Source organism: Alosa alosa, chromosome 6 (assembly GCF_017589495.1).
Source record: "Alosa alosa isolate M-15738 ecotype Scorff River chromosome 6, AALO_Geno_1.1, whole genome shotgun sequence".
In the NCBI taxonomy this organism is placed as follows: Eukaryota; Metazoa; Chordata; class Actinopteri; order Clupeiformes; family Clupeidae; genus Alosa; species Alosa alosa.
The window spans coordinates 7274940-7335887 of NC_063194.1; the positions used below are offsets into that span (position 1 = coordinate 7274940).

Here is a 60948-nt window from a genome sequence, read left to right on the forward strand (position 1 = left end):
CATAACCCCCTTCCTGTCCATTACTTTTGAATGACTGGAAGCATAACTGTCATGCTTTTACACAGTGCAGAGTAACTGCAGTATTACTGCAATACAGTTGTCTATTCTTGAAAACTTGAAATGTATTTTCTCCTCGAACTTCCCGTCAAGCTTCCCAATGGCCTTTTTTTTTTTTTTTATCCAGAGTTCACATCTGTCATGAAGTCGCTCCAGCACTGTGCCTCTGTAGATATCATATCATCTGCAGCTTAAAGGCTGGGTCTTTTCATTTCCCTTTCAGTGCTCCCTTTTGCATCCATAGGTTCCTGTCATCCCCACCTCCCACCCTAGGTTTCCTGATTCCACAGGCTTTGCTCTCTCTCTCTCTCTCTCTCTCTCTCTCTCTCTCTCTCTCTCTCTCTCTCTCTGTCTCTCTGTCTCTGTCTGTCTCATCTCATCTCATTGCTCACGGTAAAGACCAGCATCATCCATTTCCTGTCAGCACTAGTGCCATCTCAGAGTTCCTCCTGCTTCTTGGAGGCATTGGTATATTCTCTATTGTGTTTAGAGGGAACAGCAGATAAAAGCGAATGCTGTGAAAAAGCATGGAGGAGGAATGCACACACAAGTAGAGGCGCTTGTCCTTGATAAAGGCTGTGCGTCGAAACGTCGGTCATTAATACATGTATTAAGAGATCAGTGTGTGCGATTGGTGATGTCCTGGAATGCACTAGATGTATGCAGAGTCATGAGAAACATGTTTTCATGCCAGTTACAGTATGTGTTTCAAGTATTTTTGACAACGATCTGTGGAGTGAGCCCTTCCCCTCTGTCTTTTGTTGATTTCTGATTTTAGACTCATCATGCCATATGGATAGACATTCAACATCCCCCAACTCTACCCTTCCCTTTCTTTTGCACATCTGTCTGTACAGTATATTTATTCTGTATTGTTTACAGTCGTTTGCTGTCTTCTCCAAATATCAAACACATGTTATTGTTTTTCCCTGAGAATATACACATTTAAATCAATAAACCACTTTATTCTCTGTCTAAAAAGCATTTCAACAGAGTAGCTCAGTGTTTGTTGACCATCAATATGTGATGCAGATGCTTTGTTATTGCATTTGTATTATTTGAAAACTGGAAATGCACAAGTCATTCTCATTGTGTGTGTGTGTGTGTGTGTGTATGTGTGTGTGTGTGTGGTGTGGCGTGCGTGCGTGCGTGCGTGCGTGCGTGCGTGCATGTTTATATAGTTCATTCTCAGAGCCAGCGAGTTTGCACAGGAGAGATCTCTGCACTCTCCACTCCGAGTGCTCTCTTTTGTGTCTGAACTGAAGGTCATGGTGGAGGTTCAGTGAGAATCCCCTGCAGTGTAACATATGAAGGTGGTAAAACAGGTTCTGCTCCTCCCCTACCTCGCATCCTGTTCGGATCTGGTGTGGAGTGTCCAGACTCTCTCAAAAGCCCAGAAGGAGAGGGAGAGAGAGTGCGCTGCCTAGAAGAGGGAGAGTGAAGGAGCCTGGCTCTCTCACTACTGACGGCTACCCAACACCCAGCTGAACACTCACTGACTGGGTTTATCAGCTAAATGTTGGCTGACCTATACAGGTGCCAGTCAGTGGGATTGCACACTTGCAGAGTGTATTCAGAGAATATTCAGCCACACATATTTATATATATACTGTATCAGTGGCCCTTGGTAAAACGTGCTTTATTAATTAATTAAGACTTTTAACAAATGCAATTAGGCCCACATATTCAGACAAATTATGACCCTTGACTCTAACTGTAATTGCATGTTGTAATAACATGTAGCTCTACAAGAAGGGCATTGAACTAATTAATTAGATCATTAAAAATGAAATGCACAGGCGACCAGACGGTGGGCCCACAGGTTTGGCAAGCTCACTGTCTGTAGGAGATGCAAATTAGATATGAAAATAAAATTCCTAATGAAATGGCAGTATGGAACCAAAATTCCCATCCCACTACCTGTAGCAGCACCAAGGTTGCACATGCAGGGTCCACCTCAATAGTTGGAGCCTCTGGTAAATACCATAAAAGAGGTGTAAAAACACCTTTAAGCAATTTGTCTTAGTCTTATAATCCAAAGTCCTTTCCAAGACTAATACAGATTTTCTTCTTGTGGACTGACTTCCTTGATCCCAATCAGTTCGGTTATTGCATGCATAGAAAAGAGAAGGTTATGTCTCCTCTTAACTAAACCTGCTGTTGATGGCAAATAGGCTTATATCCCCAAAGGTTGGCATGTTCCTTTAAGGCATGGGATCAGTAGATTTTTAAAACATCAACTTCCAATGATATTTCTTAATTTTTATTAAGAGGAAACCCCTTGTGATGCAACTTCTGCACACTTACCAATCTAACGACTTTTGCCATTTCTTTCCATTTGGGTTGCCCAAATGAACTGGGAAAAGATAATATTTTAGAAAATGACAATTTACTGAGGTAGACCACAATATTATGTTTCAGCTGGTTATTTGGGGTGATTTTTGCGACTCTGAAGGTGGTGATACATGGGACAACTTTTTGAGCAATGCTGCTGTGCAACCACATCACCGTTTCCATGTGTTCTCATAAGATGATCATAAAAAATGGCCTTATGATTAAAGTACTCCAGAACAAAAAAGTACTCAGGAACATTGCCCAGGAGCAATACTGCTCAAAAAGTTGCTAAAAAGCATTCTTTAATTATTTATGCCACTGTGAAGTATGTGCTTATCTTCAAGTGAAGCAATTAACTCTAAGTATAAATAATAATGAGAAGTCTGGAAAAACAAGTTGTCATTAAAATACAAAAGAATTGAGACACTCCTGTATGAAGTTTAGAGCCTTTATTTAATCCTGGCTGATATATATTTCAACTAGAATTATTTATCAGAGCATGCAAGACAAGTTCTCATTATTTGGGTAATTCAATGTATACTGTGAGTTATTATCAGTAAGATAATAAGAGACAATGATCAAGATGTTCTTATGGACTGGAACTTTGACAAGCATGCCTGGAAAAGGACGAGGTGTGTTGATCTTGCCCACAGGCACAGTATAAGGAGGGTGGTAAGAGAACCAGAGAGTTCCACAGGGATCTGTGTTGGAAAGTTCTAAAAAAAAAAAGTAGCATCTCAGGGTCACCAAGTCTAATAAAAGACACGCCAAGGAAAGCATTTCACATTGACATTGTTAATGACATTGACATTGTTAATGGCTACTGGAGGTTGTCCTAAATCGAGTTCAATGGTGAAATGAACATTGTGTTGTTTAGCAACAAATACTCAAGGTGGGTTTGGCATACATAGAAGCATGACTATACTGAAAAGAACACCATATGAATATGCTGGAGGGTCTTGGATGTTGTGGGGCTGTTTTTATGAAAGGCCATGGGAACTTCATTACCTAGGGATTACACAAAGATAATGGTCTCAAATCCTTTGCTTTGCATTCTCCAACTGTATAGGATGTCATAAGAGAGGCAAAGAGGGGCATTACGAAGTATTAAATACAGGGGTGCCAGTATTTGTGGCACTTTTTAGCTGGAAATATATTTATTTAATTTGTTTGTTTTGTTTGTTTCTATAATCTTCCCTTCAGGTTGGAATTTTCCCTCATTGTTTTAAAGGGACACCAGGCAACGTTTTCGTTTTAATTACTCATCTTCGTAAGTCGGCATATGGTTAAATGACTCATTACAGGGCGAATGAAGACTTTCTCGCCCACCCCTACTGCCTGTAGGAAGAATATCCCGCTTGCAAGTTCAGTGTATCGTACCCGCCGACCAAAGCAGGATCAGTTTACATCCTGCATCCACAGCACAGAGGCAGGCTAACGAAATGCTAGAGATTGTTGCAAACGTGTGTATAATGGCAGAGCCGGCAAAGAAGCAGGGAAAACCCTTGATGGAAGATGCAAAGAAAAGGAAAAAAGCTTCAGACCGAGCGAGGGGGAGTTTCGTAGAGAAAAAGCATCAGGCTTGCCTGGTGTCCCTTTAATTATGAGGTTAAGATGAATACCACTTTTTACTCAACGTTACCAGGGGTGGAAATAAATGCAGAGGGCATTTACAGAGAGTTATGCAAAATGCATTTACAGAGAGTTTAGTTATAACAATATCCCCAACTTTAACCTATGTAAATCAGTATTATTAGACGTGCATTATTCTGCTATAATTACATTTCATCACAGTGATGCTGAGGTCTACCGGGCTTTCTTCTGTTTCATTCCGTTTCCATACAACCATACTCCTCATGTCATGGAACAAGAGGGGTTTTGACGTCCCCATGTCACCGCCACCAAGGCCTGTATATGCACACAGCCAGTTCCAGAGGAGGATTTGCATTGTAAATGCCACAGAACACCACATGCACGCCTATTACAGAGCTTCGGCTTTGGGGCGACTGTTTTCAGTGGGCTTGGTTAGGTCATGAGGTGGATCCATTATCAAGTCACCAATGCCCTGACACGCACTGGAGGCATCACTGCTTTGAGGCCTGGGATTGGGACGAGTCCCATTCCGTCTGGTGTCGTGCAACCTTGGCCCCGGTGACAGCTGTGAGATGAACAGGAGCGCTGCCAAGGTGTAAGGAACAAAGAGGGGCTTGGCAGTAAGGGGCACCTGGTCTAGCCATGGCCTATACACACACTATACCTCAGGATCTTTTTCACACTGGTCATTCCTCATGCTATTGGTGTGGGACTCACCAGGGTCGGGATTAACTGGCTCAGGACCTCAGTATACATAGGATTTTTGCACTAGTCATTCCTTCATGCTATTACTGATTAGAATGATATAGATGGACATTGGACAACATTAAATTCGTATTTGACGAGTCTAATCCCATACACTTTGTTGCCAATTTGAGCAAATTGGTTCTCAAGGTGCTGTGGCTGTCTGTTCAGTGTACATTGTAAAATAAATGCTAGTGTTCAAACACAATCCTGACACTTTAAATAGGACAAGATTGGCTGTTGATCTCAAATACCATGAAACTTTTCATGTGTTACAGCAATGTAATGTAAAGCAACCTTAGCACTGTTTGCAAAGTGTCTCTCTCCTACCATTAAGGTTTAGCAAGTAAAACCCGTTTCTTAAGTATGCTCTACCCAGCACCTTGTTTTTGTTTGGTTCTTTGTTTGTAAACTTAGGGCATTGCTGTAAAATAGCTTAATGCTCAGTCAGTTTCCCCTGAATAAACAATGTGATTATGAGTTGTATGTTCTTTGTGGAACATTGGGCTCGGTGGTAAGGTGTCGGTCTCGTAAACCGAAGATCGCGGGTTCGAACCCCGTCTGCGCCTCTGTGAGAAAACCCATTCACTTTTGGGGCGATGGTAGTGTAGTGGTTAAGGAGCTGGGTTAGCGTGCAGTAGCCTGAAAGTTGTTGGTTCAATTCCCAGCTTCCACAGTTGTGCCCTTGAGCAAGGCACCTAACCCCAAGTTGCTCCGGGGGCAATGTAATCCCTTGTAATATAGCTGACATATGTAAGTCACTTTGGTCAAAAAGTGTCTGCTAAATGTAATGTAACTCCAACCAGTCTGATTTCTCTGAAAATAAACTTGGAAAAGCTGCTTCTGGCTTATCCAACCACTCAACCAAGGAAAAAGAAGAGTTTGGCTCACTGGTTAATGGATCACAGTGTCTTTTTTCATTCTTTTTGTTAATGACTGAAGAGCACCTCACTTGTTCAGCAGGAGAAAATCTGGTTGGGTGTTGGGGTCGGGGGTCAAGGTAGGTTGATGCCCTGAGCTGATTTCGCAGAGTGGCTCAGACGTTTGTCAGGGACTACTCTCTTAAAACGAATGTGTTGAAAACAACACAACTCGTATTGTTTTTAACACATCTCTATGTCCAGATAGGGACAACACAGTTTGTGTTGTTTCCAACACATTGGTTTTGTTATTTCAAGAGTTTAATTTCAAGAGTGTACACAGTATGTGATAAAAAACATAACACAACTTGCTTTGAAAACAACACAACTTGCATTGTTTTTAACACATCTCCGTGTCCAAATTCTGTTGTTTCCAACACATCCGTTTTAAGAGTGTGGACAATGGTGTGCTGCTCCAACTACGCCGAGCCCCTTGGCTCAGCAGTCAGTTGACCCACTAAATGCACATACAGGATTTTCTTTTAGTCTTTTAATTCAACATCCCTGCAGCATTGGAGTCTCAGATGAAACAGACTGAATTGAGCTAGTAAACAAGGTACAAAGAGACGTTCCTTCTTCACCATGTGTGAAAAATATGTAATCATTCGCTGATACATGTATACTGTGAGCAACAGGGATGGATAAAAGGAATTGCATTGAAGGAAGATGCACAAAAATATTCATAATGGCGGAATTGTAGTAATCTGTCTGACTGTCTGTCCACAAATTCCATCTCTTCCTGTCAGAGTTAAAACATGCCTCCTCCGATCTGTCTTCAAACCTCATGTTGGCCCCTGAGCTGAGGCTCACACACACACACACACCCTCCCACCTCCTCTGAATCCTGTTGAGAACTCAAGCTCTTTGCCTCCCTCCCCTTCTCCTCTGTTTCACGAACGATAGAAAAAAAAATTCAAGGTACTGGAAGGAGACTCCGCCTGTTTTTAAAAAATATTTTTTTAAAGGGCATGTGTGTGTGTGTGTGTGAGTGTAAGTGTGGGTCTATGTGTTGGAATGAGTATGTAGATGTGGGTGTATGTGTAAGTGAGTGTGTGTGTGTGAGTGTGTATGCATGTGTGTGTGTGGGCGTGTGTGTTCAAGAGAGGGGAAAGGGATGGTTCTGCTAATACGGCTGTTAAAGTATTTTTACTCCCTCCTCCCTTTCCTCTGCTTTGACTGAATGGGGGTGAAGCATTTGCATTGCTCTCTGCTCTCATTTGCTTAGATGGGGCTCCCTAGTCCCTACCTGGCTCTGGCAGGTGAGGCAGGTGGGGTGAGTGATGGAGGAGGGTTGGTGTCGGACGGTGCAGCTGTGTGGTATGAGTACTCCTCCAGCTTCCAGCTCCAGCTGTCCCAGGCTCCCATCCTGCCCTAACACTCTGCTCTGCCAAATAGCATTCCTCAATGGTACGTTTACATCAAAGTGCCATAGAATTACGTAAACAGTGACATCTTAAGTATCAGAGTGGATTGTAGAACACAAACAGTGCCAGATTAGACGTGTGGGTATTTTCAAAACAATGTAAACTGACCAGTGCCGTCCAAAGTCCGGGTTCAACTCGGACGAACACAGCCTCTGATTTATCCAAAGGGGCTGAAGGGATTTGGCTCAGTTGAGCAAACAGGTCACACCTTCTTGACCAATAGGAAATGTTGCTTAATCTTTGCCCTTCGCCTGATTAGGGCATACATGTACATACCTTTATCATCGTCCCACATACTCTGTGTGGATCTGTCTCTAACCCAGGACTTCTGATTGGAGGAAAAGAAGGAAAAGACATGCCTATCCTAACTACATGGCTCTATTGGAAAAAATGTCGTTGTGCCTAATGCAGGATTCCACTCTGATTTAGAGGTCATTCATATGACCACTTGTCCTCTTATTCTTTGCTAAAATACTTTCTGTTTCCTGCCTTTCCCTGTGCGTGTGTGTGTGTGTGTGAGGTTGCTACTAATACGCCCATTGCTGTCATGGTGTACTGGTGTGTGTGTGTGTGTGTGCGTGTGTCATTTGTGGGTCGGGAATGTGTTTGCACAGCTGTGTGAGGTCACACTGGGCTCTCCTCCCAAGGGATCCCGCGCCCGAGCCGACAGTCCAAAAACTTTGGCTACTACAGTATGTCTAAACGGCACGTCCAGACGAACACCCAGCATCAACACCACCACCACTGTGCTGGCTCCGTTTGTGCGGCTGTCACTCCAAACCAGCCACACTATTCATAGAATAAGAGAGGAAATGGCTATCAAAAGGAAATGCACGTCTGTCTTTTTCCTTCGCTCAGTGAAGGGTAAATTCTAATTTGTCACAAGTGGTGAAAAATAGCGCAGGATGTTCCTTCCTGCAGTTTATTTTTAAGCCGGCTGTTTTTCCTGTGAGGAGACTGTTCCACATGCAAGATAGATATCTGCATCTATTCTTCATGATCCGAGAATGACTATTACAGATAGACACGTACCACTTACTCTGAGTTAACTTACCCAGGTTTGTCACTAAACGACGTACTTGGAATACCCCCCAGGGACATAAAGGTCATTAGGAAGTTGCAATTAATTAGTAATTTACTGGTACCTACATTAGAGTTCTTTTACCAGGGACATTTAAAAAAGCTCTCTCATCTTCACACATCTCCTTGGTGGAAAAAAAAAAAACAGTTGGTTTTTAAAGGTCATTTCTGTCAAGTGCAGCACAGAGCTCTCTGCTGGCACAACAACAACGTTGGCCATGGTGTTATTTTCGTGCAAACATGTTCATCTTACGTAAACACGTCCACCTTACTCCCCACTGTATGGGTCCACGTTGCTCCCTCCACAGCTGGCTCAGAGGTTAAGAGTCGCAAAGAAAGAAAGAACAGAGAGACTTGTGACATGTCCCTGCCTTTGTTCACTTCCAAGAAGCAGTAGATATGCAAGCTGCCTCCATCTCCACAGGCCTTGTGCTTACTTTGAGCACAGTCAATTTTCTTTGCCAGGAGGACATTGTTTAGCGCCCCGCCCCCACCCTCCAAAAAAAAACAACCTCATTTTTAAAAGTTCTATGTTACTCCACTGTTCATAACCAAGAGGCCAGTTTCTCCTTCATAACCAAGAGGCCAGTTTGTTCTGTCCACATACTGGCAATTTTCTGTTTTTTAATTAATTCTTGCTAACTTTATAGTACGGACAAAAGAAATGACCTATATATTGTCATACCAGGCTTTTAAAATAAATTACTGCCCACTGACACCATCAGTATGATAACAGATCCGGGAATGGATCAATGACAAAATGCTCTGTAACAACTTGAACTTCAGGCGTCCTTTGCGGTCATTTCCGCGGGAGCTACACCTGGATCGCTTGGCCCATTCTGAGCAGATGGGGTCACGAGACAAAAACAACAACGATGACGACAACAGAGAAGCCTGCAGTAGTGAAATGATCAGATCAGGCACATAGACAGGGATTTGCATGTGTTAGGTGAAGCCTACGGCCCGCTGTCCTTTTCCCTCTGTGGTCGAGAGCAGGCCCGTGCTGAAAGACGACTCTGGCCCTGACTAGGCACGGACCCGGCCTGCATCTGCGCCAGTCTGTCGCCGCCTTAAGGCAAGCGAGGGTGCTTTGCATGTCACATGCGCTCTTCTGCTGTGCGGTTGGACTGATGGATTGCGTTATGCTGTTGGCAACCAGGGGGAAGGGTGCTTTCATCTCACATAAACACCTAAGCCATTGTCTCATAATGGAAACTGATGGATATCAATGACAGTCCTGATGAGCAAGGACAGCTCTTGTTTTTTTTACTAACCCTGAAGAAAAGGCTGTGGGTTTGTTTGTGCGTACAAGGATGTGTGTGTGTGTGTGCATGTGTGTGTGAGTAAGTGTTGTCTGCACATACACGTGAGTACAAGGCACGAGCACTGAATACCAATCAGGTGTTCAAGCCACTCAAGCAAAAAAAAATCTTGGCATGTGAAAAATCTCCCTAAATATTGGCACACTGGCAGAAACTCAATCATCATTGTTGACTACATAAACATTAACATTTCAGAAAGGCAACAGCAGGCTGACCAAATGCTATGTGGGGGTTTTATTAGGATACGGATGGGTTAGTCGGTGGGGTAGATGGGGTTGGAGCTGAGCTGCTCTGGGTTGGACTGGTCCTGACTGGTTTAGCTAATGTGTAACCCACCAGGCGTGGGCTGCTGGGGAAGACCTTGCGCAGGCCCATGCAGCGCTCTTGGTCGATGAAGAGCGAGTGGGCCTTGACGAAGAGCTCCTGCTCCAGGACGGACTTGGTGTCGGCCAGCTGCTGCAGCAGGGCCATGGCATCGGCCAGGCGATGGCTCAGCGTACTCATCGTGCTCTGGATGTGCTGCACCTCGCTCAGGAGCCTGGGGTCAGGGGGCGGGTGACACACACACACACACACACACACACACACACACACACACACACACACACATGCACACACACATAAACATCGAGTTATCACAGCTAAAGATCCATATATTAATGTGGTGTCTCTATTTTGATACTAGGCACCTGTGCTTGCTCTATTCCAATGAACTATAGGCTACATCTAAATGTTCACTTCCACTTATGCCTTTGGAGACTGTCACATTAACTGTACATACTCCACAGCTTATCTTTTCAGTTGACCTTTTCACCTCCTCTCTCCCAGACATTGGGAATAACTGCCACTCAGACACCTTAGCCTAACACACTCGCACAACTCACGTTTATGACTACTTATGGGTAAGGGATGACTCCTGAGGCTCATGCGTTTAGGGTAAATCAGCGCGAATTTGAAAGCTGGCAAGTCGCGCCAGCCCAAACACAGCCGAGTCTTCTCACAACAACGAGCAGTTGGTATAAACAACAAGGGGGTAAAAACGCGACCCTTCAGAATGGATCCCTGGTATCCCACAATGTGTCTCCATAACGGGACTGGCAGCTGAGAATGCGACTGAGCATTTAGTGACCAAGAGAGGTTAGGAAAGACACACAGGGCCCCAAAATGCCACGGTCAATCCTGGCCATGCTCAAAATGCCTTTCGCCGTTACAGAAATGGTCACGTCCAGGGACAGCATTCTTTTAATCCCCCAATGATTCTCCATAATGTCCTCATTACGAGCTCCCCTTCTACAAATAAACGGTTTTGGGAGGGGGAAAGGAACGTGTAAGTGCTATGTCTGATGGAGATGTAACGTCAGAGGTTTGTCTACTCTCCTTTCTCTTCTCTGCTAGTAAATGCCATTCTCCAGCTTGGCCCGTGAAGTCAGAGACAGTTTGACCTCTGAAAAATATCATTACGTTAAAGCGTTTCCTATTATAGTTTCTTCTTCCACCGTGTGTTCAGTGTATGGACAAGAGTGGGGAAATACAAAATATATTCAGTGATGTTGGATTGCATACTAAACATTAGTGTGAATTAAGCTTAAACTGAGGGAGATGTAGATGTGGAGTAGGGAATATTGGATACGTAGGGACATGGATATCAGCACTCTGTCTGTCCTGGGCCTCTGGCAGTACTTACATGTTGTGCGGAGGATCCTTGCAAAGCTCCATGTTGGGCCTCTTGGTCCTTTCTTCAAGCCGACTCTGGGCCACTTTGAGAGGGAACTTTTTGTCGTTGATGGTGCGTTCCAGATCAGCGATGGTTCTGTCCGTCTGGAACATCTCCTGCAGGGTCTTTAAAAAACACAAAGAAACACAAACAAACCAAATGAAAAAGACAAAAAAAAACAAATAAATAAAACACTAGGACTGGCAGGCCATAAATCCTGATGATTAATCTTATTTCTAAGGGGCTTCCACCTAAACAACCGCCACGTCATGCTCATGCTTAGGATAAAAGCAGACTTTTTTTACAGTCACGTGCTTGCTTGTGGATTGGCTACTGCCATGCAGACACAAATAGGGGGATCATGAGTCTCATGATCCCCCCCCCCCACCACCCCGAATCAGATCAACATGTCATGGCAGGTAGAGAGTGCTGGTGATAGGGATGAGGATGATGATGGTGATGATGATGAAGTGCGGGCCGCCAGTGAGTCACTCGCTCTTAGGCATGGCCGCCTCGTCGACTCCCGATTCCCGTCAGCGCGTCTCTCAGCCTCCATTTCTCATGTCAGCTCGCTGCCACCTTATCTTATCGCAACTTAACATGTACATGTACACACACACAAACACACACACACATACACTTCATGTGGCAGGTGCCAACAGGGCGTAAGCAGCAAGTGTGCTCCAGTGAGTGTATTTGTGTGTGTGGTGTGTGTGTGTGTGTGTGTGTGTGTGTGTGTGTGTGTGTCTATTTATGTTTGTGCGTTTGTGTGCACCGAACTAAACTGCACTCCTGTATGTGTGTGTGTATGTGTGTGTGTGTATACCTGTCATTTTCAATGAAATCTCTAGCTATTTTCTCCATATTGCACAGGACCAAACACTTTGCAATTCTCATGTTAAAACACGGATGGAGAGAGTCCTCTTAACATACCATAAGGATAATGCCACCTCATATTCCACAGCACACTATGAGGCAGTACGCCAGTGGTGGCCACTGATTACAAACAGCATTGCCAGTGCTGAACTGCCATAAGCCCTCAGCTCCATTTATGCATCGTGCAGCTTGGGCTGCCAAACTAATAATGCAGTGGGTTATTCAGAGCGAAACTGGTTTGCATGTAAAATATATGCCTCGGATTTTGGTGGAAAGCATCCCACTTGCTCTGAGGTGGGAAGCCATCTTGGGGTCAGAATAACACAACGTGAGTCAATATTTCCCATTATGAAAATGACAGTAACTGACGGACTTCAAAGGGGAAAAGATTTGGGCACCCTGTGAGCCAACCACAAAAACCAGGAACATCCTTAATCCACAGAGTGGGTCTCTCCTGTCCTGTCTCATAGCGCACACACTAAAGTTCTAACAACCATGTTAGCAACCACCCACCCTCCACTCCCCACGCCTCTTAAACCTTTTGCTCCAACAGAGTTCATGGCTACAACTCTATATTGGGAAATGGAGGACATTAACAGATGTTTGGGTTACTCACAGGGACTCTTGGGATATTGGCTGAATGAGGCTGAAGAGGAAACAATCCATGAGGCCCAAATTATATTGTGTTTTTTTTTTCAGATACGAAGTTAGAAACACCATCTAGGATTTCATTCATTTTCGCTCTTCCTCTCTTTCACTCCCTCTTGCTCTCTCTCTGTCTGTCTCTCACTCTCTCACACACACACACACACACACACACACACACACACACACACACACACACACACACACAGCTACCCTGCAGAGTACTAAGAAAACCCCTACGACTTCAGTTCAGCATGACCTGTGCCCCTGCGAAAGCATGTGCACTCTTGTTAGGTTACTCAAGGTCCTGGTTTTTGCAAGCGTGCACCACCAGACTCCCAAGCCAAGTCGGAGTCAGCGAGTGGCCGGCCTCTGGGCTAAACCGGTATCAGTAGCGCATTCTCCCCTGCCTGGTGGAATGTGCGCACCGGCCGCCGGGCCGGCCCCATGCTGACCAAAGGCAGAGAGAGCGCAGAGTCCGTCCGCTCCCGTCCGCTCCAGCAGACAGGACTGCCCAGTGAGGGGCCTGGCTCAAGCCTCACAGAGCATTGCTTAATCCCTTCAAGAGGACGACTTGTGTTGCTGAGGCTTGCTTTATTGCTTTCTTTCTGGTCAGGGAAAAGAGAGAGAGAGAGAGAGAGAGAGAGAGAGAGAGAGAGAGAAGGGAGGGTGGGAGAGAGAAATCTCAGCCTCGGGCGAGATGTAATCCAGAGCAGGCCTTCTGGGGATCGTGTAGGAGTTTTTACCCTCCGTGTCCTAATGTAGCCTGCCGGGCTCGGCCCTTAGCTTACCGCTAACATCTTCATTAGCACGCTGGAATGCTATCCTGTCCCAGCGCCTTGAACTGTGCATCAAAACAGCCCCCACACACACACCCACACACACACACATACACACCCCACAACAGTCCCCCATCCTGGCCAGCTCTGCAACCCCAGCCTTCAGCCCCTCCAGGCCTTCTGCACAACTGCATACTGCACCCAAGCAACATAGGAGAGGGAAATGTCTTCCTAGGGTGTACTGTGTGGTTTTGTCTAAGTGATGAATTTCTCTTGTCAGCCGAGGGGAGAACGCTTGCAGTGCACAAACAGCATTTGCCAGCAGCTAATGGGGAATTTATCAGGGTGTGTGTGTTGTGCAAAAAAAAAATGAAAGTAGGACCAGAAAGTAAACACACTGCGATGTCTGCCAAACACACTGCCCTACCCTTGCATCAAAGAGCTAAACTAATTGCTTTTCAAACCCACTCCTAATTCAAAACCTACACTGATTGATATCAAGAGCCAATCAAGGGGGATGCCACCAAATTCTGGTGCAGATGGAAACACTGGAACAGACTGAACTACATAACTCTGCTTGGCTGTCATTGGTGGTCGTTGTAGTGAGCCCAGTATATATTTGACAGTATACAGAGGCGGACAGAGTACACAGCTAAATTTTACTCAAGTACAAGTAAAACTACAACAGTCAGATGTCTACTTAAGTAAAAGTACTGAAGTACTTGTTTTTAAAAGTACTTGAGTATCAAGAGTACAAGAGTAGCCTACATTTTCTAAATATTGCATTACTACTGCCACAGTGCTTACATTTATGTACAGAAACGTCCTACGTGGAGTTATGAAAAATGTTAATGTTAATACCTTGGACAATGTAAAAGGAATTGGAAGTAAAATCAAGTCATTTTCATCTTTTTACCATGTTGCCAGGGATGGGCAGTATTTCTAATACATGTATTTAAAATACGTATTTCAAATACAAAATACTATTTTGTAATTGAAACACTTGAAGCGAAAACTATCATTAACTTTGAAACTTTGAATAGTCTGGCGAGGTGGGGCCACAGGTTGGCACATTCCTGGGATGGACCTGCTGCGTCTTCATCCATTGTTTCGTCCATGGTTTCGTCTCTTATCTAAATCTGACCATGGAGTTGACTTTGGCGGAAAGTTGAAGGTGATTGCTGATAGGCTGTCCCAATCAGTGGCGCCTGCACAATCCAATCACATTTGAGAGGGAAACAACAAATTGAGGGTTTCCGAGATTTTTTTTTTTTTCCTTTTTTTTTAGAAGTAGTAACGGGTACTCACGGTTATGGATAGAAATGTAGTGGAGTCAGGAGTACAATATTTGCCTCTCAAATGTACTTGAGTAAAGTCATGAGTACTCCCCAAAAATGATACTCGAGTAAGGTACAGATCCCTCAAAATTGTACTCAAGTACTGTACTCAAGTAAATGTACTCCGTTACTGTCCGGCTCTGACAGTAAATAAATGTCATATGTCTGTTGTTATAAGGGAGTTTGGTTAGAGGTGCTAGAAGGGAGTCTGATTGGTTTGGTTTGGTGCAGCAAGGTTCCTTACCTTGGACAGGTGGTACTGCAGCCGGGTTCCTTACCTTGGACAGGTGGTACTGCAGCCGGTTGTTGGCCTCGGTCGTCTCGGCAATGCGTTTGGTGAAGGCCACGTTGACACTGTGGAACTGGCTCCACATGTCGGCAGAGGTGCCCTCCATCACCCTCTCGGCCTCCTCCATGATCCTCCTGGTGTTGATCCGCTCGTTCTGGGACAGCATGATGTTGTCCTCGGAGAACTTGGACCACGTCTCAGGCACTGAAACACTGGAGAGGCGTCTTTTGGTCAGTCCAACGGCTGTTTTACACCGGAGACGAAACTGATGAGGCGGAATGTTCGTGGGGTATATGCTGCAACAATTAGCTTTCACTACAATCAATGGAACTGGCTACACCAGTGGTGCATACGTGCTGTGGATAGTCTAAAAAATAGACCCTTCTATTTCTATTTTTTTGTGTAGCACTTGCGCTCTACTTCAGCTGTGCTTTCAATGTGGTCTTGGGGTAAGAGTTATGTTGCACTGATAGCTAAGGGTATCCGACCAAGAGATTACAATAAAGACTACACTTTTTAGAATGGAATAATTCTTCACATTAATGGATTGTAATACAGCTAAAGATACTTTATTCTAACAGTGTATGAATGACTGTCCCAACCTTTTTTTTTATATGGCTGGCAAGGGAATTATAGTGAGGGTTGATCACAGATGTGCATTTGCTGTCACTCCATAACAATTTACATATTAACCTTTGGTTGGCTTATGTAGTCATATGCCCCTATAACATTTCAGAACTGTGCAGAACTTTATTTGACGTAGGCAGCATGTTTATGACAGTGGGCCTGTGTGTATCCTTAAATAGCAAGATAACCTGAGGTCTCTTTCACTTGCCATTGTAGTTGCAGACTTTCTGATGAATTACAGCCTGGACTTGCTGACAGTACGCTTACACTGCATTTTTCCATGTATAAAATGTTGTCAGACAGACCCATTTTCTTCCGTCATAATACAGATTTTAAAAAAATAGTTTGGCCAAAAATGCGGAACAGATAATAGCTCGATGGTGAGTGGTGCTGTTGTCATCTTACACTTACACAAATCAGAGGCTGTGCTTAAGCATGTCTTCGGATGAAAGTGATTTACGTTCAGTGCACAGAGATGTTGTCTGAGACTATGGCTAATCTGGAGATAACCAGTTCAAAGGTAGTCTAGACTAAACCTGGGATTGTGTACTAGCCAGTGCATACTTGGGTGTGGTTAGGGATCCAACATGGCCCTGAGGGCACTAAAACTCTAAATTCAGGTGCTCATGTGCCACACCTGTTCTTCCCCTTTTTATGGCAGCACATAGAAATGTACACACACATGCACGCAATTGTACAAATACAACTACAGAGAACTCTATGAACTACAAACATTCAGGGGTGCTCACGATGGGGGCGGGAACAAGGGGAACAAGGTAGACTCGTTTCCTTGACAACCAACTGACATTTGTCTCCTAATTTGCCCCTGGCTCTGTGAGGTTACAGAGATGCCTTTGTGGACGCAGATTGCGGACACAGTCTGTTTGTCGCGTCCTACTTTCCACTTCCTTTCAACTGGTCTAGTCTAATCTAATGTGACATAATTTACGATAAGAAAGAAAACAACAGAAATTATTCCAGCTTTGCTAAGCTAGGCTCCAGATGTGGGTGACTAGAGCTGTCACTATGATCAAAGTACCTTCAAGGCTTTCTCTGCCATGTGTTTTGAGGGTGCGTTTGACAGCTATAAGATACATGCTCCCTTTAAATAATCTGTGTTGTATTGGCAGCGAGCCAACATACTGCCAACATGCCTAATGTTTGAGGAAACTTACAAAGCAGTCTAACGGTCAAAGCCTACATATGGAAAACAAATTAGCTTCCAACACCATCCAATTAGAAAAGAGCTTTTGTTTAGGTTTAAAATTGTGTTGACCTCTCTGACACCCCCTGCAGGACTGTGTGTGGCACTGGGCCATGAGGGGAAATATTCTGCAGTCCAGGTGAATTCTGAAGGTTTATCATGATAGTCATGACGAAGAAACAAGAAAAACAAAATCTAAGCAAGGTCTGCTTTTATATCAGGCTGCATGCAAATGACAGTTTGCTTCTACACATGCTTGATTTTCTTTTGGTTTAATTAGGAAAGTTTTTTTTTCCAGTGTTAATGACAATAAATGTTTTTTAACTTCATGCCAACATTTTCAAACGTGAGACTCTGTCTGACAGAGCCTGGGAGCATTCAGATGGAGTGTGTAAAGGGTGTGGCAGATTTAACGCATATCACATTTCTCTCCTTCTACACTTCACAGTGAGAAAGGATCAACGTTTAGCCTTGACACCTTCACACAAGAGCCACATGACAATTCAGTCTGGAAGCTCTTTTGGTATGGAGCATTCCCACGATACCCAGGGTAAATGATCATGTCCGATCAAGCAGTCAAGACAATCTGTTAACTGCAGCAAACACATATTGAATACTCCATCACCACAGCAAAACGTTAACAGCAAAAAAGTTTACAGCAAAACCATGTGGACTTCAAAGTAAATTCCTTTTGTTTACCATGTCTAGACAAATGGGAGATTATTTCCTCATCACACACACACACACACACACACACTTGCACTTTAACGCCTATGATTTTGGGTGACAAATGACTAGCCGTCAGCCAATCCCCTTCTAGTTCATGTTGTTCCCTGACATTTGAAAAGAAACCTCCATAGCACAGCAGAGCAGGCCTTTCTACCCGTGAAAAAGCCCTCCAGGGAGGGACCACAAGGAAACCAGGCTCCAGCAGTAGGATATGCTTCCTCCATGCAGTTTTGGCCTGTATTTTCAGATAGCTGAGTAGTTTGCAATACTTCAGCCATGCATTATTACCGAGACCGACTTTGAAGCGTTACTTTTTTTAAGACAACTCTTTCATGAACTAGATGTACCGCATAGCGGTACAAAATATGACCGCCGCTCAGTCCTGTACATCCGTTCCGCGAAAATAAATCACACTTCAATTTGTCTCCATATTTTTTACTCCATCCCCCACTCTTGAAACTTTTTGTGTATGCTTGTTTGGCATGCCTGAGTGTGTGTGTCGCGGCTGCACAGAAAGTAGCCTACTGGTGCTGAAAAGGTGAATAGATTGTAGAATAGCCAAAGAAGATGTAGCATTGTTATAAAACCTTTAAAACCTCTAAACAATCACAAGTAGGGCAGTTAATCACAGTTCATCCATTGCAACTGGATTGATGAAAGGTCACTTACACCTGTAGGCTACATTGTATTTGGGAAAAGCAAAAGGTATCAGCATAATGTTATTTATTTATTTATTTATTTTTTATGTATTTATAAACAAAAACATCTCAGTTCCATGCCGTTTTCAACAGCTATCAAAACAAAAGGTCATTTTGGATGGATGGATTTTTTTGAATGTTTCTTCTTCTACATAAGATTTTAGTCATCTTTAGTTCATGTAATACTTTATTGTCAATGCACAAATTAAGTAACAGTAGTCTGAAACGTTATTGTTAATGCACAAATTAAGTAACAGTAGTCTGAAACGAAATGCTGTTTTACATCTAACCAGTGGTGCAAATAACTGACATGTCCAATGGGCCTTGATGAAATGCGTCGCCTAGACTGTTCATACACATTTTAACGGGCCAAAGTTGAAGAGCTTTTGTCCGTTATTGTTCGTGCAAATATAGGCTGATTCATGTTCCCTTGCATTGTGTAACTGAGGTCCATGGCTAGTCTGGCTTTCATCAGACCAAGCTCAATCTTTTAAGAAATCAAAAAATAAATAGCGGGCAGATCAGGCTGGGTTCACCCAGCCTAGTCCATAGGCACCCGATATTGTTTAATTTTCCGATTGAGATATACACGCTCTGGCTATTCTAAATGCAAAAATGCATCAGGGAGTTATGACAAAACGGTAACTAACAAACTAGATCCTAATAGAAAGCTGTTAGCTTCCCTAAGCTACAGGTAGGATTATAAGGTAGGCCTATTTACAACATAAATTGTCAATAGGCTATGCTGGCGACACTAATAAAATCTCCTTTGAAACCAATGGCTTCGCCTTACAGTATCAAAGCGGACTTAAACTGCCATATCGTGGCGAAACATTTTAATAACATTCAAGCAGCTCCATGAGTCAAGGAAAGCGCGAATGAAGTAGCCACTTCTAGATGGGACCCACTACACTACGCTTAAGGTGTGTTGCTAAAGCAGCCATAATGAAATGAAGGTGTCATTGTTTGGATACTTCACACACGTGCTTTTAATTTCACAAGACTACAACTACCAAGCTGTAATCAAAGCACATCGATTCCCCTCTCACACCATGCACGCATCTCAAAAACAAAATGAACAGGCGTCTCAGTCTCACGCATGTATAGGCAAAACTGTATCAGACCGGTGTAACGTTGGTAAATCTTCCATTGCACAGAATGACTTTGTAGCACGTGCAATAAATGACAGTCGAAAGATACAAACAGTGCTGCTATCAATTTGCTTGGTATAACCGCATTTATAGTTTTCTACAAATGCAATCAATCAAATGCCTCCATCACTCAACCAACGCTAACGGTAACATTACCTAGGTACTTATTGATATTACAAGATTAACGTACCTGCAGTAAAAACCAAGCATGTCCGATAAACATCCTCAGATTTATTTCAACTTCAAGAAGAAATGGGAATTACACTTCATGTGAACATCGTCCTATCCTTATTAGATGTCCGCTGAGGTAAATTACAGTCCTTGTAGGAAGCGTCCATTGTTTTTTCCAACCCACTTTTAACTTCCAACAAAATTACGTCTCACTGCAACGATGCGCCATCTAGTGGACAAACGACTACTTATCGCCAATACTGAAAATGCAGCCATGATGATGATGATGAATATTTATTTTGGCTTTCTTTTTAATCCTACTGAATTTGTAATTATGTATCGGGCCGCTCTAATACCGATAGTATGTGGGTGCCTGTGTGTGTGCATGTGTATATGTGTGCACCGCCATTTACAGGCCAATGAGTGTACAGTCACTAAATGTACACATAACCTAATTTTTTTAGACCCCCCCATGGATGAAATTCTACGAAACTTGGCATACCCCCAGAGAATGCCAGGTCAATCATACACATAAAATGGTGCAGTTCTGAACATCTTAACTGAAGATAGGGGCAATTAAAGCAGAATAATATTGCATTTTCATTTTTTTACGGGGGTAAAATCACAAATGAGTGATTATGAGCCAGGTTGATGTGGGCCCTTGAGACCAACATACCATAAAAGATTCTTCATCCTCAGTGCCCCCGGTTCAGGTAGTTATTTAGGAAAAACTGTTTGTTTTTTTGCAGTTCAGGGGGCCCAGCCAGGGGCTGGTGGTGGTACCGGGGACGAAATGAAATTTTTTTCCGTAAAAGTCTAGTGGGGCTACATACCCACCAAATTTCATGTACCCGGTGGTTGGTGTCCCGGTATCAATGACCAAAAATCAGGGAGTAGATGACGGTAAAAATTCTTGAATTATGTGCATGTGTGCGTGTACAAATTTATGTTTATGTGTGTGGGTGTGTGTGTGTGTGTATGTGCTGCTTGTGTGTTTGCCTGCGTATGTGTGTTTGTGCATGTGCATGCATGCGCATATATGTCTACTGTGTGAGTATGTGTCATAATTATGATTACTGTAAATGTATGTGTGTGCGTGTGTATCTGTTTATGCACATGTGTGCACATGGAATGGGTTAACATGACCCCTGGAGGCAAACATAACGGAAAAAAATTGGTCATCCTAGGCCCTACAGTTCTCAAGATATTCACAGAGAACTGGTGTCGCCCTACCCTCCTTTCGGGGGTCCAGTCCAGCGGGGGCTACAGATCAAAACGAAGAATGACGGTTCCATGCTATCCATGTGGGGGTACATGCCCACCATTTTATTGTACCCCGGTCTTTCAGTGTCCCGGGAATCCTTGTTGGTGTACGTCACTAAATGTACACATAAATTATTTTATTGTAAGGCCCCCCATGAACGAAAGTACACAAAACTTGGCATGCATTCGGAGGGTGTCATAATGATCCTACACTTTTAATTTCGTGCAGTTTTGACCTTGTCAGCCAGAGATATTGTGATGAAAACACCTAATTTTTTTGCTTTAATTTTAACTAGGTGGCGCTATACATGAAATAAGTGGTAATGGGATGGGTTGACATGCCCCCCTTAAGACCAACATACATAAAAAAGGTGGACCTCCTAGGCCCTACGGTTATCGAGATATTCACAGAAAACTGTCTCCGGCCACCTACAGGCCAGTTGGTGTATAGTAACATAAATTAATTTATTGTGTGGCCCCCCATGAACGGAATTCCACAAAACTTGGCGTGCATACAGAGGGTGTCATAATGATCCTACAATTCCAATTTCGTGCAGTTTTGACTATGTTAGGTCACAGATACCTTCAATTACAACACCTCATTTTTACTTTTTTGTGTTTAACTAGGTGGCGCTATACATGAAATGAGTGGTTATGGAATGGGTTGACATGGCCCCTTGAGATCAACATACAAAAAAAAAATGGTCCTCCTAAACCATACAGTTTTCGAGATATTCACAGAAAACTGTGTTTGCCCTACCCTCCTTTCGGGGGTCCAGTCCAGCGGGGGGCTACAGATCAAAACGAAAAACGATGGTTCCATGCTATCCATGTGGGGTTACATGCCCACCAAGTTTCGTGTACCCCGGTCTTTCAGTGTCCCGGGAATCATTGACGGAAATGTGGGCATGCGAAAAAAAAAAAAAAAAAAAAAAAAAAAATCTGACTAAACCTATATGACCGCCGCTTCGCTGCACGGCGGTCATAATAACCACGACCAAAAGGAAATCCAAAACCAGGACGATCACAAACTTACCTCTTGTCCAGTTTGTTGAGGTTAGGGTAGAACTGGATGTTGCTGTTGTAGTTGGTCATTTTATAACATCTGGTATCAATCTCAAAAGCTACGTGCTTGTCATTCAGGTCCTTCTCCAACTTCAGCTGGGCCATGCGATTAGCTCTAGAATGGAAAAAAGAAAAGCGGGTCCTCATGCTATTAAACTCCCTTTGAATTTTCAGATTAGTCACTGATCAGTAACAATAATCATGCCTAAACATTGTGTAGTCGGAGTCTGTTTCTCTCGGTGTTGTTATTAATCAATAATTACTGAAATGTATAACTCAATGCAGAATTATTGGATTTTGAAGTTTTGCCCAGTGACTGAGAGAGAACACTCCAACCAAGGTAAAAGGCGCATTCGACTTCATGCAGATCTGCAGTTCATAAAGATCTGGCTAAACGTGATAAGCTGGACTTAACACAATGCATGTTTGTCGGGCATGCACCCCCGTTCAGCAAGATCTGCGCAGCGCTACAGAAACTTGAATGAGCCTTAATGTCTAAGTTTGCACAGATGATTTAAGGCAGTTCAACACATAGGAGGATAGAAGTGCTCTTCCTTAGTTAGGCCACAGAGGATGGCCAATTACTTACTCAAGTTGCTTTTTCACTTTATTTCTGACTCTTTCCAACTGCTCCTGACAATTCTTTATCACAGCTACCTCCTGTGGAAGCAGGTTAAAAATGAGTTCAATCAATCAATCAATCAATCAATCAATCAATACATTTAGCCCTGAATGTTTATGGGCATCCGAATTGACATAGGCCTACCTGCATCAGCTCTTTCTCCACTCCATCATTTACTATATCAGCGCCCACCCTTCTCTGCCTCTGACAAAGGCACTCTTGAGCCACCTATCATGCAATGTGAAATGGAAGGCCTGTAATGCAAGCTATAGGAAATGTACATTATTCCATCTTCAATTGAGACTTGGCTACCTTACCTGCAATGGTCCATCTGTCTCTGCAATAGCTTTGTCAAGCCGCAGTTTTATGTGTTTGAGCATATCCGAGTCCTTCGTGAGTTGCTCAGCCTCATGCTTCATCTCGTTGCTCCAGAATGTTATGTCCTCAATCCTCTCACATATCCATTTATTGCTCTCGTTTTGGGTTTTACACGTTAATTGTTCTTTAGTCTGAATCAGTCTCATGGTGTCCTTTCGAAATGTCTCCGCATATTTACGGTTGTTGTCTGATCGCTTATAATTCGTCGCATTGGTCCAGGTCCACTGCTCAGGTGTGAGACCTGTGTGTGAGCTCATTGACATCGCTGGCTTCAGAGGAGGCATCCTGGTATCGGCGGTTCTGAGCCGAAAGGCCTCTCGCCTACCACTCATCCGCCTGGGCGGAAGCAAAGGTGACGGCATGTTTCCTTTGAAGCTGTTCGTTGTTGTAGATCTTAAATTAGTGAAAACAGTGCCTATTGCAGTGTTGGGTCGAAAACATGACTGAGTTGATTTCATGAAGTCCATCTAGGCAGCTGTCAAGCGCTCTCTTGATGTTAAGACACGACCTGTCTGCCTACTTTGCAGCTTCGAGGTCTGAGCGCAAGTGAGGTGGATATTTACGGGCAAGAAAGCAACATGATGTAATTTAGTTTATTTGAGACGTCACTGTTTGTGACGTAGCTGCCTGTGTTTCTTGTAAATAATAATAATAACTAGATGTACCGCATAGCGGTACAAAATATGACCGCCGCTCAGTCCTGTACATCCGTTCCGCGAAAATAAATCACACTTCAATTTGTCTCCATATTTTACTCCATCCCCCACTCTTGAAACTTTTGTGTATGCTTGTTTGGCATGCCTGAGTATGTGTGTGCAGCTGCACAGAAAGTACCCTACTGGTGCTGAAAAGGTGAATAGATTGTAGAATAGCCAAAGAAGATGTAGAATTGTTATAAAACCTTTAAAATCTCTAAACAATCACAAGTAGGGCAGTTCATCACAGTTCATCCATTGCAACTGGATTGATGAAAGGTCACTTACACCTGTAGGCTACATTTTTTTTTTTTTTTTTTTTTGTATTTTTAAACAAAAACATCTCTGTCAGTTCCATGCCGTTTTCAACAGCTATCAAAAACAAAAGGTCATTTTGGATGGATGGATTTTTTTGTGAATGTTTCTTCTTCTACATAAGATTTTAGTCATCTTTAGTTCATGTAATACTTTATTGTCAATGCACAAATTAAGTAACAGTAGTCTGAAACGTTATTGTTAATGCACAAATTAAGTAACAGTAGCCTAGTCTTAAACGAAATGCTGTTTTACATCTAACCAGTGGTGCAAATAACTGACATGTCCAAATGGGCCTTGATGAAATGCGTCGCTAGACTGTTCATACACATTTTAACGGGCCAAAAGTTGAAGAGCTTTTGTCCGTTATTGTTAGTGCAAATATAGGCTGATTCATGTTCCCTTGCATTGTTTAACTGAGGTCCATGGCTAGTCTGGCTTTCATCAGACCAAGCTCAATCTTTTAAGAAATCAAAAAATAAATCGCGGGCAGATCAGGCTGGGTTCACCCAGCCTAGTCCATAGGCACCCGATATTGTTTAATTTTCGATTGAGATATACACGCTCTGGCTATTCTAAATGCAAAAAATGCATCAGGGAGTTATGACAAAACGGTAACTAACAAACTAGATCCTAATAGAAAGCTGTTAGCTTCCCTAAGCTACAGGTAGGATTATAAGGTAGGCCTATTTACAACATAAATTGTCAATAGGCTATGCTGGCGACACAAATAAAATCTCCTTTGAAAACCAATGGCTTCGCCTTTACAGTATCAAAGCCGGACTTAAACTGTCATATCGTGGCGAAAAGTTGTAATAACATTCACGCAGCTCCATGAGTCAATGAAAGCGCAATGAAGTAGCCACTTCTAAATGGGACCCACTACACAGTAGCTTAAGGTGTTTTGCTAAAGCAGCCATAATGAAATGAAGGTGTCATTGTTTGGATACTTCACACACGTGCTTTTTAATTTCACAGACTACAACTACCAAGCTGTAATCAAAGCACATGGATTCCCCTCTCACACCCTGCACGCACTTAAAACAAAATAAACAGGCGTCTCAGTCTCACGCATGTATAGGCAAAACTGTCTCAGACCGTTGTAACGTTGGTAAAATCTTCCATTGCACAGAATGATTTTGTAGCACGCGGCAATAAATGACAGTCGAAAGATACAAACAGTGCTGCTATACATTTGCTTGGTATAACCGCATTTATAGTTTTCTACAAATGCAATAAATCAAATGCCTCCATCACTCAACCAACGCTAACGGTAACATTACCTAGGTCCTTATTGATATTACAAGATTAACGTACCTGCAGTAAAAACCAAGCATGTCCGATAAACATCCTCAGATTTATTTCGGCTTCAAGAAGAAATGGGAATTACACTTCATGTGAACATCGTCCTATCCTTATTAGATGTTAAGCTGCGTAAATTACAGTCCTTGTATGAAGCGTCCATTGTTTTTTCCAACCCACTTATAACTTCCAACAAAATTACGCCTCACTGCAACGATCGCCATCTAGTGGACAAACGACTACTTCTCGCCAATACTGAAAATGCAGCCATGATGATGATGATGAATATTTATTTTGGCTTTCTTTTAATCCTACTGATTTTCATTTTTTTTTTTGGGGCAAATCACAAATGAGTGATTATGAGCCAGGTTGATGTGGGCCCTTGAGACCAACATACCATAAAAGATTCACAGAGAACTGTGTCTGCCCTACCCTCCTTTCGGGGGTCCAGTCCAGCGGGGGGGGGGCTGCAGATGAAAACGAAAAATGACGGTTCCATGCTATCCATGTGGGGGTACATGCCCACCAAGTTTTGTGTACCCCGGTCTTTCAGTGTCCCGGGAATCCTTGTTGGTGTATGTCACTAAATGTACACATAAATTATTTTATTGTAAGGCCCCCCATGAACGAAAGTACACAAAACTTGGCATGTTTTGTGTACTTAGGGTGTCATAATGATCCTACACTTTTAATTTCGTGCAGTTTTGACCTTGTCAGCCAGAGACATTGAGATGAAAACACCTAATTTTTTTTTGCTTTTTTTAATTTTTTAACTAGGTGGCGCTATACATGAAATAAGTGGTAATGGGATGGGTTGACATGCCCCTTAAGACCAACATACAAAAAAAAAGGTGGACCTCCTAGGCCCTACAGTTCTCGAGATATTCACAGAAAACTGTCTCCGGCCACCTACAGGCCAGTTGGTGTATAGTAACATAAATTAATTTATTGTGTGGCCCCCCATGAACGGAATTCCACAAAACTTGGCGTGCATACAGAGGGTGTCATAATGATACTACACTTCCAATTTCGTGCAGTTTTGACTATGTTAGGTCACAGATACCTTCAATTACACCACCTCATTTTTACTTTTTGTGTTTAACTAGGTGGCGCTATACATGAAATGAGTGGTTATGGAATGGGTTGACATGGCCCCTTGAGATCAACATACAAAAAAAAAAAATGTCCTCCTAAACCCTACGGTTTTCGAGATATTCACAGAAAACTGTGTCTGCCCCTACCCTCCTTTCGGGGTCCAATTCAGCGGGGGCTACAGATCAAAACGAAAAACGATGGTTCCATGCTATCCATGTGGGGTTACATGTCCACCAAGTTTTCGTGTACCCCGGTCTTTCAGTGTCCCGGGAATCATTGACGGAAATTTGGGCATCGCGAAAAAAAAAAAAAAAAAAAAAAATCTGACTAAACCTATATGACGCCCGCTTAAAGTGCTTGGTCATAATAATAATAATAGGCCTACTACTAATAATAATAATAATAATAATAATAATAAATTGTATTTAAAAACGCCTTTCAGGACACCCAATGTCGCTTCACAGATAAAACAAATAGAAGAAGAAAAATATGCATCAAAAAAGGAGAAAATTATATATATAATTTTTCTCCTTTTTTGATACATATATACATATAAAAATAATGGGTCGGTAGTTGTTGAGGGTTGGTTTGACAATAGCAGTCTTCAATGAAGGAGGGATTTGACCAGTGATGAGCGAGGTGTTTATTATTGATGTTATCATTGGGATGATGGATGGTAGGCACATCTTGACCAGGCTTGTCGGAACAGGGTCCAACTGACAGGTGGAGGAGTTGCACTTGGTGATGAGACCAGAGATGTAACTTTCAGCAGGGAGACTGAATTCACTGAGTGCATTTATTGTAGGTGAGCCCAACTCAATCAAGGAGCATGGTTGTTTCAACTTAGTAATTGAACACTCCAATTGCTAATGAAAAAAAAAGCCCCGAAGAACCCCAATAGGGGAAAGTTTCGAAAAAGACCCAAATATATATACCCTATTCTTGTGCCTATTCAGTATTTTTCTCACGCAAATAGGGAAAAAAAAATACTTTCACAGATCACCATGAAAATTATTGAGTTGATTACTTACATCAAGACAAACAAACAATGTATTACAAGTTTTTTTAAATTGTTTGTTAACATTGGCAAACAGGGCATAATGTAATTACGTATAGTTAATTTGTATAAATACCACAACGGAGCTACAGGTAATAGTCCAGGCGAATTAAGGTCTGACCCAAAACTAATTACAACAGAATTTATTTTCACATTTTTATATTTCAATTGGTGATCTAAACACATCATAGTAAAAGTCCATGAAAATCCAATTGGTGGAAATATGTTAAAATAAGGGTTTGTTTTGTGCATTATTCTTCAGCAAATACTGACAAAACTGTAATTAGAATGTTGTAGAATACACATTCTAAAGAATATCTGACCCCATCTAACTTAACATGGAATTTTAGAATCTTGCATTGTTGAGGAACATTCTTTTATTTTCAAAGAGTGAATTTCTTTGGCTTATTTCAGATGGGTTGTTGCAAAATTGGTGTCTATTTTTACATTTTGGCCCTTTGAATCAATGGAAATGGTTGTTGACTCTTTAAATAGAGCCAGTGTGTTTTTGCAAGTGTTCCACAATGTTCAAGCTGTACAGACACATAGTTAAGCATTATTCAGCCTAGGAAAGTGGTTTTGGTGTTTAATCTGATTTAGAGGTCACTGAAACATATACAGTATATCACACTAAAGTATCACTCCATCATTTTCCAAGACTTATTGTAATTGACCTCTTGCCCAGGGGTTGACTGATAGACTGTCTGTCCAATCAGAGGGGCCTGTGTGAAGCCCCTTTACTTTGCACAATTTTGTCTAAAACAATAATCAGACAGCACAGTATGTTTATGTTAGTGAATGCAGGAAAATTGTGAAGGCAAAGTTGAAGATGGATATGATAATGTCCAAATTCGACAGAAGGGTGCAGATGGGATAACTGAAGTTAGCCTCCAAAAAGGTGACTCTATTGTTGTGACATCTGGCAAAAAGGTGCATGCTATACTAATAAATATAGTTTAAGTTTATAATTAACAATGCATGCCTATGCATGGGTCATGGTTTTACCAAAGTCATGGAACAGTCAAAACTATACATATTCTAAAAGCATATGCACTGTACATGAAATATAGCATCAATCAACTTATGTCCCATCTTCCTCCATACCATGCATAACACATACTCCTCTATTCTGTATAGGCGAATCAAGTGAACAGCTGATACATTTTGACCTATACTGTCCAGGGAAAACAAATTAAACACCCTAAACTATATTTTCTAAAAGCATTAACCCTCTAGATGAGATATTATACCAGTTAAGACATGTATTATCTTCCTCCATGCCTTGGAAAATTTGTTTATCAAATGTTGCAAGTATTGTATTAGTATTGGATCAGACCTTACTTATTAGCTATACATAATTACATTATGCCCTGTTTGCCCATGTTAACAAACAATTTCAAAAAACGTATAATACATTTTTTGTTTGTCTTGATGTAAGTAATCAACTCAGTAATTTTCATGGTGATATGTGAAGGTTACTCTTTTTCCCCTATTTGCGTGAGAAAAATACTGTGTAGGCGCATGAATAGGGTATATTTAGGTCTTAACTTTCCCCTATTGGGATTCTTCGGGGCTTTTTTTTCTTACTCAGGACATATTGAGGATACAAAATCAGTTAAGCTTTCTTCTGTTGCAATTTGTTCAACACTGACCCCTATTTTGGCTTAAAATGAGTATGGAACATAGACTGTATGGAAGCCTTTGGTAGCCCACTGCAACGGGTGGTTGGTCTTGTTTGCACGTGGAACGTTTGAAATGAAAACTTACACTCTGTCGGTACCTGAAATGTAACACCATTGTTTAAAAGATGGCGGACGTTCCTACTAATGCACCACAACGTGAGTTTAACAATGTTTTTAACCCTAATTTGGTGAATACGGACATTCGAAAACATTTCGTCTGGTAGATTATAGAAACGGCGGCATATACATTGTACAGACAAGTTATTGTCATTTTAGAGAGCCTATGACAAACCTGTCTTACGGCATGTCGCTAGCTGACATAGCGGGTCGCTGCTACTACTAACCGGCTAGCTAGATATTTAGCTATTTACCTTTCTAACTGCTATTCTCTGATATGCGAACCATAACCGAGTCTTACTGTTAGTGCTTCACCTTTCACCTACCAGGAAGGCTTGATTATGGTAACGTTGTTTTCACGAAAACGCAAATATGACTGAAGTTGGAGCTAACTTCAGCGTCTTTTGATTTTAGTTTACGAAGTATATAATGATACTAAATGATTAAGTAATTTCCTCTAACTTTCCCCTGCCTAGTCGTTATGTAATCAGAACCATTTGTCGGTGTCCTCTTTCTTCGCATTCTTAGGCAAAGTACCGAGACGGCTTGCTAAGTCTGCATTATACAGTTGTGAATTTGTTACAGACTGTCCTGGAACCTCCAGTGACCAGGCCGGGAAGACGTCGGCATGCCAGGGATGCCCAAATCAAAACGTTTGTGCTTCTGGTGCTGCCAAAGCTCCCGATCCTGGTAAGGAATGGTCTGTTTTACCACTCTGTGTCCCCTTGTATCCATGTGACCATGGGAGCAGGATCCTGATGTAGCCTAGATTTATGTACGGAGTGGCCACAATGATGTAACTGGTACTTTTAGATTATTTTTTGTTTACTTTAGTTTTAGTGGCCAACCTAACAAATGCATGCAGTCTCTACAAGTTAACAATTTACAAAAAAAGTTGTTCTACCATATCATCAAGTCATTTGTCTCCTGTGCTGGTGCTAACCATTCCCTTATCCATTTATGATGCACAGCAATAGAAGAGATCAAGGTGAAGTTGGCCACTGTGAAGCACAAGATCCTGGTTCTGTCAGGAAAAGGTGGTGTTGGGAAGAGTACATTCAGTGCCCACCTGGCACATGCCCTTGCAAGTGATGAGACCAAAGAGGTATGAATATGATTATGTGATGTATGTGTTTATTGCATTATGGACAAGATTTATTTTGGCCTTAAAGTTATTTGGACACGTTATTACTTTATTTCATGTAATAACAATGTAAAAACAATGATATCATCAGGGTTGTAAGGCTGATGATTCTGTGTTGCATGTAATGCACACCATATTCCAATTAAGGACCATATTCTGGTTATGGCAATATTCAGAATAAGATGTTTCTATGTGTAGTGTAGTAGAAACGGAATATTCCCGTATACATGTTGATCAGCTGAATAAAGCAGCGACGTGCAGTAGAAGTGGTATCTGCGTCATGACGTCTCAACGGTCTCTATCCCTGAATTTCATTCATGACCATAAAATAGGTGAATTGAGATTAGAGCCTGACAATAGGCTGCTTTGAGGGTTGTTCACCTATTCTTCATGTCAGCAGTGCATGCAAAACCTGCGTCTTTGAGCATTACGATGCTTTCACCCATCAATAAATTCCATCTTGACATTTAAACTTTCAGATTTTAATACACCAATTGACCTCATCTTCACTCTAGTAGTGCAAACTTTTTGCCACATTTTCGCTGTTTGCCAAGTGTCAGAGCATCAGACCAAGCTACCAAAATGCCTATGATGACCTTGGATGAACATTTGCAGACAGAATGTAATATTCTGAAAGGGACATGTGTTTACATGCCACAATATCCTGGTTAAAAGAGGCATATGCTAGGGGTGTTATTCCGGTTTTTAGTATTCAGAATATGAGCTTATTCGGGTTATGGCAGCTTGAATAAGGTGTTTATATGACTCATGCACAATCGGAATATTGTCATCATTCTGAATGAAAAACGGAATATGGTGTCCATGGAAACATAGTCAGTGTCATTTGTTGCCCTTTTTGAATCAGATTACTGTGTGGTTGTCATGGCCATCTAGCGGATGCGATGACTTCTGCATTTAAGCATCATGCATGTTTTAGGCTGCTATGTTTGGATATGACTCATTCAAACAAATCAAGAGGGCAACCGGGAAATAATGTTGAGGTTTCAATAACCCTGCTTGACAACTTAAACGTTGTGGACACATATGGATAAGAAGTGAGCTAAAAAAACAATCATTCTGAAAAAATTTAATAATTTAATTTCAGGGGCCGTGCCTCAGGCTGAAGTTATGAATTGACCTCACTTCTTTACCTCACAAAAGGCTACATAGGAAATTAGCTCAGTACATTTGTTATCCTGACAGCCAGAAATATAGGCAATTATGCAGCCAAAGTATGGGGAAATGAAAAAGACACACACTTGATAGAGCATTTCAATAAACCAAACCCTTCCTCCAGGTGCAAGCATATCTGATGAACTGAAACAGGCTGACATCTGGGTAGACGGATGCACATGACATTTGAGTCACTGGGTCGTCATGGTTACAAATAACTAAACAATACTATGGTCCATGGTATTTATCAGTGAATCTTGAATTTCCCCTGGGGACCAATAAAGTATCTATCTATCTATCTATTTATGTGTGCCCTCTTGATTTGAAATGACATCAAGAGTTATTGATTTCACAATGGCTAATTAGATAGCAAATGTTATTTAGCCGGCTTTAATTGTGATGGGCATGTCCATAAGACGGTGGTTAAGTAACAGTGGGAACAGTGGCAGTTCCGTTCAAGCTGAAGGGAATTTCATTCATTCAGACAGACAGTCTGTATTTTGTCTTGTATTTTGGCCCTCATTCAAGCGATGAAGAGGCCCATCAGACAGAATGTACCTGTGTGCTTTATTTGTCCATTGTAGCTGATGCTCAAGTAAACTGAACTGTTGTCAGCAGGTTGCAATTCTCATACAGTTATCTCACTGGGGGTGTAGAATTTCCTTTCTACTATTTGTTGTACTATTAGGGCAGCCGTGGCCTACTGGTTAGCACTTCGGAGCTGTAACTGGAGAGTTGCTGGTTCGAACCCTGACCAGTAGGCACGGCTGAAGTGCCCTTGAGCAAGGCACCTAACCCCTCTTACTTATAACTTATACTTGTTTGTTGGGAGCTGTTCTTTCGAAAGATTTGAGCCAGGACACTGTTTCAAAGACTCTCGACAACATCAGACACGCCTATTTCATCTTTTTTTCTTACCAGGACAGGCTAAACTAAAATAGGCCTTACACATGACCAATATTGCAAACAGCAAATAACCCACTCAGTTATCATCAACTCAACCTGCTCCACTCTCTCTCTCTCTCTCTCTCTCTCTCTCTCTCTTTTCTCTTTCTCTCTCTCTCTCTCTCTCTGTGTGTGTGTGTAACCCAAATAATCCACTACGTTATCATCATCAACTCAACGTGCTCCACTCTGTTTACACAACTCGTATTTGATACTTAGTTCCCTGCGAGGCTTGGAAAGTACAGGCAGAGTGCAGCAGAACTCCAGCCCATGCTGCAGGTGCCCAGTCCTGGTGTGTGAGTGTGTCTTCGTTTGTAGCCACCTTAGGTAGGTGTGTGTGTGTGTGAGTGAAAGGGCTACTAAGTGCTTTATTGATCTCCTCTAGGCCAAGCCTGCCGCAGCTCTGATGGGCCTGTCAGAGGCTGGGCAGCTACAGAGACACACACACAGAGACACACTTTTACCACCTGGCAGCTCAGCGGCACCAAGCCTCTTCATATTCTACTGCAGTGAATCGTGCTGTGGAAGAACTTCACGGGAAGGGAGTCTCAGGCTCATAGACTCCTGAAGGATTCTTGAGTCTTGCAAGGAATTGCTGCTACATACTTAAAGGAATTATCCGGAGTAAAATGCACTTTAGATCAATTTACGGATGATTGGGAGTACATACGTTGAGTTGACATCAAAATCATGTCATTCGGATGTGTTTTGAGAAAGTTTGATTTTACCGTTTTTAGTCAAAACTCGTTAGCCTGGAAGGGACCCGGGCATGTCATTTCGCCGCTACAAAACGCTATTTTTATACCTCTTCTACAGTTCCAAACAACATTACACTTACAGTACGTGGTTGTGAGTAGAGGGTCCCTAAAGCCAAACTGAAGTATCCCCAGGTCTTTATGTGGTCGGATAGAGAGTCCAGAATGAATTTCATCAAGCCAGTACCTTTCCGGAAATGTTGCTGCTGCAGCTGCCAGCTTTAGGGGAAAGTCCGTAGGAGTCGATTGCCGAGTGTGGAGTAACACGCTCTGGAAATTCACAATTTCGTCCCCTAAAGATGGCAGCTGCAGCAGCAACATTTCCGGAAAGGTACTGGCTTGATGAAATTCATTCTGGACTCTCTATCCGACCACATAAAGACGTAATTACACGTAAGTGTAATGTTGTTTGGAACTGTAGAAGAGGTATAAAAATAGCGTTTTGTAGCGGCGAAATGACATGCCCGGGTCACTTCCAGGCTAACGAGTTTTGACTAAAAACGGTAAAATCGAACTTTCTCAAAACACATCCGAATGACATGATTTTGATGTCAACTCAACGTATGTACTCCTAATCATCCGTAAATTGATCTAAAGTACATTTTACTCCGGATAATTCCTTTAATGTTTTATTAATTTGAAGTATTGATATGGATTCATTACTTTTGTTTTTCAAAAGAAAGCTCTTCCGTTTCTGTCATCTTTTGTCATGGTTTATTTGCGTGCAGGGAAGAGGACTGATTATGCTTTACTTTCTGTAAGCAGAAATTAGACTTTGGCATAGCTCAGGGTGGGATCTTCCAGCCAGGTCCGTAAACTGAAAAATGGACTTTTGGATCCATCAAATCAGTTAGTGTTGACCTTCGTAGGGATTCCCCTTTGGCCTGGCCGAGAAGCCTACAACAGGGTAGGTGTGTCCGGCCGGGGGAAGCGCCTGTGTTTGGCGTGTCTATGGAGTAACGAGGAGAGCGTGAGGAGCCACTTCCTGTATGTCTTGTGTTTTGTTCTGTCTTCCTGTTGATAAAAAGCTTTGAGAAGAAGAAAACCCCTCAGCTAAGTCCCTGTGTTTAAGAAGGTGAGAGCCTGGCCTCTCTCGCATACACAGGGAAAGACCAAGGTGGGTTGAGTGTTTTGATTGGAATGTGATCGTGTGTAAGCCATAATGTGAATGAAAAGGGGTGGCTTTGAGTGTGCTGTGTTGGGAGAGGTCAGATGTTTTCCGATTCTTGGCATTTTTAAAAAAAATGTCTGTTCTTCATATTGTTGTGGTTGAACCTCACCTCAACCTGCCACGGGTGACTTTCTGTTCCCCCTTAAATAATGCAGAGTGGACCCCACAGCAGGGCCTAGAGCAGTTGGTGAACCACGCTTCTCTCCTAGTCTCAGAAGTTGTGAGTGAGCGCAGGAATGTGTTGCCGTGTTGCTGGCTCCTAATGTAACATTAAAGTATACACATTTTCTCTCTTGCTCAAACACACACACCCACACTTATCTATTCTCTGTCCTCTCTCTCCCTCTCTTTCTTTCTTTCTTTCTCTCTCTCTCTCTCTCTCTCTCTCTCTCCCTCCCTCTCACTAGTTCTCATTCTCTCCCTGTCTTTGTCTTTCTCTGCGGCAATCCATTTTTAAACAAGCACAAAGCGAAGTGGAGCTCTGTCCAACGCCCGAGTGCTATTCTTAGAAAAGCAGATTCATGGAGTAGCCACAGTCTGTTCAGGGTGAACAGGGGGGGCACTCTGTGACATCTTTACAAGCTCAAAAGCAGGCTTCTCAACACTCAGGATGAGGGACATTGCCCCCAGTAGCACATTCACAGCTCCCACTCTCTCCGCCTCTCTCACTCTCTCTTTTCTCTCCCCCCCCCCCCCACCCTGCTTCTTCTTCCTCCCGGTAGTATCGTAGGCGCACTGGAATGTCTGCTGTCCTGCACACGTGTTTATCTCCCACAGTTCCCATGCTCTGAGGTGTCACTGGGCACGAGCCACCGTGCAGCGAGGCCAGGGGATAAGGAGCTGCGTCCTAGGCAAACATTGACTTTGGCAGGGCGCCACGCTTTACTGGGGCTGCCCCCCCCCCCCCTTTTTCTCTACTTTTTGTTATTCTTTTTGTCTCTTTCTTGCTCTCGTTCTCTCCCCCACATCTCTCTCTCTCTCTCTCTCTCTCTCCTCTCTCTCTCTCTCAGACCGCAAGGGGGTGACATTGCAAAATGTACTAATGAGGCATAAGATTGGGCCCATCCTGTGAGAATGCAGGCTTTTTCTGAGGGGCTAATTGGTCTTGTAGGAGTGCCTGCTGCCTTACAGTAACTTTATAAGAAGCCAGTCACAACGTGGAGTGGGCCAGTAGGATATACTGCATGTAATAAATTACTACTGCAAATAACACATTTAATTTGATATTTTTGACCAATATTTGGCGATATGCAATTTGTTTTGAACAGTTCAATGTTTGCATGCCACTGCTGGTCAGGAGGCATTCATTACAACCAGTGAGACTGTCATGAACATTGTTCAGTATTTTATTTGATGTTCAAGGTCAGATGTGTTGCCTTGCTGCTAACAAAGTACTAGGTGAAGCTAGGTGAGGTACTTCACAAAGAAATCCAAACAGTAAATACAGTTAAAGCTTTAGGCCTAAACCCTGCTGGAAATAACACAATATCTTCCCTAATAGAAAAATCTGCTTCTTGGCTGTCTATATATCTTACAGGCCAGGGCTCAGTGTTGGGACTCTGAGTCCAGAGCTCAGTCCATTAGCAGTGCTTTGGGCTGGCGTACGCAGAGGGGTTCTACCTGCTCAGGTCACAAAGCACAGCTGAGGGGAGTGAGGGGCTGCAGAAGTGACTAGCGCCTTGTGCACGTTGTGTTGTGGTTAGGCATTCCTTTAACCTGCTCTATGCTTGACCAAACATCACATCCAGAACAGGCATGCATGATGGTAGACAGCAGTGTGTGGTTGGTTTACCAGCCAGACTGTGTGTGTGCGTGTGCGTGCATATGCGTTGCCTGCATGTCTTTCTTTAGAGCTTGCACATATGGGTCTGTATACATGTGTCTTTGTGTCTGCTTCATGTTGTGGCTGTGCAGACGGTGGTTAAATCCTGGCTGGAGACAGACATGGGGAATTATAGAAATCTTTTGTTTCAGCACCCAGACACTTCTATTTTTTCTGTTTATTTCCTTTTTTTGGAGACTGCATTTAGGCTGGTTTAACCCCATCTTCTCCAGGGGTATTTTGGCATTCTTCTCAGGGTCAGGGCTTTGGTACTCGTCATACTCTGACTTTTAGGTCCATTGTGGGAGCAGACGCAGTGTGGGGGACGACATGGGCAACCGTGATAAATGGCAAAAGCTCAGAGAAAGTGATCAGTGTAATTGGATCTGGCTGGCTGTAGAAACATTTCCCTAACCCTCCCCCCAAAGTAGGTTTGCACGACTAAGCTAGGTGATATTTGTGTGTTCAAACACCTAAAATGCATAGCCTTTAAAGAGAAAAAAAGAAGCTGAAATTAAATGACGTCCATTCAGACTTAAGGTAAAACACAACTTTTCTTTTTTGATGAGGATTTGAAAGCGTTTGACAGAACGAGAAGATTTTTGCACCAATTACCCTTATAAAGTTTTGATCATTGACAGCACTAGAATTTCAAACTCAGTCCACCCTCCAACCCCACCCCCAGCCTCACAAACCGTATCTAATTCAAACCCAACGTCAGTTAAAGTGGCTCTGTTCTCTTTCTTCCCCTCCACTGTCCTCCACACACACACACACACACACACACACACACTCATATGTACTGTAAGGTGTGGCAGAAAGTGTTAACAACAACAACATTCACAAAATATGTTTTATTTATAAATTATGATCTTTTTTTGGGGGGGGGGGGATCACCCTTTAGCTCCTGTTATCTTCCTTTGCCTGTGCTAACTCCCTTAAGAAGTTTTTATTTCTGCCATTGCCCCTGATCCCACCCCACCCTCCATTTCACCACCATCCATTAGTCTACAGCGACTACAGTGCGTGCGTGTGTGTCTAGACCCTGCCCTACTGTTCACACACAGTTTCATCCAACTTCTCTTGTCCACTGGCCCCCTCCACTCCACTCCGGCTGTCCTCCCTTAACCGCTTGCCTAAGACGTGGTGGTGGTTAGGAAACGCCGTGCTGGACGAGACGGAGCTGGCTGCCGCTCACACTGTTTATGGGGAGTTGCTTGATTATGCTCTGTTGAGAAATGTCCAGCATCTCCCTTTAATACATACCAAAGGTTTGTGAAACAGAAGACCGGAGACTCTCATTGGATGCCTGCCCCTACTTTTTAAAGCTTCGCGTTACTTTGCTCCGAAGAAAAATTCTCTCAAACTGACCAAAGGCTTATGTCCCTTTTTTTTCTTTGTTACTTTAACGTGACGAATCTATTTCCATTTGTGTAATGCACAGCCCCATAAGCCAACCAAAGGAAGGCCTGTTACACAGCATCCAGGAATCGCGTGCAGGATGTATAGACGCTGCTGTGTAGGCCCTGTTGACTCATACTAAATGTAAACAGTGGGGATGCTATTGAGCTGAAGCCAGTGTGGGTACTGTAGACATTAAAGAGCCTTTGAGGCTCTTCCAGTCAACCCCCTTGCCCTTCTCCTAGTTCCCTTTCCCCCATTGCCCAGGCAAGCCCCCCCCTCCTCCTCCACCCTCCTCCACTTCTCGCCAGGGTGGAGCGGAAATGTATGGCCCCTATAGCTTGTCTCTGGGGCCCTGGCCCCCGGGCTCCCTCAGCCCCCGCTACACGCCTTCCATGTGGTTTTGCCAAACTCCAACCAGAGCCAAGCCATGAGGGGATTCTTTACATTCCTGCAGAAGTTAAGGTAACACACACGGCACACACACACACACACACACACACACACATGAACGTATACATAATGCATGCAACCTGCAACTTTACACACACACACACACAATGCATAATGTTTGGGCTCTTAACACTCATGCATACACACCTGCAGATATCTTACACACACATACACACACATACACACACACACTTTTGTGTGGTATGGTCCCTTGGGTGCCCTCCACACCACGTGTAAGTGTCGTATGAGGGCCTCTAAAAACAGGATGGTGTTGTTTCAGCGAGAGAGTATAGGAAGGAGAAGTGGGTGCACACAGAGCGTACAGAAAGGAGAAGAGGAATTGGAAGAACACTGAGGGCTTGAAGAGGAAGGGAAAGTATTTTTCGTTGAGGGCCGGGTGCAGAGCGACTTCCTGCTCTGCAGTGAGTGAATGGGGGAATCCCTCCCCTCCCAAACCCACTTCACTTGACCCTGACATGGAAGTGTGTGTGTATGTCAGAGGAAAGGAGGGATGTTATAAGAAAGTGTAAGCCAGGTCCACAGAACAGTGGGCTATTTCCTCTATTCTATAGGGAAAGAGGAACTCTTTAAGTTTGCCCAGCTCATGCATCGCCATAACAACCACGAATGAATGAATGAATGTTCTCTTGGACTAAATGATCCACTGGTTAGATTCCTTTCAACTCTAGAATTGATGTATCACATGCCCCACCACACAAATGTAGTATGTCAACCAGAAATTCATGGCTGTGTGGAGACAGAACACCACAATGCGGTAATTCTTGTTCTTCTTACTCCTCCTCTACTCTCTCATCTCCTCTCTTGTTCTCTCTGTGTTGTTAGCACACCCGTTTGCTTAGATAATTCCCATCAGGAAAAGAGAAAGTGGTGTGACTGTTTTTTTATTTGTGTTTTTGTCTCATTTCTGCACTCAAAGAACAATACAGGAAGTGAGATTCAGACTCAATCTGGGGGAGGAAAATACAACAATCCGATCCAGAGCCTCCGCCCTTCCTCTTGGTTTTCTGAGTTTATCATTTGGTTGTGGATCACTTAGCAAGCATCAGGCTCTCTCTCTCCAGATGCAGAAGCATGGAGATGGAGGAGAGGGGTGTTGTGAAAAGGGAAGTCATCTGGTTTTCTCATCAGTTGCTCTATTCTTCCTATACCTCTCCATCTCTCTCCATCTCTGTATCCATTTCTCTCTCCCTCTCTCTCTCTTTCTCTGTAACCATTTCTCTCTCCATCTCTCTCTCTCCATCTCTGTATCCATTTCTCTCATTCTCTCCATCTCTATCCATTTCTCTCTCCCTCTCTCTCTCTTTCTCTGTAACCATTTCTCTCTCCATCTCTCTCTCTCCATCTCTATCCATTTCTCTCTCCCTCTCTCTTTCTCTGTAACCATTTCTCTCTCCATCTCTATCCATTTCTCTCTCCCTCTCTCTCTCTTTCTCTGTAACCATTTCTCTCTCCATCTCTCTCTCTCCATCTCTGTATCCTTTTCTCTCATTCTCTCCATCTCTATCCATTTCTCTCTCCCTCTCTTTCTCTGTAACCATTTCTCTCTCCATCTCTGTATCCAATTCTCTCCATCTCTGTATCCATTTCTCTCTCCCTCTCTCTCTCTTTCTCTGTAACCATTTCTCTCTCCATCTCTCTCTCTCCATCTCTGTATCCATTTCTCTCATTCTCTCCATCTCTATCCATTTCTCTCTCCCTCTCTTTCTCTGTAACCATTTCTCTCTCTCTTTCTCTGTAACCATTTCTCTCTCTCTCTCTCTCTCTCTCTCTCTCTCTCTGTCTCTCTCTCTCTCCTGGGCTGAGGTGTGTTATGTGGAGTAGGAGGCGCTTGAGCTCGAGGCCGCCTCTGGTGTGTGATGTCCTTAACATCTGCTGGAGAGCCCAGTGTCCCAGTGTCATCTGAAAGGCACGCTCCACTCTCCAGCACCGCTGAGAGGCAGGAAGGGAGGGATAGAAAGAGAATGAGAGAGAGAGGGAAAGAGAGGGAGAGAACAGAGGGATGCATATAAAGAGGTTGGAGAGGGGAGAGAAAAGAGAAGAGTTGCTCCCTTCTGCGGGTCTGTTCTGATGACACTACCAGGTGTGTGTGTGTGTGTGTGTTTATGTCAGTTTGTATGTATGTATGTGTGTGTGTTTGTTAGTGCTTGCTAGTATGATGTTTTCCTGCAGCAATCTGAAAAAACATCATTCAAACTCCGTGTGTGTTTATTAGAAAGCAAAACATTCATCATAGTAAAGTAATTGATGTAAAAAAGGACTTTACCCAGGGCTTATGTCCAGTATGTGCATAACACACACACACACACACACATACACACACGCACACAAAGTGCCAGCTGGTCTGCCTGTCCTCCCTCTCGCAGTGGAGGGCGTCCACAACTTTTCATCCCAGTCTGCGTCTCTCTGGAAGGCTGGGACAGTGGAGCTGACCCTCTCACGTCTTTGCACATAATTAAGCCGTCACCTTAAGCCTTTACACTCTCTCTCACCCCTCTCTCTCTGTCTTTCCCACTCTCCCTTGTGACTGAGCGTTATTATTTGGACATCATACTGATTTAACTGAGTGAGAGAGTGATAATGGAGTTTTAGACCCCCCATCTCTCCCTCTCTTTCTCTCTCTCTCCCTCTCTTTTTCTCCCCCTTCCTTCCGCCCCTCCTTTCTGCCCTGAGAAGTAAAGCAATCATGGGGTCATCTTCTCTGGTCCCTGTGAGAGCTCTCTGGCTTTCAGCTGGCCATGGCTTGGCTGCTCCACGGCCTTTTCACACACTCCGTCTGCCGTACAGCACCTGCTGCTGCCTCCCTACCCTCCTTTCCCTTCTTCCCCCTTTCTTTCTCTCTCTCTCCCTCCTTCCCTTCCTCTCTCTCGCTCTCCTTCTTTCTTTCTTCCTCCCTCTCTATCAATCTCTCGCTCTCCCTCTCCCATTCTCCCTCCTCTCTCTATCTCCCTCTCTCTTTCTCTCCCCTGCCCCCCTTATCTCTTTCTTGTCACCTTTCGCTCCCTGTCGGAGTGTATTCTGATAAATAGTATGGTAGTGGTGAGTGAAAAGTAGCTTCTGTTTTAGGGAGTCGTGCTGTTCTTCATGGTGAGAGGGTCACTGTGAAAGCTAAAGTTTTATGTTGCAGAAGCACTGAGTAGAGCATATCATCCTCACACTGGAGCTCTGGCCTGAATGCAAAGGCTGACTGCAGATTCTGCAGAGGGCTGTCTGCGCTGCTGTTTTGTGTGTGTGTGTGTGTGTGTGTGGTGGTACTCAGACTCCTTGACAGTTCTGCAGTGTCTTTTGATTTCCAGTGTCCTGGTGAATGGCTCCCCACTGCCACCTTGTGGTGCAATATGGTAATCCCATATTTGTTTCCATATTGTAAAGTAATCTCTCTTTCTTTCTGTCTTTCTCTCTCTCTCTCTCTCATATATCTCAGGTTGCTCTGCTGGATGTGGACATCTGTGGTCCCTCCATTCCAAGGATGATGGGTGTGGAAGGAGAACAGGTACACCAGGCACCTTATGTCATCTGTTTCTGTGTTAGCTAATGCTATGTTTTGCTAGTCTTCTGGAGTCCCTGAACTCTATCTGTGCTTCTTAAGACAGGTTTTGAGAACATCTTCCTCACCAATTATATGCTGTCAATTTCTTATGGCTTCACGTATGGGTCATTCCACGTCAGTTCAACCAGGGCCCACGCACTTAGGTCTCAAAAAATTCTGAAAAAAATACCAGGTGTACCTATGTTACCCAGGAGACACACTGCAAAATTACTCTTATGTAAGATCAATACTTTCCAAGATACAGCCAGTTTTACAGGGGGAGGGGGGTGTCGATTTTGTTCAGCCTCTTTTTTTGTCAAAGTTCACAAGCCCACAAGCAATAACTAAACCATGTAGGAGGCTCAAATTTTGCATGCTGGTACATAAATAGGAATAGTATGTAGCAAAAATCGTCACGCTTTTGGTCTGGATAATCCTGCATGGTCATAGCTGTCCCTCAAAGTTAATACAAATTTTATTGGAGTTTTTGGCTGGGCTCTGTTTAAGCCTTCAGAAGACATATTTGTACTCAACATAGGCTCTTGATTTATTTTCCTTACTGAGATAAGTAGAAACACTCTCACAAAAAGCAATGAACAGAAAACAAATCTGAAGTCTGAACAGCAGACCTCACAAGTCTGAAAAATCATTTTGGTTATCATTTTCAGAGCACCCAAACACCTTGTGGGAATATACAAAAGATTTTTTTTTAAATATGTTTTTTTTATTCTCCATGATCCCTTTTTTTGAAAACACCAATTTGACTTGTCTTATGCAAATCTTTCTTTTTATTTTCCACCTGAACATGGGCAAAATGCCCCATTGACATCAATATGTTTTATATAGTCACCACACTGCCACCTGTGGTTGTATAGAGTAACCTGTGGTAGCTCTATACAAAACATATTGATGTCAATGGTGCATTTTGCCCATATTCAGGGTGGAAAGTGAAAAAGAAAGATTTGCATAAGACAAGTCAAATTGGTGTTTTTAAAAAGAAAAGTTCATGGAGAATAAAGAAAAAAATATTTAAAAAACTTGTAAAGTCTGCTGTTCAGACCCTGAAGGAATTTATTTTCTGTTCATTGTTTTTTGTGAGAGTGTTTCTACTTATCTCAGTAAGGAAAATAAATCAAGAGCCTATGTTGAGTACAAATATGTCTTCTGAAGGCTTAAACAGAGCCCAGCCAAAAACTCAAACAATATAATTAGTATCAACTTTGAGGGACAGCTATGACCATGCAGGATTATCCAGACCAAACGTGACGATTTTTCTACATACTATTCCTATTTATGTACCAGCATGCAAAATTTTAGCCTCCTACATGGTTTAGTTCTTGCGCCGTGGGCTTGTGAACTTTGACAAAAAAAAGAGGCCGAACAAAATCGACACCCCCCTCCCCCTGTAAAACTGGCTGTATCTTGGAAAGTATTGATCTTACATAAGAGTAATTTTACAGTGTGTCTCCTGGGTAACATAGGTACACCTGGTAATTTTTTCAGAATTTTCTGAGACCTAAGTGCGTGTGCCCTGGTTGAATTGACGTGGAATGACCCGTATAATAGCGATGTTAATCTGAAGGGGCATGTTGAGAGGTTGTTATGTCCTTCCCAATCCTCCATTTGTTTTATTTTACTCCTAATAAGTAATAAACTCCTTTATAAATCAAATATGCTGGATAGAAAATGTTCTGGAAGTACAAAAATGTGCTTTTGTGCAAATATGCTCGTAATCATGGTTTCATCATTGTTCAGAACAACAAAAGCTAGACTGTACCGTCTACATAATCTTGACGTTTTTTACGTATTACAAACTGACTTGCAGTGGCTGCAACCTGTCTGTCTGTCTGTCTGTCTGTCTGTCTGTCTTTTTCTGTGCAGACATTTGAAGGTGCTGGTTTGGAATGAGCTCATACAGTATGTTGTGTGTTTGCTGTATAGGTTCACCAGAGTGGTTCTGGGTGGTCCCCTGTGGTAAGTTTAGGCAGACAGGAAGATGGTGTTTGCATGCTTGTGTTGCAAGTGTGGAGGTGGAAAGCTATTGTGGTTAGTCATAAACATCAGTTCTGCTAAAGTTCATGAGATGTGTGTTGGAAGATTGTTTGGCGTTCCACTGATGCCCTATAAACTAGAACCTTCATCTTAAATATTTTTAATTGTTTTAGAGTTTTGATATTACATTGATTACATTGGTGTTTCTAAAGCTACATTACTTTATGCAGTAGTGTAATCAGTCACTCTTTTTGTAGAATTCAGTGAAATTCTTCACATTGATATTCTATATCTATCCATTCAGTGTACACTACCGGTCAAAAGTTTGGGGTCACTTAGAAATTTCCATTCCACTCCATTATAGACAGAATACCAGTTAAGATCAGTTGCATTGTTTTTTAATCAGGGCAGCAGTTTTCAGATTACATTATATGCTTACATAATTGCAGAAGGGCTCTCCACTGTAGAAAGAAATGGCTAATCTTTAATGCAATATCTACATTGCCCATTATCAGCAACCATTCATACAATGTCCTAAAGGCACATTCTGTTTACTAATCTGATATCATTTTAAAAGGCTGAGAAAACATTGGAGAACCCTTTTGCAATTATGTAACGGTAAGCACATAATGTAATCTAAAAAAAACAATGTAATTGATTTTCTGGTATTCTGTCTATAATGGAGTGGAATAGAAATTTCGAAGTGACTTTTGACCGATAGAGTACAGTATGCACTCAAAAACCCCGCAGACGTTTCTTGTAGTAATAGTATAGCTTTATTTAATTCATTGAAGGAAGCCCTCATTTACAATGAAGTTTGTGCTAACTCAAATGAGATTGACAATGGGTCTTGGGACCTCTCATTCGCTTCCGATTTCCAAAGGGCGCAACCAGCAGTGAAACTAAACTGAAATTGGTACATTGAACTCAAACTCAAAGCGTTTCGGAAGGACGGCAAACACATCTTTCTTGTTAAGTGCTTGTTGTTTTCTCAACAGCTAATAAAATTTACATCCATATAGCCATCAACACAGTCATTGGTTGTGTTGAACATCACTGCTAACATTACTCCTCTGTCTGTCATCATATAAACCCCGCCCTATGCTGGATAAGCAGTTATAATTGGGGAGGGCTCCAGATAGACCCGCAGAGCAAATTCAAATGAGCTAACTGGTCCGCCTAGCTTCACCCAGGCTACAGTCCTGGCCCTGTAAATGGGAAACAAAGAAAGTGGCTAATCGATACACAGTTCCAACCAATCAACAAAAAGTGGCACTTGTGCTCCAAAGTGCACAGAAAGTAAATTTGATTGGCTGTTGATTTTAAAAAGTAATGCTTTACCAAGACCAAAGAATGCACCATAAAATAGTTAGCGTTCGGTCAGGTGAGATGGATGCTGACTCATTGCTAAATGGGCCCAGTATGTTGAAAACAGGTGAAAAAGGGGAATCCATGTATTGTGTTACTCACATTTACATTTAGTCATTTAGTCTGTCGCTTTTATCCAAAGCGACTTAACAACAATCAAGGTACAATATAGGTACAGTGCCACTAGCATATTGTTAGTGCAGCAAGAAGTACTACTCACATAGAAGAGAATGACTTTAAACTGTGTAGTAGGGGATATAGGTACAGTGCCACTAGCATATTGTTAGTGCAGCAAGAAGTACTACTCACATAGAAGAGAATGACTTTAAACTGTGTAGTAGGGGCTCAGTGATTGGGAGGGTAAGTACCAGTAAGTAAGTACATTTAATTTATAAAGCACATTTAAACACAGCATAAACTGACCTAAGTGCTGTACAGGGTGCCCCCTGGCTCATGTTGACTGTGTCTCTCTGTCGCCTCCTGCAGTACGTGGAGGATAACCTGGCCGTCATGTCCATCGGCTTCCTGCTGAGCAGCCCGGATGATGCGGTCATCTGGAGGGGGCCCAAAAAAAACGGTCTGTAGTTTCACCTCTGGCCACTGGAATTCCCACAATCTGTTGTCTGACTCCCCCCGCCAGCTGCTTATCTGTTCATCTTTTTCACTTTTCCATTGTGTTTGTTTGTTATCTCCTTTTGAATTGCTTTTATTTTGCCTCTTTTTGAGTAGGCATAGAGAGAGGGCAATAGTTAGTAAAGACTTCTCTCAGGGCATATAAAACAAAATAGGAGGGGACAAGTGCATGCATAATTGTATAAAGAGTTGACACCTCAGAATGTATGAATTTTGTGTGAGTTATGATGGCTGAAATATTCATATAAAGGTCTTCCATGCAGTATTAGTGGCCAGCACCCCAATCAAAGTCACCTGGCTTCATGGTACCAGCCTGGATTAATGTAATAGATAGTAAAAGAAAGGTTAATGTGCAATCATATGTGGATGCGCTCACTGCACATGTCAACACTAGTGGAATGCCTATTACCATGGTGACAGAGAAGTAAACAGAAGGCAAAACTTCAGTCATGCCGTTTCCAGCAATGCAGTTGGAATTACAGGAAAAGGCGGGACAGCTGCCATATCAGCGTTACGAACTAACCCCATACATTTGAATAGAGGACTCTGAGTGCTGTGTCTCCTCATTATAGAGTCTCTGGTGAAAGTCCCACCATGTATTGCTTCTACCTTCTATTTAACTGATTGAAGAGTTGTGCTAATTAGAATCAGTTGAATGGAACGTATACTGTTCTTGGTAGGACTTTTACTTCATAATGTTTTTTTTTCTACCTCTGATATTAATGATAAGCTAGTGACTGATGCTAGTGTCGGTGGTGATTAAGCCTGTGTGTGGTTAACATCACTGTGTGTGAAGAAGGTGCTGTTAGTATAGGGCTTTGAGGCTGTGACTGGATTTAGACACGGCTAGTATCACATCCCTATTATTGCTCTCTGCACATGAACAGTACTTTTTTTGACTTGTTTACCCTCACATCTCAGCAGCTCAGTTTAGTTCAGTTCAGTTTATTATTTGTCCCAAAAGGACAAACCACACAACAATGAACACAAAATAAAAGCAGCATCTTCAGCCTGAGAACAAATAAGAGTTGTGTTGGAGTGATAGTAATAAGAGAACTACAACAAATAAAAACGATAAATAATTATAATAATAAAGCTGCACGCCCATATAAGTCGAGCTGCAAAATTCTTGAAGAAATATACCGTTGCATGCAAAGCCATCACATTTATGTACTACGTTTGCATGTTGTTATGGTCTAGAGGAGACCGTTAAGACTACTGAAAGACTACTCGTTAAGACTACTCGTTAAGACTACTGAAGCATGCAGCGACAGTTTTTACTGAATTTGTTTCAAATATCTAAATATCTAAATATTGTTTTAACAAGACCGCAAGTCCAGATGTTCATTCAGATACCCTAGTCAGACACTTTTGTTTGCTTTTCTATTCCGTATTTGCATGCGATTTGCCTTGAAATGGAAAGGAGGGACTTCCTGTATGTTATCTGTTATTGTAATAACTAGTGCAGTGCCCGTTCAAACATTCCTGAAGAAAACACGTAGCTCAATTATATGCCCACAGGTATGCCTGCTTTGAAAATAGGATGATGGAGAAACATCATTCCAGCTAAGCATTCAATAATGTATACTGAATATCATAATATATTAGCCTATAATTAATGTGGCCTCTCATAGGCAACATGTGTAATAAATTTAGGCATAGCTGCATGTGACATTTCTACAGATCAGAATGACATAAGCCTAACAACTGTTTTGAGTTGAGGCTAAATGTGTATTAAGCTTACTGAATAACTTCCTAATGCTATTCGAAGTGTCAGTTTATTGCACATACTTTTATTTTGCAGAATTTTCACATACTTTTATTTTGAGGTCACTACATAGCCTACCCATGTTTGATGGCGTGATAAGTGACGTCGCTCAGTCTGCAACTTGTTGTCTAACGTTAGCTATGTGGCATTAGCCTATCGCTCGTTTCAATTTGGGACCTTGCAGTAAGAATTGTCGTTTGTTTAGTCAAAGTCTCATGTCCAAAGTAGCCTGGGCTATTCGAAGCGTCAGTTTATTGCACATACTTTTATTTTGAGTGGTCACTACACTATATACCCGTGTTTGTTGGCGTGTTGTTGCAAAATCCGCGTAATCATTTTATGCAAGCAAACTGCATACAGGGAGTCTTTATTGTTGAGGTCAGACATGATAATCATCTTGCATCTTAACCCACAAGCGGTTCCCGAGTAATCCGTTTTTTAAATTGCAACTGACTATCATCAAAGTGAGACCTAGCTAGCAACTGTCAGTACACGATCCATGGGGTGGAGCTCCCCTGAAACTGGTCCCCTTGGAAACAGTGCAGTGCAGCGATAAACGTCCTACGTAAATAAGCATATTTTAAAATATGCATTCAAAAATCTTCAAAATCGAGAGTGCACACCTTTGTGCCACGCGCGCCACATACGCAATCTTAGGTCAGTCTGACAAACGATCAGCGAGATATGCGTGACACACACACACACACACACAGAGACACACAGACGCTTCTTGCTTTATAGATAGATAGATAATAATAATAATATAAGCTTTATTTGTATAGCACATTTCATACACAGAATACAGCTCAAATTGCTCTACATAAACTCTCCTTAGCTGTTCTAAAATCAGTGTAACCTACGGACTCGTGTGCCTTATTGCTTTTCTAAAATGGATACTACATATATCTGCCAAGATTTAATAAAATAAAGGCACAGCAATGAGAAATGTTATGATTTATTCATGAAATATATTTCCTCTATCTGAATGGTTGCCAAGCAACGTCAAGACGCTACTTTAACTTTTGTATCAAGTTATGGTAGCGCAGTAATATAGAACGAAATGTGGTGAAGGTGTATGTTTGTGCTGGATTTTACAACGGCATCGAACATGATTCAGCCAATCATAATCAAGCACCGGAACTATCCGTTTTAGAATAGTGTCAGTGGTGAAGAAAACATTGCATTTGTGTGCTTTGTCAAAACAGCCATATGCCATTAGCTTGAATAATGGAAAGCTCATTTTGGTGAACTGGTTTTTCAAGATCTTATGGGTCATGAGGGCATCATGAGCTCCAGACGAGCAACGTTAGTACAGCAGAAAACTCCATATGCACTATAATTTATTTCCTGCCCGTAACTGTTTGGTTTAAGCATGCCTTGGTTTCCTGGAAACTTGAAGGTACATCTGTTTCGTCATCGTGTGAATTAGATCAGATTAACCTTGATTGTCTCCGAATGCAGACATTTGTTTTGGGTAGTCGAGAGGGAAGGAGAATGCAGATCTCTGGCAAAATACCAATGCATGCCAGCACCATCTGGCATTGCACTATGCAACTTTGCAGGGTCATTTTTCACTTTTCGACACACCAGGTGACCCTTTAGTGTCATTTCTCAATATGTAAGTAGGGCTTAAGTGTTCAAGCACCGTGCCTGAATTCAGGTGTGAGCTGGTATGCTTAACATTTGAAAACAATGAGACCGACAATGAGCAATGAGACAGACTGCAGCAGTGTTTCCCAACCTTTTTATCTTGAAGGCCCCCTTGCCTGTGTCTAAGACAAGCCAGACCCCCCTACCCAAACTCCTACCCGCATACACACACAAAAAGAATAAAGTGATTAATTGCTTTAGTTCAGAGGTCAGAGGTAAAAAATAGCTACATGAATTTAAATGTGGAACAAAATGTTTTAATTTGGATTATACAGAATTTTTATTATCCAATTGGGGTGTTATTGGGATTTTATACATTTAATGTGCACAAATATAATTTTGGTAACCTTACAACCTCAGCCCAGGCAATATTGTGCGGACCCCCTGCAATATCTGGCGACCCCAGGTTGGGAACCACTGGTATATATGACGTCCTCATAAATGCTTTAAGCCCTGTGTAAGGCAGTCCGATAGACTTGCACGTTGAAACGTGATGATGTGAGAGGTGTACTTGGCACGTTGAAAATAGATGGCATGAGCTAAATGCCCATTCTTACATGGTGTTGCTCTGGCTTTAACTGCCGAGCTTATTTTCTCTGCAGGGATGATCAAGCAGTTTCTGAGGGACGTCGACTGGGGGGACCTGGACTTCCTGATAGTGGACACACCCCCAGGCACTTCGGATGAGCACCTGTCCATCGTTCAGTACCTCGGGGCAGCACGCATAGACGGAGCGGTCATCATAACCACGCCACAGGTGAAACACACACACGCACATACTCATAATGCCATCATAACCATGCCACAGATGAAACCTTGTGTGCAAGCACAGACACATACACACTAACATCATCATCACAGTCATGCCACAGATGAAACCTTGCGTGCAAACAAAGACACAGACACACCAATATCATCATAACCGTGCCTCAGGTGAAACCTTGCGTACAAACACAGACACATACACACTAAATCATCATAACCGTGCCACAGGTGATCTGAGGAGACAAGTGGACCTTCATTAGTGTCTAGTGTGAAGAGATGCTGGTGAGCTTTCTTGATCAGGGTAGAGGTGTTGAGGGTCCATGAGTGGTCCTTAGAGATGTGGACACCCAGAAACTTGAAGCTGGTGACATGCTCACACCTCAGTCCCGTTAATAAGGATTGGGGTGTGTGTGCTAGCTTTAGACTGAAGTCCACAATGAACTCTTTGGTGTTCTTAGTGTTAAGAGCCAGGTTGTTGTCGGTGCACTATGATGTTAGGTGCTGGAACTCTTCCCTGTAGGCCGTGTCATCGTTGTTGCTGACGAGACTTGTCACCGTAGTGTCATCTGTAAACTTGACAATGGTGTTAGAGCCATGTACAGGTGTGCAGTCGTAGGTGAAGAGGGAGTCCAGGAGAGGGCTCAGCACACAACCCTGTGGTACGCCAGTGTTCAGGGTGAGGGTTGAGGAGGTGAGGTTATCTAACTTAACAGACTGCGGTCTGTTGGGAGTCCGTGTGGGAGCCATGGGTGACCTCAGAGGAAAACACTCAGTCAGTCTTTTCAAAACACTGTTTAAGTGCCGAGTCAGTCCCTCTGGCCAAGCTTTGACTGTCCTCACTGTGGGTTTCACACGTTTGATGAGTGCTGAGTACTTGGGCAGTAGAAACAATAGCTGCTTTCAGACACGTCCTCCACAGTATATGCGGAGCTTTGTCAAACGGAGGCCCGACCCAGGTGATTCAGATATGATGCTAACATGCTGACGTTATGCAGTCATATGTGTGAACGACACCGACGCACCTGAACAGAATCTCCGCGTGGTTGAACAGGTTGAACGTGGTTGAACACACACATGAACAGAATCTCCACATGTTCTTTGCTTCGTTCATACACAAGCTCATTTACATAATGTGTGTCGGAAATACTAGGGGTGGGGGGGGGATTCCTAAGTTAGGAATTCCAAATAGCCGGTTATGTTCAGATATACGGTCCAACCGATTGACAGCCGTAGAACATGCAGACTTATACCTAGGTCTGAAAGCAGCTAATGAGACGTGATCAGAGTGTCCTAGGTGGGGGAGGTGTATGGCTTTGTATAGTCATGTTAGTGCAGACATGGTCCAATTTCTTGTCTCTAGTGGGGCAGGATACATTTTGATGGAATTTAGGCAGTAAGTTCGAGTGGTTGAAGTCCGTAACAATGTAGGCTGCCTCGGGATGCGGAGTTTGTTGTTTACCGATAGCAGAATGAAGTTCTTTCATGGCAAACTTAGCGTTAGCATTCAGTGGTATAGGCAGCTAGATAGAAAGGTCTACACTTAACCATGAGATACTTAAGGTTAGCAGAGCAGTGACTCTCGGTGATGGTAGTGATTCAACAGCTGTTCTGCTAGCTTGATAGCTTGAAAACTTGTGTGCAAGCACAGACACAGGCATATTAATATCATCATAACCATGCCACAGATGAAACCTTGCGTGCAAACACACATGCACATACCACACACACACCACACAAGTTTTTTACCTTAATACAACAGCTTCAAAGCAAGGGCGTAGGTTTGGGCTCAGCTTTGGTGGGGACACATTGATTTGATTTGGGATCCCCCACCATCTTGATGCCATCAGTAATATTGAATATTGTGTGATCATTCACATAATTTGCGATCCTACACTTTGATGATCCTCTACACACACACATAGAACGTGATGGCTTATGGCTTGGAATTCATATTTGTTATATATTTTGTTAATAATTTATAGTATTTTGATTGGGGGGGTGGTATTGTACTGACCACCCACAAACTACCCCCTAAAGCAGAACATGATACTAATTAGCTGTTGGGTTAGCGCATAGCAAGGCCTTTTCTTAACCCAGGGAGGCGCCACCATCATTCTAGGAAATCCTGTCATCTCCGCAATACAAAGGGTCAAAGGGCAGATAACACACATTGATGGTGGAGTAGTCCTATTACCTAATTTGGTTACCGGCTCTAGCTTGGAAAAGGAGCCGGTTGGAACAGGGGAGGGTTCAAATTCTACATTAAGTTCACAGGAACTTCTTAACATACACCTGTGGGATCTATATAAGCAGTAACAGGTCAACAGTAAGTTGCTCCATGGACCAATCTTCAGATGCAGTCCAGCTTGCAAATAAAGCTGCCAGTCTTCAGTATTTTCAGCCTCTTCGAGTTTCTCTGTATTTGAATCAGTTTTTCTATAAAAATACAAATACTCCACAACTGCAGGGGGAGTGCAATACTGTAGCAAAAAAGCTTAACATGCATTGGATACCTTTAACATGGGAAATTGACTCTCAGCCCCTGAGTTACTGCAGATATTTGAACTTCCGTGTTGGCTACATTGTTTGGTATTGAATGTCGCATGTTGAACCATGAATGTCTATGTCTAGAAGCATGTGTACAAAAGCAAACATTTAGCTGACAGTGCTGCAATCAGACATACTGTACTTGTGTTGTCTCACACAGCCCCAACACACACACACACACACACACACACACACACACACAAAATAAAACCAGCCCTGAATGAGGAAGTATTCAGAGAGAGAGAGAAATGTGGAATATTTCATGTTGCTGATGCATGATTGCATTGTTAATTGATTAATTAATGTATTATTACATTTACATATTAAAATAATGTATTATTAATTAATTCATTGATTGATTAATTAATATAATTCACACAGCACGCATAATCTCAGCTATGTCAAGTCAAATAAACAACAACGGAACAAGGTCAAACTAAAATATTCCCCAGGTCATTAACTCAACAGATGGCCAACTCCCATTCGAGAGGAAGAAAACATTCCCCTCTCTTTTCACCCCCTGATAGCGTGGTCGTCGTGCCCGGACAAAATGTTATTGCTAGGAACTATGCAAAACTTGTACGCTTGGCAAGCCACTTAAGTGAAGCATGAAATGTTGACGAATATTAGGGGGAAGTGAGGCCTCAGACACTTTCACTTCCCTATGATCGCTGACGACAGCAATAAGTCCATCAAAAGTCACTTTTATTTAGAACGCACACTCACACTTAAAAACAACAGGTCCAGATCCAGAATGCTTTGATGGAGTAACATTATCAGATTGTGCATGACTGAAAGGAAGAACGACTATGAAGTAAGAGGAAACACAACTATAAATACAAGCACAAAACCAAATGAGAGTTAACAGATAGAAAACAAAAACATTGCATCCAAAGTAAAATAGAGGTAAAATATGAATGATGAATAAAAGGTATAAAATTCAAGACAAATGCATAATGCAGATCAAAGCAGAGAACCATGAAGTTTAATAGAAGGGGGTTGGGGGCTTGACAGAAAGCATGGGGCAACTTCAGACTGGACTGAATAACAGGCAGGCTGCAACAGGTATGGAACTGAAGCTTTCAGTTGCGGAATGTATGTTGCAACAATCAGGTTCCACTTTAATCAGTGGAACTGGCTACACCAAATGTGATAGCTACGCATACATTCGGAAAATAATTGTATGGTTCGCGAGCACAACAGTTAAATTATGTGCCTGGTGTAGCCTTCCTGTAAGAGGAAAAATGTGGGTCTTTTAAGTTGTCATCTCATGAACTGGCCTGTACTAGACTCCTCCAGTTTTATAATAAATAACGTCCCCTCTATGTACTTAACCACCTACCAGACCTAGCTCAGATAATAATTAGGTAATCTGTAAATCAAGTGATTAAAAGATTAGTTAATAGATTAAGCAGTACAATTGTGGCACTGGTGTTTGGTTCATATGTCAAAACAGCCGCCATTTCCCATATTAAAGTTGTTTAGATCTACAGTAGCTGCTGTTAATTAACAAGGTATAGCTACTCTTCATGTCTTTCTCTCTTTCCCCTCACACACTTGCCCAACTCCCTCCCTCTCCTCCATCCTGGACTCACACAGGAAGTCTCTCTTCAGGACGTGAGGAAGGAGATCGGCTTCTGTCAGAAGGTCAAGCTGCCCATTATCGGCGTGGTTGAGAACATGAGCGGGTTTGTGTGCCCCAAGTGCAAGGTAAGTCCAACTGACCCACCCCATTGTTGCTACTACCTGCTCAGGTCAGCCATTCAGAATTATGAACGACACACACACACACCCTCCGCCACACCCTCTACCAGTACACCTGTGACAGTGGGCTTGTTCAGAGATGGTATCTCCCACCCCATTCATTTGGTCAGAGAAAACCCGGAAGTTCTCAATAGCATTTAATTGGCGGGGAGGAAATCCTATGAAATTCTGGGAACCAGGATTCAAAGAATTTTGGCATCATGCCGACTAGATGAATGTTACCCAAGAGACAAGCTGAATGTAAATGTTCCACATCTACTTTAGTACCACCAGTATATCACCGTTGGTGACCTTACCACAGAGGGCAGCTAAGTGGAACTGAGCTGGTCCTGAGCCCGTATCCTTCCCAGATCCTTCCCGGAATTCTTCTGCTTCTTGGATAAAACGTACTGGCTGGCTGTGACTTTTCCCTCACGCCACAGTCATGTATAGGGGTGGGCCTGCTGCTGCTGCTAACGTTTGAACGCGAAGTTCACAGAGATCATAAAACAGAGCTATATCAAGTCTTTGTTTGGATCTAGAATACTTGTTTGGGGCAGGTTATTCAGTAAAAAACAGCAAGTACGTTTTTGGCAAGGTTTGGCTGGAATGCACCAGCATGAAAGATAGCATCTGTTTTTCCATGCTGTCTGTGCCTCTTGGGCGGGATGAATAGAATAATTAAAGGATGGTAGGAAGGAAGTGGGGGAAATAAATGTGTGCAACAGACTACAATGCCAACGTGCTTGGAGAGCTGGTTAGCTAGTTACTAATGTGATATTGGGCTGTCTATTAAATCCCTGCTAGTGCGCCTTATCTAAGCTAGGCCGAGCTTGACACTATCTGAATGTTTCACAGATGTTTCCTACTGACCTTTGATAGTATCAACGCATTCATTTGCATTCATTATTTTTCTCCACAAAATTCGGGAATGTGTGTATTACAGAGATCAAAAGTGAAGAATGAATTTTTTCAACTGTGATCATACCCTTCCCAGCTCTTCATATCCACACAGTAGAATGGGATGGAATGTAGTTGATGGGTATTTAATCAACTTTCTATGCTCTGTATGTTTCACAATACATTGACTTTAAATTTGTGACCCTGGTGCTAATAAAAGGCAAATAATAATACAGAGTTAAGACCTTTTTTTATTATTATTATTATTTTTTTGATTGGCTTTAAACTGAAATGTACATGTCGCTCTCTCTCTTTCTCTCTCTCTTTCTCTCTCAGAACACTTCCCAGATCTTCCCTCCAACCACAGGTGGAGCTGAGAGGATGTGCGAAGAGCTGAAACTCCCTCTTTTGGGAAAAGTGCCCCTGGACCCCCGAATAGGTACTGAGTGCTGAGTGAGAGGACAATAGTTAAGAGGGACAAAATAATCGGGATTTGTATTTTCACAAGAGTCACAACCCATAGATTTTTTTTTTGCTTTCAAAAAGCAGTCTTCAACTCCTGATGTCACAATTCAAAGTACTTGAATACTTTCTAAATGTGCATTGGAAATTGTGGGTCCCAGAGCCAGACCACTGCTCTAGAGTCACCAAAAATACCTGAAAATACTTAAAATTACTTTAAAGCAGGGGTGGGCAAACTTTTTGGCTCAAGGGCCACATTGGGTTTTGAAAATTGGCCGGCTTGCCGCACAACAGGAGCACAATTTGAATTTGCTCAGCTAGTCACTCTGGCAATGAGTAATGATGCTCATTACTTATTCCCTTGTAGCGAGGTGCCCCAATCACATCGGTGGATCTGATATACACCAGGCTAGAGGCGAGGTAAACAGATGGCGACAGTGCTGCAACGTCGAAGTCCGGAATCAGTCAGTAAACATTGGTTGCAGTGTTATCCAATTGCGTCGACGTCCGGAAGCAGTCAGTGCCGGTTAACATTGGTCGTAGTGTTATCCAATTGCGATGAAGTCTGGAATCAGTCAGTAAACATTGCTCTTAGTGTTATCCAGTTGCATGCAGTGAGATTTTCAAATGCATGCTTGGTGCCGCCCCTCGAGTTGGGCCATTACTTTAATCATGGCCAGACCCTAGTCTTTCTAGATTTCCCGGGTCTGGATTTACAGGCTAAGCCCTGGTATAAACTGCTCTGAATTTACTTACCAATTCACTTTATTTTCACTTTACTTTATTTGCATAGTATATATTGTACTTTCACAAGAGTAAACTACTCTGAATTTACTTACCAATTGACTTTCACTTTCCCTTTAACTCAATGCAAAATATTGCAAATATCTTGTCAGGATCAAACATGCTGCCATGGCTCATATGCCACCTCATATCCTACCAACCTCTCAAGTGACACCCACTTTGTTCAGTGATCTGGCTATGGTTTGGGCTGGGGCAGGGCTGTTAATACAGAATTGTGCCTAACCTTTTTAGACAGGTCATAAATGGTTTCCAATAGCCACCTCTATTGTTTTAAAACAAAAAAAAAACATGAACAACATGGAGCCATGGAGTTATCTGAACATTCAGTGACTTTTTTTCATATACTTTTTTAAGGTTGCTTTTGTTTTGGCCTTCTCTGTGTTCTGTGTTTTAGTTCTTGTTTATCAGGTGCAGTGTTTCCTCATTCGTTCGATCATGCGGATTTTCAAACCACAGTGAAACCTGTTTTTTATCTTCGATTAAACAAAAAAAAACAGACAATAGATAAAGATTTACTTCCTCTTCGGTCCGTCCAAGGCATACATAAACGTAACATTTTTTTCTCTCCGTGTCTTTCAAGGGAGAAGTTGTGATGAGGGGAAATCGTTCCTCGGTCAAGTGCCAGACTCTCCTGCAGCCATCGCTTATGGGAACATAGTACAGAGTAAGTCCAGCACCCAATCGGTCCATATTACCCTGCCTCATTTAAACAAATAGGTCAGGCCAAGGCCTGGGAAATTAGGAGCAAAATAAACGTAAATCGCCTGTCAGGTTTATAATTAAGTAGTTCAGTAGTAGTTTCAATGAGATTACGTAACTCAAATTCCACCGATAGTGCTGCCCTGTTGTGAAAGGTGTTTTTACATACCAAACCCCATCAAGCTTGTCTGCACTACCGGTTTGGTTACTCTTTGATAGCAGGCCTATTTTATATGGTTCCCTCTGGCACCTGTTATAGCCAGGTCATTGTCTGTTTTGCCAGGACAGTGCTGCAGATTATTGCATGTCTGAAAGTACAGACTAGAGTCCACTCTAGATGTTCAGATAGGAGTCTCAGTGCAATCAGGCAGAAGGAAGAAGAGTAGTGGCACACTGTAAAGGAGTGTTTGTCCGAGCAGGTGGAGAGAAGACTCAGGTGGAAATCCAAGTGCCAATAACGATTTTTTTTATTATTATTTACTGGTAGGCTACCTGCAGGTTTAAGTGACAAACAAATACCAAACAAAAACTGGACAAACAGAAAACAAAGATAGGACAATGCCCATGCTTCTAGGCCCCTGTTATAGAAATAGTACTTACGTCCTCTCTCGTCAGAGATGCATCCAGTGTTTCCCAGAGAATTGAATTCCATTTGTGGTGGTTGGTTTGCAGAATTAACTTGAATGCAACAGTTTTTAACAAATTAGCACAGTGTGGTTATGATGCTAACCAGATTTAAGCACAATTTAGTACAACCTGGAAAATCATTGTGTGGTGGTCAATGTTGATATTGTGGTGGGCCGCCACAAATAAGTCAATGTATGGGAAACACTGGCATCCCTTTACTAAAGCAACTCCAGGAATTAAATAGCACTGGTCACAACCAAATCACGGTCACAATTCAATTAACATCTTGAAACAATATTTCACCTCTTAGAAACCCTTGCACAGCACAATACTCAGAAGCTTTCTTGTGCAATAACAAAATACTGCGTTTCCAAAAGTAAACAATGAACAAAGAAAAGTTTGCCACAAACACCCCTGCGCTAATGAGCGCTTCCCTACGGGAGCATGCCCCGAACATTGGATAAGGTCTCGCCGTCTGCAAACCGGCTTGCCCCCTGTACACGGAAGGCAGCCATGAAGCCTGGTGAGAAGATTCGCTAGTACAGCATTAACATGCAATCACAAATTTAAGAACTTTCCTTAAGATGTTATGTGCACGCTTGCAACCCCCTAAACTGCATTGATGTTGCGCTATGCAAACAGATACCTTTTAGCGCTTTTACCGATAAACGAATCTTCCACCCCTAATTCCCTTCACCACGCATTCAAGCATTCAGCCCTCCGTACATACATACATACATTCATCCACATGATATTGGCCTAGTACAAACTACATTGTCCATAATCATGCCAATCATCCCCCCAGATCATATTAATTTAAAATGGCCCGTTTTGTTTAAATATTCAGTCTTATTGTCCATACCGCGTCGGGAGATTTGTCAGTTCAAGTGACAGCCGCACTGCGCTCTGTCACACAGACCAGGCTGCAGGTCTTATTTGTTTATCAATTATTAAATGTGGCATCATCAGAAAGGTATCAGATAAAGAAAACAAGTGTAGTATATAAGTATATCTTTTTGGCTTTTTGCCTTTATTGACAGGACAGTGAAGAGGGAGACAGAGAAGGGGAGAGAGAGAAGTTGTAGGATCGGGAAATCACCCCGGTCAGACTCAAACCTGGGTCCCTGTGGGCACTTGGGCCCGTATGTGGTACAGGCCCTGTAGCCAGTTGCGCCACAGTGCCCCCCAGATAGAGAAAATACTGATACTGGAATAATATGAAATGTTGTTGACTAGACGTGCACATAACCAGATGACCGTGTAGACCAATCTTTTTATTTCTTTCTGTAGTGCAGTCTTTTTATTTCTTTCTGTGCTGTCTGATCGTCTGTTTCTTTCTTATCTGCGTTCCATTGCATACATTGATACATAAGCCGCAGCATCTCAGATTATAAGAAACATTTGGTCAGTGGGTGCCTGCGGTCAGAGGAAGCCTCTATTCCTCTTTTCACTCCTGGGAATACAGAAGTGGTGGAATGATGGTGTTGGCAGTGCATTAAGAAATAGAGTTCCTTAGAACTTAGAACTATCGTGCCAAAAAAAAGGGCACGTCAGCTGTTATGATATGGAAAGCATCCACAACTAACCAATTAATTCCTTCTATTTGTCATCTTGCAGAGATCAAGGACTATTGCGCTTCACAGACCACATCCGGAGATGACTCTGAAATGATGTCTGACTAATTCCATATTTAACTAATATAAGTCTGCCGACAGCCACTTCAGGCACTCCCTGAGGAATGTCTAGGATGCACTATTACAGAGAGCAGTATGGAGATGTAGACCTGTGTTGTGAATGGCTGGGATGCACTGTTAGAGAGAGGAGGATGGGTGGGGATGCGGAGCTGTGTTGTGGCTTCCCTGCCCTGTTCTGATGAAATGAGCAAGACCTTTGCTCTTTGCAAACGCACAAAGTTCATAATGTGGCTGCTGCCTGTATCTACATAGACATGCTCATCGATAGGCTCTCTGCTACCTGTGATTTTATTTAAATGATTCTCCCAGAAATGTCTCTGTAGCTCCAGGAAAGCATGCAGTTTTCAAGATTAACATTTCAGCATAATTTAGATAACCAATGTATACAATACATGATAACCAGGTAAACAAAACAATTTTGATTATAATCAAACTCATCTATAGTCTAGTTCTGACGATGAATTCATATCACACAAATTGTATAAGGATTTTCTTTTTAAAAATAATTTTTGTACATATATATATATTTTTTTGTCATTCTTGTCAAATTACAACAAAATAAAAATTATGTAAATAATGTGTAGTTTTGTCTTAGTTTTTGTTTATACAGAGGTTAAATACAGAAATGTTACAAAACTCCAAACCAGGTGCAAGTCTGTTTTAACACCCATTTGTACTGTATGCATCAAACTCGCTGTGTGTGATAATCCCTGTGGGTATTATGTACTTGTTTAGATCCATGGTTTTGAGTAGATCGTTTTATTGTGCTAAAGGGCACTTTTTATATCAGTAACTAGAGGTTACGAAGTACACAATGTAAGGAAGTAGAGGTGTGAAATCCAGTCTTGTATCAATATGCACATGTATGGTTCAAGTGGTACCATGGAAGTTAGGCACTCTCGGAGAAATGCTATATAATGCTATCAATTTCACTATAGGTACACTTAACATACCTGAAAATGTTGCACTGTGCTGTAGGCTATTCATGAGAAGTAAGGTGGGGGGAAACCGAGATCTAGATGGATGTCAACAATGGATGCATGTTCCTCCAAATGAAAGGTCCTTCAGCCAATCAATGCCAGTCAGTTCAGATCTAGATTACATTAGATAACATTCAGCTATCTGTAACCTGACTGACCAAGTCAACATGGCCAACTGTGCCAGCTTGAGCCTGACCACCTCAATGAACTAAGCTAGGCTAACGGTGGGTGTGTCAGACTGAGTTACTGCATGCACAGAGAAGAGAAGGGTATGTATCATCTTATCTAACTCTGGCGGAGATGGCGAATAAGCTTATTTCCCAAAATGTTGGCGTATTGCATTAAAACAATGCTGTGAAACGTTTTGCCACATTTTGAGGAATGTGTTTATCTGGCAACTAGTTTTGGTATCATCTTCAAATTCATTTTGATGGTAGGCTTATGCCAGAGGTGTTACTATGATGGCATCTTTAGGTGGGCATTTGGATTATTATCCAAAGATTATTAGGGTGGGCAATATAAAGAAATGTCTTGTTTGCCTATTAACAAATTACTGTTGGCTGAGATGGGATATCCATATCCATCAGAGGCAAATACAGCAGAGCTGGAGGACAATGTGT

The 60948-nt window shown here is 42.5% G+C and overlaps 2 protein-coding genes across 2 annotated transcripts; one reads left to right on the plus strand and one right to left on the minus strand.

Annotated features, from left to right (window-relative positions):
- Positions 1–9689: 9689 nt before the first annotated feature.
- On the minus strand, positions 9690–23589 carry LOC125296299 (tektin-3-like). Its single transcript, XM_048246135.1, has 7 exons — positions 22962–23589; positions 22789–22872; positions 22612–22682; positions 21994–22137; positions 15104–15326; positions 11159–11313; positions 9690–10012 (listed from the first exon to the last, which is right to left on the minus strand). Exons 1-7 carry the CDS (start codon positions 23487–23489, stop codon positions 9712–9714), a joined length of 1506 nt encoding a protein of 501 aa, XP_048102092.1. The 5' UTR covers positions 23490–23589; the 3' UTR covers positions 9690–9711.
- A 5611-nt stretch (positions 23590–29200) lies between these two features.
- On the plus strand, positions 29201–59883 carry nubp1 (nucleotide binding protein 1 (MinD homolog, E. coli)). The gene is made up of 11 exons (XM_048245575.1): positions 29201–29324; positions 29871–29975; positions 30257–30390; positions 41592–41660; positions 43638–43670; positions 45543–45633; positions 49710–49864; positions 54019–54129; positions 55399–55501; positions 56909–56992; positions 59272–59883. The coding sequence occupies exons 1-11, from the start codon at positions 29294–29296 to the stop codon at positions 59334–59336; spliced, it is 981 nt and encodes a 326-aa protein (XP_048101532.1). The 5' UTR covers positions 29201–29293; the 3' UTR covers positions 59337–59883.
- The last annotated feature ends 1065 nt before the right edge of the window (positions 59884–60948 follow it).

Coding starts and splice junctions, on each gene's coding strand:
- nubp1 (XM_048245575.1), top strand. CDS start 29,294: ATGGCGGACGTTCCTACTAATGCACCACAAC. Junction 29,976..30,256: donor TGCCAAAGCTCCCGATCCTG/GTAAGGAATGGT, acceptor TATGATGCACAG/CAATAGAAGAGATCAAGGTG. Junction 54,130..55,398: donor TTGTGTGCCCCAAGTGCAAG/GTAAGTCCAACT, acceptor TTTCTCTCTCAG/AACACTTCCCAGATCTTCCC.
- LOC125296299 (XM_048246135.1), bottom strand. CDS start 23,489: ATGGACTTCATGAAATCAACTCAGTCATGTTTTCGACCCAACACTGCA. Junction 15,327..21,993: donor CTCAACAAACTGGACAAGAG/GTAAGTTTGTGA, acceptor ACGCCTCTCCAG/TGTTTCAGTGCCTGAGACGT. Junction 10,013..11,158: donor AAGGATCCTCCGCACAACAT/GTAAGTACTGCC, acceptor CCCTGACCCCAG/GCTCCTGAGCGAGGTGCAGC.